This window comes from Rhinoderma darwinii, chromosome 1, assembly GCF_050947455.1.
Source record: "Rhinoderma darwinii isolate aRhiDar2 chromosome 1, aRhiDar2.hap1, whole genome shotgun sequence".
In the NCBI taxonomy this organism is placed as follows: Eukaryota; Metazoa; Chordata; class Amphibia; order Anura; family Rhinodermatidae; genus Rhinoderma; species Rhinoderma darwinii.
In genome coordinates this window covers 408,331,509-408,403,597 of record NC_134687.1, presented here as the reverse complement: position 1 = coordinate 408,403,597, position 72,089 = coordinate 408,331,509, and the positions used below count along the sequence as shown (strand labels likewise).

At 41.8% G+C, this 72,089-nt stretch overlaps 1 protein-coding gene across 1 annotated transcript; it reads left to right on the top strand.

Annotated features, from left to right (window-relative positions):
* The first annotated feature begins 57,502 nt into the window (after window positions 1-57,502).
* On the top strand, window positions 57,503-69,664 carry OXA1L (OXA1L mitochondrial inner membrane insertase). Its single transcript, XM_075852842.1, has 10 exons — window positions 57,503-57,631; window positions 60,544-60,660; window positions 61,946-62,177; window positions 62,261-62,404; window positions 62,641-62,726; window positions 67,550-67,714; window positions 67,784-67,888; window positions 68,005-68,167; window positions 68,739-68,819; window positions 69,261-69,664. Exons 1-10 carry the CDS (start codon window positions 57,539-57,541, stop codon window positions 69,365-69,367), a joined length of 1,293 nt encoding a protein of 430 aa, XP_075708957.1. The 5' UTR covers window positions 57,503-57,538; the 3' UTR covers window positions 69,368-69,664.
* The last annotated feature ends 2,425 nt before the right edge of the window (window positions 69,665-72,089 follow it).

Genomic DNA, 72,089 nt, shown 5'->3' with positions numbered 1-72,089 from the left:
TTGGAGTCACTTTTTGGGCGTTTTCACTGTCTTGGTCCCTCAGGGGCTTTGCAAATGCGACATGGCCTTCGCAGACCATTCCTGTTAAATTTGATCTCCAAAACCAAATGGCGCTCTTTCCCGTTTATGACCACACATGGGGTATTGTTTTACTTGGGAGAAATTACTTTACAAATGCTGTGGTGCTTTTTCTCCTTCAGTCCTTGTGGAAATTAGAAAAAATTAGCTTAACCTACATTTTCTTTGAAAAAATGTAGATTTTAATTTTCACGGCCTACTTCCAATAATTTCTGCAAAAAACCTGTGGGGTCGAAATGCTCACTATACCCCTAGATAATTTCCTCAAGGGGTGTAGTTTCCAAAATGGGGTCACTTGTGGGGAGTTTCCACAGTTTTGTCCCCTCAGGGGCTTTGCAAGTACGACATGGCCTCCGCAAACCATTCCTGCAAAATTTGAGCTCCAAAAGCCAAATGGCACTCTTTCCCTTCTAAGCCCTGCCGTGTGTCAGAACAGCAGTTTATGACCACATGTGGGGTATTTTCATTTTCACTGCCTACTTCCAATAATTTCTGCAATAAACCTGTGGGGTAAAAATGACCACTATACCCCTATATAATTTACTTGAGGGGTGTAGTTTTCCAAATGGGGTCATTCTTTGGGGATTTCCACTGTTTTGGCACCGCAAGAGCCCTTCAAACCTGACATGGTGCCTAAAATATATTCAAATAAAAAGGAGGCCCAAAATCCACTAGGTGCTCCTTTTGTTCTGAGGCCTGTGCTACAGTCCATAAGCGCACTAGGATCACATGTGGAATAGGTCTTAAAACTGCAGAACCTGGGCAAAAAATAATGAGTTGCGTTTCTCTGGGAAAACTTTCTGTGTTACAAAAAAAATGAATTAAATATGAATTTCTGCAAAAAAAACATTACATTTGTAAATTTCACCTCTAATTTGCATTAATTCCTGTGAAACATCTAAAGGGTTAAGAAACATTCTAAATGCTGTTTTGAATACTTTGAGGTGTGAACTTTTTAAAATTGGGTGACTTATTGGGGGTTTCTAATATATAAGGCCCTCAAAGCCACTTCACAACTGAACTGGTCCCTGTAAAAATAGCCTTTTGAAATTTTCTTGAAAATTTGAGAAATTGCTGCTAAAGTTCAAATCCTTGTAACGTCCTAGGAAAATAAAAGGATGTTCAAAAACCGATGCCACACAATTTTGTGTGGTATAACTGCCTGTCTTACAAGCAGATACATTTAAATTTCAAAAATGCTAATTTTTGAAATTTTTGCGCTAAATTTTGGTGTTTTCACAATTAAATACTGAATGTATCAAGCAAATTTTGCAAGTAACAAAGTCCAATGTGTCACGAGAAAACAATCTCAGAATCGCTTGGATAGGTAAAAGCATTCCGAAGTTATTACCACATAGTTACATAGTTACATAGTTACATAGTTAGTACGGCTGAAAAAAGATACATGTCCATCAAGTTCAACCAAGGGAAGGGAAAAGGGAAGGAAAAATTTCTACACATAGGAGCGAATATTTTTTTGTTCTAGGAAATTATCTAACCCTTTTTTAACGCCATCTACTGTCCCTGCTGTGACCAGCTCCTGCGGTAGGCTATTCCATAGATTCACAGTTCTCACTGTAAAGAAGCCTTGTCGCCTCTGCAGCTTGAACCTTTTTTTCTCCAGACGTGAAGTGAAACATGTCAGATTTGAAAAATGAGGCTCTGTCAGGAAGGTCAAAACTGGTCAAAGAGGGAAGGGGTTATAAATGCAAGATTTTATAGACATTATAAATTATCATGAAACAAGGAAGTTGACCCATGGTGGTATATCTCGTTTCATTTTATGTGTGTTTGTAATAAGGTCAGCACGATTTTGCTATAATCCTCTGTAAATTTATGCAGGTTTAGGAAAAAATTGGTGGTATATAGCCCTTCACAAAGCTAAAATAGGTATCAAGAAAACAAGCTCAAAGGTACGAACACACACAGCGTGTTCAGGACAGATAGTCAAGCTGCGCAGCGTATCTGCCCTGAACACCACAGGGGATGCCATCCGAAAAATCGCACCACATTGTGATGCGCTGTAAAGCAGCGCCAGGAAAAAAAACAAAAACGTTCATACTTACCCCCTCCCTCTTCTCTGCTCACAGTCCAGCCTCCTGGGATAACGTCACATGGGATGAAACATCATCCCAGGAGGCCTGACGGGAGAAGCAGGGAATTCTAGGTAAGGCCCTATGCACACGAACATATTTTTTTCCTCCCGTAAATACTGGCGTAAATACGGGTCCATTGTCACACGTATTCGACCCGTATTCCCACCAGTATTTACGGACCCGTGCCCGTAAATACGGGTCCGGTGTCACCAGTATTCCACCCGTATTTACAGACCCATTTTCTCTGCACTAATCGGCAGCCCCTTCTCTCTACCAGGATAGAGAGAAGGGGCAGCCCTTTCGGGCAGAGTTTCCGCAGCGTTTGAAAGTAAAAAATTGTTCATACGTACCCCGGCCGTTGTCTTGGTGACGTGCCCCTCTTTTGATATCCAGTCCGACCTCCCTGGATGAAGAGGCAGTCCATGTGACCGCTGCAGCCTGTGATTGGCCTGTGATTGGCTGCAGCGGTCACATGGGATGAAACGTCATCCTGGGAGGTCGGACTGGAGGAAGAAGAAGAGTTCTGGGTAAGTTATCTTTTAATACTATTAACTCAAGCGATAGTCACTGTCCCGGGTGCTGAAAGAGTTACTGCCGATCAGTTAACTCTTTCAGCACCCTGGACAGTGACTATCCCCTGACGGCGCCCCTGTAATTACGGGTGCACACACGTGGCCACCCGTAATTACGGGAGCCCCATAGACTTCTATGGGCCTGCCTGTGCCGTTATTACGGCCTGAAATAGGACATGTTCTATATTTTTCAACGGCACACGCATACGGGAAGCTACCCGTGGCCAATAGAAGTCTATGACGCCTTAGTATAAGTTTATTTATTTTTTTCTTACTTGCGATTTTTGCAGCGGAATCGCTGTGATTCCGCCGCAAATGTCGCAACACACACTACTTTGTTGCGGGTTTAAGCACCCCATTAATTTCAATGGGAAAATCCGCAACAGAAGAGCAGCAGCACCGCAGGTCAATTTATGTGCATTTTTTTCGGCTGCATTTTTCCGCAGTGTGGGGTCGGTAATACGCTGCGGATTTTGCGCAATGATTGCATTGCGGAAAATCCGCAGTGTTTATGCTGTGCGTGTTCGTACCCTAAGGCTGGATTAACCAACAGCGTTTTGCTGCCTTTTGCGTGGAATATTTTAAATGCGTTTTTTAGTGTAGCCAGATGTTACATTAAAGTCTACAGTAAAATATCAAATGCACTACATACAACTGCGTTATAGTTTGTGGTGTTTTTCAAACAATTGTATGGTCAGTGGTGTTTTTCCCATGGGCTTCTCTCTAGGACTTCAAAAACACCAATAAAAAGCATGTACAAAATTACACCAAATGAAAAAATGCCACCAAAAATGTCAGAAATGCTAGAAGCGTTTTTGGATGCAGTTAAGACTTCCAGAAAAATTCTGTGTGTGAAGGAGGCCTAAGGTCAGTATTTTGATTTAGCATTTGTAATTCATAGCTAGGAGTGAAACCTACAGAGAAAAGGTATAATGGAAAGATTACTGCCTCTTGCATGTTTTGGATCCACTCCTAGTTTTGGCTTACAATTATATATATATATATATATATATATATACAGTGAAGGAAATAAGTATTTGATCCCTTGCTGATTTTGTAAGCTTGCCCACTGTCAAAGACATGAACAGTCTAGAATTTTTAGGATAGGTTAATTTTACCAGTGAGAGATAGATTATATAAAATAAAAAAAAACAGAAAATCACATTGTCAAAATTATATATATTTATTTGCATTGTGCACAGAGAAATAAGTATTTGATCCCTTTGGCAAACAAGACTTAATACTTGGTGGCAAAACCCTTGTTGGCAAGCACAGCAGTCAGACATTTTTTGTAGTTGATGATGAGGTTTGCACACATGTTAGAAGGAATTTTGGCCCACTCCTCTTTGCAGATCATCTGTAAATCATTAAGATTTCGAGGCTGTCGCTTGGCAACTCGGATCTTCAGCTCCCTCCATAAGTTTTCGATGGGATTAAGGTCTGGAGACTGGCTAGGCCACTCCATGACCTTAATGTGCCTCTTTTTGAGCCACTCCTTTGTTGCCTTGGCTGTATGTTTCAGGTCATTGTCATGCTGGAAGACCCAGCCACGAGCCATTTTTAATGTCCTAGTGGAGGGAAGGAGGTTGTCACTTAGGATTTGACGGTACATGGCTCCATCCATTCTCCCATTGATGCGGTTAAGTAGTCCTGTGCCCTTAGCAGAGAAATAACTAATTTCCGTTAGGCAAAAAAGCCCTGTTTTCCAACTGCCATGAAAGATAATAAATAAATAAAGTAAATTCTTTAATGTGCTATATATAGCAATAGGACAGACCACATGAAAGTTAAAATTATCACTGCTTGATTGCCGGGTAAACGTATGCAAGACTGCTGTCCATGCACTAGTGTGATACACCTATGAACCAACGTGCCACGACCGCTGACTTAGCCGTCAGTGGTTATAGTGTGTGATTTAGTTTAGCCAGCAAGCAGGAATTAAAAATTGAAGAGCCCCCCCCCGACATTAGTTATTATTGTGTATTGCGCCCACCAACTACCCAGGATCCTTTTCATTTTTCTTAGCAGAGAAACACCCCTAAAACATAATGTTTCCACCTCCATGCTTGACAGTGGGGACGGTGTTCTTTGGGTCATAGGCAGCATTTCTCTTCCTCCAAACACGGCGAGTTGAGTTAATGCGAAAGAGCTCAATTTTAGTCTCATCTCACCACAGCACCTTCTCCCAATCACTCTCAGAATCATCCAGATGTTCATTTGCAAACTTCAGACGGGCCAGTACATGTGCCTTCTTGAGCAGGGGGACCTTGCGGGCACTGCAGGATTTTAATCCATTACGGCGTAATGTGTTACCAATGGTTTTCTTGGTGACTGTGGTCCCAGCTGCCTTGAGATCATTAACAAGTTCCCCCCGTGTAGTTTTCGGCTGAGCTCTCACCTTCCTGAGGATCAAGGATACCCCACGAGGTGAGATTTTGCATGGAGCCCCAGATCGATGTCGATTGACAGTCATTTTTGTATGTCTTCCATTTTCTTACTATTGCACCAACAGTTGTCTCCTTCTCACCCAGCGTCTTACTTATGGTTTTGTAGCCCATTCCAGCCTTGTGCAGGTCTATGATCTTGTCCCTGACATCCTTAGAAAGCTCTTTGGTCTTGCCCATGTTGTGGAGGTTAGAGTCAGACTGATTAATTGAGTCTGTGGACAGGAGTCTTTTATACAGGTGACCATGTAAGACAGCTGTCTTTAATGCAGGCACCAAGTTGATTTGGAGCGTGTAACTGGTCTGGAGGAGACTGAACTCTTAATGGTTGGTAGGGGATCAAATACTTATTTCTCTGTGCACAATGCAAATAAGTATATATAATTTTGACAATGTGATTTTCTTTTTTTTTTTTATATAATCTATCTCTCACTGGTAAAATTAACCGGTTAAGGACTAGGCTGTTTTACAGCTAAATGACCAGAGCAAATTTCACAATTTTGCTATGCGCTTCTTTAGATGACTATAACTCAGCAGGTGAATAAAGTTCATCTTTGAATTTTACACTCTTTTTAAAGGACAGATAGGGCTTTGTTTTAGTGGCATTTGTCAGTATATATCATTTTTATTTTTTTCTCTAAAGTGGGCAAAATTGGAAAAAAATGCAAGAATTTAGCAATTGCGCCAGTTTATGCTAGCATTTTTCACACACGGTATGGACCACGGACAAAATTAATCTCCTTTCACATTCTTCCACTTCTCCCGTGCATGGGGATACCAAATATGTGTGCCTTATTCACTGTGCGGGCATGTGCCAGGGCTTGGCATAAAAGGAGGCTTTTCGGCCTTTTCGGTCCAGGAATTCTGCATTTGATTTTATAGCCGCATACTGTTTTCTGGGGGGCGTAATGCTGCTGAAACATTAGAAACACCCCATAAATGACTTCATTCACACAAGTAGACCCAACAAGGTTTCCTTCAAGGGGTTTATCATATTTTTAGCAAGTCCAGTTTTCTTCTGAAAGTTTCTTGAATAAGATGGAACAAAAAAAAATCAGCTATTTTTTAGCAAATGCGTCAGTTTAGGCTAGTATTTTTCACACACGGTATAGACCACGGACAAAATTCATCTCCTTTCACATTCTTACACTTCTCCCGTGCATGGGGATACCAAATATGTGTGCCTTATTCACTGTGCGGGCATGTGCCAGGGCTTGGCATAAAAGGAGGCTTTTCGGTCCAGGAATTTAGCATTTGATTTTATAGCCGCATACTGTTTTCTGGGGGGCGTAATGCTGCTGAAACATTAGAATCACCCCATAAATGACTTCATCCACACAAGTAAACCCCACAAGGTTTCCTTCAAGGGGTTTATCATATTTTTAGACAGTCCGGTTTTCTTCTGAAAGTTTCTTGAATAAGATGGAACAAAATAAAATTACCTTTCTTTTTAACAAATGCGTCAGTTTATGCTAGCTTTTTCACACACAAAATGGACCACGGACAAAATTCATCGCATTTCACATTCTTCCACTTCTCCTGTGCATGGGGATACCAAATATGTGTGCTTCATTCACGGGCATGTGCCAGGGCTTGGCATAAAAGGAGGCTTTTTGGCCTTTTCGGTCCAGGAATTCTGCATTTGATTTTATAGCCGCATACTGTTTTCTGGGGGGCCTAATGCTGCTGAAAGATTAGAATCACCCCATAAATTACTTCATTCACGCAAGTAGACCCCACAAGGTTTTCTTCAAGGGGTTTATCATATTTTTAGACAGTCCAGTTTTCTTCTGAAAGTTTCTTGAATAAGATGGATCAAAATAAAATTAGCAATTTTTTAGCAAATGCGTCAGTTTATACCAGCATTTTTCACACACGGCATAGACCACGGCAAAAATTCATCTCCTTTCACATTCTGCCACTTCTCCCGTGCACGGGGATACCAAATATGTGTGTCTTATTTATCACATAGAGAAGTAGGAGGGCGGACGATAGAAGAAGCTTATTTCACAAATCGCTTTTTTTCAAAGCTGGTTTTACAAAACTCAACAGAGTTTCTATAACACTTCCAAAATATCTGCTCTTGAAGCAGAAATCCCAAAATATTCATCTAGGGGTATAATGGGAATTTATTTTTTGGGGTTTTCTAAAATAAGAAATTGCAGGTTTATGCAAATGGAGCTCTCCAGCAGATGAACTTTAGAGAATATGCAAACATGACATCCACCCCCCACCCACCTATTCCCTCCCTCACCCTTGGAGTAAAATCAGGGGAAAAATAAAAACGTAATGTAGGGCAAATATATTTTCAACGAATTAACTAAAATCTAATAATTCAGAACAGTGTGGTATTTTTTAAAACATGGCTCAATGCACAGGCCTGGTTGTGAGGGACATGAGGGACAGAAATATCGGGAATCTTTGCGGTGCCCGTCTTTTCTGCAGACGCGGCACTTTTTCTGAGGGTTGCTTCTGGTTGGTGTTGGGGGAATCCGACTGATGAAGTGTCTTTCAGTCAGTCGCGTGACATCCTCAGACTGGGGGCATTCTCGGGTGTCCTGAACATCAAAAATGAGGCCGTCAATAATTTCTTCCTGGAAATCCAGGTATGTGTCTCTGCCTCTGTTTTTTTTATACAGCACAAATGAATTGTGGATTGCCACCTGTAACAAATAAATGGCCACTTTTTTGTACCAGGTTTTAGTTTTGCGTTTTACTAAATAGGGCTGTAAAACCTGGTCGCTTAAATCCACCCCCCCCATGTACTTGTTATATTCGGACACGCTCACTGGTTTGTGCTTGTCCGATGTTGCCCCCCTTTCCCTCACTGCCACTGTTCCTGCGATATGAATCGTGCTTAGCACATACACATCTTTGCGATCCCTGAACTTGACCGCCAGCAATTCTTCAGATGCATAAGCACAGGAGTCCCCCTTTACCATGCGCTTCCCCACTAATTGCTGTGGAAAACCAATTCTGTTTTTGCGCATGGTACCACATGCCCCAGTCCTTGCAGCATGCAAATGCCTAAACAGGGGCACACTGGAATAAAAATTATCACAGTACAGGTGGTACCCCTTGTGAAGCAGAGGCTGCATTATCTCCCACACGATCTTACTGCTGGTGGAAAGATCAGGGGGGCATCCAGGAACATTTATTGAGCGGTCCCGCCCTTCATAAATTCTGAAGGCGGTGGTATATCCTGACCCGCTTTCACACAATTTGTAGAGCTTAACGCCATATCTTGCCCTTTTTGAAGGTAGATATTTTGGCGAAAGCTAAGTCTGCCATGAAAGTTGAGGAGGGATTCGTCCACACTTACATTCTGCTCAGGGGTGTAGAGTTGCAGAAATAAATTATTCAGGGAATTTATTAGCGGTCTTATTTTGAACAACCGATCCCGGTTTGCATCGGTACTTGGGGGGGCCTGTGCGTTGTCATTGAAGTGGAGGAACCTCATTATTGTCTCATAACGAGACCTGGGCATTACTGCAGAATATACTGGGGTGGCTTGGGCAGGTCTTGTTGACCAGTAAGACCTAATGGAGGGCTTTTTGACAATACCCATATTTAGGGTGAACCCCAAAATTTTTTTTAATTCCAGCAAATTGGTGGGCGTCCAATCTCTGGCATGGGTGGATGAAGGTTTCTGCCTTATATATTGAGTGGCATATAAATTTGTTTCGTGGACAATCTGATTTAGGATGTCGTCCGTTATAAATAAATGGAAGTAATCCATTTGGACAAAATTTGTATTGTCCACGGTTATGCCAGGAGTGGCAGTAAATCCGTGGATTCTAGGCCCAAAAGATGGGGCAGGTGCCCATACAAGAGCCTGGACTGAAGGGACCAGGCTGTCCCGTGCTACAGCGCTACTTGGCCCTGCGCTTTCAAGTTCTGCAGTTTCAACTGCATCAGGGACAACGTCCCCTGAAGATGAACCTGAAGTGACGCTGTCATCGTCACTACCTAAAACAGGTTCCATCTCGAACGCCATCTCTGATGCGGTCTCCGACTCAGACCACAGCATGGCGTATGCCTCCTCGGCGCTAAACAACTTCCTCGCCATAACGTAACTAACACTAACACTAACTAAACAAATTGTTTTTTGTTTTTTTTTTGTTTTTTATATAAAACACACAAACTAACTGCTATATATATCTACACTACCGCTAACAAAAAAATAAACCGCTATTGCTATATATATTATATATATGTGGATATATATATAATTATATACTCCCTACCTGCCTATTCTAATAGAATAAAAGATAGAAAGGTAGATATATAGAAAAAAAGATAGATGGATAGATAGATTGTATAGATAGATAGAAATCTATCTATACAGAGAATGTTTTAGAGTGTAACTGTATTTTTTGTGTAACTGTAACTGTAATCTTCTGGCAGCAATTCTCCCGAGTCTCTTCTTCTCCTCAAACTGAAACAATGTTTGAGGAGAAGAAAAGAGGCAGGAGATTTACTGCCAGAAAAGTCAAAATAAAACAAATGTGGTCGCTGTGATAGGTTTTCACAGCGACCACATGTTCAGGGACCATCAGATTGGTCCCTGATACTCTGCCCAGTGCCCAGAGCTGTTGGTAACAGCGTGGGCACAGGGCTGTGTGCACGCGATCGCGTGCACACTGTTTTCTATGCAGAAATGCATGTGATGGCTGTGATTGGTTGTCACAGCGATCACATGTTCAGGGGCCAAAAGATTGACCCCTGACATTCTGCCCAGTGCCCATGGCTGTTAGCAACAGCCAGGGCACAGAGCTGTGTGCACGCGATCGCGCGTGCACAGTCTCTGAAGTGCCGCCGTAAATAGTCTATACGGCGGACTTTAGAGACCCTGACCGCTGGCCGTATATTTACGGCCAGCGGTGGGGAACCTGTTAACCTAGCCTAAAAATTCTAGACTGTTCATGTCTTTGACAGTGGGCAAACTTACAAAATCAGCAAGGGATCAAATACTTATTTCCTTCGCTGTTTATATATAAATATAGCACAGTTTATAAATTATATATATATATATATATATATATATATATATACATATATATATATATATATATAGCACAGTTTTTTTCAATGAAGATAACATTAAATTAATCAGAAATACACTCTATACATTGTTAATGTGCTAAATGACTATTCTAGCTGCAAACGTCTGGTTTTTAATGCAATATCTACATAGGTGTATAGAGGCCCATTTCCAGCAACCATCACTCCAGTGTTCTAATGGTACATTGTGTTTGCTAACTGTGTTAGAAGGCTAATGGATGATTAGAAAACACTTGAAAACACTTGTGCAATTATGTTAGCACCACTGTAAACAGTTTTGCTGTTTAGAGGAGCTATAAAACTGACCTTCCTTTGAGCTAGTTGAGAATCTGGAGCATTACATTTGTGGGTTCGATTAAACTCTCAAAATGGCTAGAAAAAGAGAGCTTTCATGTGAGGCTATTCCATGCGAGAAATTGCCAAGAAACGGAAGATTTCCTACAACGGTGTGTACTACTCCCTTCAGAGGACAGCACAAACAGGCTCTAACCAGAGTAGAAAGAGAAGTGGGAGGCCCCGCTGCACAACTGAGCAACAAGACAAGTACATTAGAGTCTCTAGTTTGAGAAATAGACGCCTCACAGGTCCTCAACTGGCAGCTTCATTAAATAGTACCCGCAAAACGCCAGTGTCATCGTCTACAGTGAGGCGACTCCGGGATGCTGGCCTTCAGGGCAGAGTGGCAAAGAAAAAGCCATATCTGAGACTGGCTAATAAAAGGAAATGATTAATACGGGCAAAAGCACACAGACATTGGACAGAGGAAGATTGGAAAAAAGTGTTATGGACAGACTAATCGAAGTTTGAGGTGTTTGGATCACACAGAAGAACATTTGTGAGACGCAGAACAACTGAAAAGATGCTGGAAGAGTGCCTGACGCCATCTGTCAAGCATGGTGGAGGTAATGTGATGGTCTGGGGCTGCTTTGGTGCTGGTAAAGTGGGAGATTTGCACAAGGTATAAGGGATTTTGAATAAGGAAGGCTATCACTCCATTTTGCAACGCCATGCCATACCCTGTGGACAGCGCTTGATTGGAGCCAATTTCATCCTACAACAGGACAATGACCCAAAGCACACCTCCAAATTATGCAAGAACTATTTAGGGAAGAAGCAGGCAGCTGGTATTCTATCTGTAATGGAGTGGCCAGCGCAGTCACCAGATCTCAACCCCATAGAGCTGTTGTGGGAGCAGCTTGACCGTATGGTACACAAGAAGTGCCCATCAAGCCAATCCAACTTGTGGGAGGGCCTTCTGGAAGCATGGGGTGAAATTTCTCCCGATTACCTCAGCAAATTAATAGCTAGAATGCCAAAGGTCTGCAATGCTGTAATTGCTGCAAATGGAGCATTCTTTGACGAAAGCAAAGTTTGAAGGAGAAAATTATTATTTCAAATAAAAATAATTATTTCTAACCTTGTCAATGTCTTGACTATATTTTCTAGTCATTTTGCAACTCATTTGATAAATATAAGTGTGAGTTTTCACGGAAAACACAAAATTATCTGGGTGACCACAAACTTTTGAATGGTAGTGTATGTATATATATATATATATATATATATATATATATATACACACATACACACACATATATGAATATAAAACTTAATTTAACTAAATGTTACTTTTTTTTATTGGACCCCCTAGGGGACTTGAACCATGATCCTTAGATCGCTTATACAATATACTGCAATAGTAATGTATTGCAGTATATGGTGACCTTTCCTATAAAGCCCTGCCTCTGGTAGTAATCAATGATTCCGCTCGTTGAACTGAAGTGTCAGCTGTAACATATAGACGACGCGCAACTTATGGAGCAGACTCAGCTCGTAGGCCCGCTCCATACTTTTCCTCCTTGTCTCTGCCGCATATATACGGCACATTTCGGAAGGGGTTAAAGCAAAATGTTTTTATTTTACCTCTTTGCATTGCGGCCGTCATAACTTTTTTATTTTTTGTTCTACGTAGCTGTATGAGGCTTTGATTTTTGCAGAACGAGTTTAACTTTATGGAGGTCTTTTGGTTCATATACATTAGTATTTAGATTATATACATTTTTATTTTGGCAAAAATGCAAAAAAAATGCAGTTTCAGTGCAGTTTTTTTAATAGCATACACCGATCATCATAAATTATGCTATAAATTTGTTGTGGAGGTTACTATGGTCGTGACGATACCAAATATGTGTATATTATTTTATGCTTTGGTACTTATATTTAATAAAGTTTATGTATTGTAAAAAATTTGTATTTGTTTGTATTTTTTTTACAGATTTGAATGAATTTAACTTTTTTTTTTTTACATTCCTATATGGGGATTTTTAACTATAATGTACTGGCATATACACTACCGTTCAAAAGTTTGGGGTCACCCAGACAATTTTGTGTTTTCCATGAAAACTCACACTTATATTTATCAAATGAGTTGCAAAATGACTAGAAAATATAGTCAAGACATTGACAAGGTTAGAAATAATGATTTTTATTTGAAATAATAATTTTCTCCTTCAAACTTTGCTTTCGTCAAAGAATGCTCCATTTGCAGCAATTACAGCATTGCAGACCTTTGGCATTCTAGCTGTTAATTTGCTGAGGTAATCGGGAGAAATTTCACCCCATGCTTCCAGAAGGCCCTCCCACAAGTTGGATTGGCTTGATGGGCACTTCTTGCGTACCATACGGTAAAGCTGCTCCCACAACAGCTCTATGGGGTTGAGATCTGGTGACTGCGCTGGTCACTCCATTACAGATAGAATACCAGCTGCCTGCTTCTTCCCTAAATAGTTCTTGCATAATTTGGAGGTGTGCTTTGGGTCATTGTCCTGTTGTAGGATGAAATTGGCTCCAATCAAGCGCTGTCCACAGGGTATGGCATGGCATTGCAAAATGGAGTGATAGCCTTCCTTATTCAAAATCCCTTTTACCTTGTACAAATCTCCCACTTTACCAGCACCAAAGCAACCCCAGACCATCACATTACCTCCACCATGCTTGACAGATGGCGTCAGGCACTCTTCCAGCATCTTTTCAGTTGTTCTGCGTCTCACAAATGTTCTTCTTCTGTGTGATCCAAACACCTCAAACTTCGATTCGTCTGTCCATAACACTTTTTTTCCAATCTTCCTCTGTCCAATGTCTGTGTGCTTTTGCCCATATTAATCTTTTCCTTTTATTAGCCAGTCTCAGATATGGCTTTTTCTTTGCCACTCTTCCCTGAAGGCCAGCATCCCGGAGTCGCCTCTTCACTGTAGACGTTGACACTGGCGTTTTGCGGGTACTATTTAATGAAGCTGCCAGTTGAGGACCTGTGAGGCGTCTATTTCTCAAGCTAGAGACTCTAATGTACTTGCCTTGTTGCTCAGTTGTGCAGCAGGGCCTCCCACTTCTCTTTCTACTCTTGTTAGAGCCTGTTTGTGCTGTCCTCTGAAGGAAGTAGTACACACCGTTGTAGGAAATCTTCAGTTTCTTGGCAATTTCTCGCATGGAATAGCCTTCATTTCTAAGAACAAGAATAGACTGTCGAGTTTCACATGAAAGCTCTCTTTTTCTAGCCATTTTGAGAGTTTAATCGAACCCACAAATGTAATGCTCCAGATTCTCAACTAGCTCAAAGGAAGGTCAGTTTTATAACTCCTCTAAACTGCAAAACTGTTTACAGCGGTGCTAACATAATTGCACAAGGGTTTTCAAGTGTTTTCTAATCATCCATTAGCCTTCTAACACAGTTAGCAAACACAATGTACCATTAGAACACTGGAGTGATGGTTGCTGGAAATGGGCCTCTATACGCCTATGTAGATAGTGCATTAAAAACCAGACGTTTGCAGCTAGAATAGTCATTTAGCACATTAACAATGTATAGAGTGTATTTCTGATTAATTTAATGTTATCTTCATTGAAAAAATCTGTGCTTTTCTTTCAAAAATAAGGAAATTTCTAAGTGACCCTAAACTTTTGAACGGTAGTGTATCTATATGCCAGTAGATTAGCCTGTGTACTAATAGTATACATGCAGTTAATAGGCCAAACCCCCTTTGATCGCGATCGAGGCCCATATCTTTTTTTTTTGTTGAGTGCCTCGATCTCATCATTCAAGGGGTTAGTGGCAGAGACCAGAGATTACAGATTGATGTGCCTGTTCGATCAACAGGACGAGTATGCGGCAACGTCCTGACGCTCATGACATGCATACCAGTCCCATACCAGTCCTGCCTCAGCAACCAGTTAAAAGAAAGGAGCATATTAACCCCTTCCCTCTTTGGCCACTTTTGACCTTCCTGACAGAGCCTCATATTTCAAATCTGACATATTTCACTTTACGTGGTAATAAATCCGGAATGTTTTCACCTATCCAAGCGATTCTGAGATTGTTTTCTCGTGACATATTGGACTTTAAGTTACTGGCAAAATTTGCTCGATATATTCAGTATTTAATTGTGAAAAACACCAAAATTTTGCGAAAAATTGCAAAAATTAGCATTTTTCTCAATTTAAATGTATCTGCTTGTAAGACAGGCAGTTATAACACACAAGATTGTTCCTAATTAACATCTCCCATTTGTCTACTTTAGATTGGTATCGTTTTTTGAACATCCTTTTATTTTTCTAGGACGTTACAAGGCTTTGAACTTTAGCAGCAATTTTTCACATTTTCAAGAAAATTTCAAAAGGCTATTTTTACAGGGGCCAGTTCACTTGTGAAGTGGCTTTGAGGGCCTTATATATTAGAAACCCCCAAAAAGACACCCCATTTTAAAAACTTCACACCTCAAAGTATTCAAAACAGCATTTAGAAAATTTCTTAACCCTTTAGACATTTCACAGTATTTAAAGCAATGTAGAGGTGAAATTTACAAATTTCATATTTTTTTGCAGAAATAGACTTCTAATACAATTTTTTTTATAACTCAGAAGGTTTTACCAGAGAAACGCAACTCAATATTTATTGCCCAGGTTCTGCAGTTTTTGGAAATATCCCGCATGTGGCTGTAGCATGCTACTGGACTGAAGCACCGGCCCCAGAAGCAAAGGAGCACCTAGAGGATTTTGGGGCCTTATTTTTATTAGAATATATTTTAGGCACCATGTCAGGTTTGAAGGGCTCTTGCGGTGCCAAAACAGTGAAAATCCCCCAAAAGTGACCCATTTGGAAAACTACACACCTCAAGGAAATTATCTAGGGGTATAGTGAGCATTTTGACCCCACAGTTTTTTTGCAGACATTATTGGAAGTAGGCCCTGAAAATAAAAATCTACATTTTTTCAAAGAAAATGTAGGTTTAGCAAATTTTTTCTCATTTCCACAGGGACTGAAGGAGAAAAAGCACAGTAAAATTTGTAAAGCAATTTCTCCCGAGTAAAACAATACCCCACATGTGGTAATAACCGGCTGTTTGGACACACAGCAGGGCTTAGAAGGGAAAGAGCGCTATTTGGCTTTTGGAGATCACATTTAGCAGGAATGGTTTGCGGAGGCCAGGTCGCATTTGCAGAGCCCATGAGGGGACAAAACAATGAAAACGCCCAAAAAGTGACTCCATTTAGGAAACTACACCTCTTGAGGAATTCATCTATGGGTGTAGTAAGCATTTTGACCCCACAGATGTTTCATAGAATTTATTAGAATTGGGCAGTGAAAATAAAAACAATCCTGTTTCTTCAATAAGACGTAGCTTTAGCTTTTTTCATTTTCTCAACAAATAAAGGAAAAAAAGAACCCAACATTTGTAAAGCAATTTCTCCCGAGTACGGCAATACCCTATATGTGGTCATAAACGGCTGTTTGGGCACACGGCAGGGCTCAGAAGGGAAGGAGCGCCATTTGGAGTGCAGATGTTGCTGGATTGGTTTCTGGGCGCCTGTGGGCCCAAAACAGTGGAAAGCCCCCAGAAGTGACCCAATTTTCGAAACTACACCCCTCAATGCATTTACCTAGGGGTGTAGTAAGCATTTTAACCCTGCAGGTGTTTTGTAGAAATTAGTGTGCACTCGATGTTGCAGAGTGAAAATGGGATTTTTTTCCATAGATATGCCAATATGTGGTGCCCAGCTTGTGCCACCATAACAAGACCGGTCTCTAATTATTATGCAGTGTTTCCCGGTTTTAGAAACACCCTACATGGGGCACTAATCTTTTGCCTGGACATTCAACCAGGCTCAGGAGTGAAAGCGTACCATGTAAAATTGAGGCCTAATTTGGCCATTTACAAAGTATTGGTTCACAACTGCAGAGGCTCAGATGTGAAATAATAAAAAGAAACCCCTGAGAAGTGACCCCATTTGGAAACTACACCCCTCAAGGCATTTATAACTTCTTGCACAATAAAATTACTTTTGTAAAAAGAATGTATTTTTTCTGTCGCCAAGTTGTGAGAACCATAACTTTTTAATTTTTTTGTCGATGGAGCTGTATGAGGGCTTGTTTTTTGCGAGACAAGCTATCGTTTTTATAGGTACGATTTTTGGATACGTGCGAATTTTTGATCACTTTTTATTCCAATATTTGTAGGGCAAAGTGACCAAAAAACATAAACTCTGGTATAGTTTTTTACTTTGTTTTTTTACGCTGTTCACCGCGTGCAATAAATAATATAATATTTTGATACCTCAGGTCGCTACGGTCGCGGCGATATCAAATACGTATGATTTATTTATTTTTTTCAATAATAAAGGACTTGATAAGGGAAAAAGGGCGATTGTGTTTTATTTTATTACTTGAAACTTTTATTGTTTTCAAACTTTTTTTTTTCACTTTTTTTTTTTACACTTTTTTTAAAATCCCACTAGGGGACTTGAAGTTCCAACTGTCTGATGTTTTTTTTTCTAGTACATTGCACTACCTACGTAGTGCAATGTATTAGATCTGTCAGTTATTCACTGACAGCAAGCCGATATAGGCTTCGCCTCCCGGCGGGGCCTAATCGGCTTCCGTAATGGCAGAGCAGGAGGCCATTGTGTCTCCTGTTGCCATAGCAGCAGTCGCCAGTCCTGATTGCCTGTCAGGGCTAGCGATCTGCTAGTAACCGCTACGATGCAGCAATCGCTTTCGATTGCTGCATCGAAGTGGTTAATGGCAGGGATCGTAGCTAGCTCCGGTTCCTGCCATTACAGGTGGATGTCAGCTGTAACATACAGCTGACTTCCACCGCTGATGACGCCGGATCAGCTCCTGAGCCGGCGCCATCTTGCCGGCGGCTACCGAAGCCGATCAGGCTCCGCCGCCGGGCGGATCTTTTCCGAGCTAGGCAGACCGGGAGGCCAGTATTAGGCCTCCAGTGGGTGGCCATTGCAGCCACCGGAACCCCGGCAATTTCATTGCTGGGGTTCCGATGAGCTGCAAACAGCTTAAATGTAGCGATCACGTTTGAACGCTGCATTGAAGGGGTTAATGGCGGGGTTCTAAGCTAATTTCGGTCCCCGCCATTACAGCCGGATGTCAGCTGTAAGATACAGCTCAGATCCGGCGATGATGGCACCGGCTCAGCTTCTGAGCCGGTGCCAAACATTTGGCGTAAGTATACGACATTTTGCGGGAAGTCATAGCTTTCCATGTCGTATACTTACGACAAATGTCGGGAAGGGGTTAAGGAAGAAATTGCTAGGATAATTTCAACTTTATTAGGTATTTTCTATGTTTAGATTGTTTAACCCCTTAAAGGGGTTGTACGAGATACCATCATATTTTCAAAAAGTGTTTCATACATTTCCCCTTATACAGACAACCTAAATAAAGCAGTATTTAAAAAAAAAAAATCCACTTATCACATATCTTCTTTGAATTTAGCGCCATTTGTTTACATGCACTCCAGGTCCGCTTTGTTGATGTTTCCTTCTGATAATACTTTTTTTCCCTGCATGCATTGCAGGCTGTAATGAGCGTGGATGTACAGCCTACCAAGAGTTCATGTGAGCTGTCCTTGCTCGTCCCCACTGACATCCTTCCCTGTGTTTCCTTGCTGATATTCTGCAAGGATGGTAAGCAAATGTTATCCCCCTATTATGTTTACACACATTTTGCATTTCTTTTTTCTTTCCCTTTTCAAGTTTATAAACCTCTTCCTGTCTACACTAACCCTTTTCTATCTCCTGTCTCTCTCCACTAATGTCCCCTCCGCTATTCTAAAGCATGTACTCAGTGGCGTAACTACCGCGGTAGCAGCCGTAGTGGCCGCTACGGGGCACGCGGCTTGAGGGGGCCTGTGCCGCCAGCCGACACCCCCCCCATATGCCCAGTGGCGCCGCTAGCAGCTGTTATGGCTGCTGCAGCGGTAGCGCCGCAGAGCCTCCAACAAGTATGGGCCGGGGCGACACAGGCGCTAACACCGTAGGGGGCCCAGGTGCTAGCGACAGCCAAATACATGCATAGCGCTGAATGCCCGACCATTCAGCGCCTTACAATTATGCTGATTGGCTAGCGTTGCGATGACGTCATCGCACCGCTTCCGAGCTTGAAAGGCGCTGATTGATGGGGAAACTCATTCTGCCCCGCCAATCAGTGCCATTGAACGGCGCTCATTCAGCTCCAGCAGACCTGCCACAGCGTGGGAACGGGATCATGTGAGTATGTAAAGTTTTTAGATTTTTTTCTCAGAAAACTGTGAGTGGCATTATCTATAGTGGAGGCTCTATCTATAGGGGGGGTCATCTATATGTGGGCCACTATATACAGGGGGCATCTATATGTGGGGCACTAGCTACAGGGGTGGTCAGTATGTGGGGCACAATCTACAGGGGGGTCTATATGTGGAGATGTGGGCCACTATATACAGGGGGGGCTATATTTGGGCCACTATATACAGGAGTGGTCTATATGTGGGCCACTATATACAGGGGGTCTATATCTGGGGCACTAGCTACAGGGGTGGTCAGTATGTGGGGCACAATCTACAGGGGGGTCTATATGTGGAGATGTGGGCCACTATATACAGGGGGGTCTATATTTGGGCCACTATATACAGGGGTGGTCTATATGTGGGCCACTATCTATGGGGGGTCTATATGTGGGCCACAATCTACAGGGGGGTCTATATGTTGGGATGTGGGCCACTATCTACAGGGGGGTCTATATGTGGGGATGTGGGCCACTATATACAGGGAGGACTATATGTAGGCCACTATCTACAGGGGGGTCTATATGTGGGGCACTATATACAGGGGGAGCTATATGTGAGACACTATACCGGGGTGGGCTATATATAGAGCACTATCTATAGGGGTGCTAATTTTTAGGGCACTTTCTATAGGGGTGGGCTATATGTGGGACACTATATACAGGGGTGGGTTACCTGTGGGGCACTAGCTACAGGGTGGCTATATGTAGGGCACTGTCTACAGGGGGGTCTAAATGTGGCGATGTGGGCCACTATATACAGGGGGAGCTATATGTGAGACACTATACAGGGGTGGGCTATATATAGAGCACTATCTATAGGGGTGCTAATTTTTAGGGCACTTTCTATAGGGATGGGCTATATGTGGGACACTATATACAGGGGTGGGTTACCTGTGGGGCACTAGCAACAGGGTGGTTATATGTAGTGCACAGTCTACAGGGGTGGGCTATATGTGGGGATGTGGGCCACTATATACAGGGGGATCTATATGTGGGCCACTATCTACAGGGGGGTCTATATGTGGGACACTATATACAGGGGGAGCTATATGTGAGACCATATACAGAGGTGGGCTATACGTGGAGCACTAGCTATAAGGGAAGCCATATGTAGGGTAGTCCAGTGGCTCAGTGGTTACCACCATTGCCTTGCAGCTCTGGAGTCCATATGTGGGCACTATCTACAGAGGGCTGTATGTGGGACACAATCTACAGAGGCTCTATGGGAGTCACTATCTACAGGGGTTATGGGGGCGCTATCTAGAGGGGGCACGGTGTGTGTGTGTGTGTGTGTGTGTGTGTGTGTGTGTGTGTGTGTGTGTGTGTGTGTGTGTGTGTGTGACAGTGTATGGTACTATTATAATCAGGGACACAGTGTATGGCGCTTTATTATATTTAGAGGTGTTGAGAATTTTAACTTTGTTTATAGGTGAAGAAATGTTTTAAAAGTGAGACGTGAAGACATCTGAGTGGAAAACTGCAGAAATGGGTCCTGGCCGGTAGAAATCCATCATAGATGTCTGGACCGGAGGGAGAAGAAAAGAACTACAATCTGAGACGTCACCGGTGAGTCACTTAATGTAAATGTTTATTCTGCCTCTAATCAGCACCGTAGTCACTGTATGATCTGCAGCGAGATGATTATGATATGATATTTTTTGTGAAACAGCATCTCCCAGCATATCCTCACCATTGTTCGGGCCATGCTGGGAGCTGTAGTTTTACGCCGTACAAACCTATACGGCAGGGGTTGCACTAAATTGAGCTGAATTTGTTCTGGTGTTGTATATATGTATGAGCTTGGTTCTGATGCTGTATATACGTATGAGATTGGTTTTGGTGCTGTATATATGTAATGAGTTTGGTTCTGGGGATATATATATGTACTGAAGTTGATTCTGGTGCTGTATTTATGTACTGAGGTTGGTTCTGGTGCTGTATATATGTATGGGATTTGTTCTAGTGCTGTATATATGTATGGGCTTGGTTCTTGTGCTGTATATATGTATGGGCTTGGTTCTAGTGCTGTATTTATGTACTGTTCTTGGTTGTGGTGATGTATATATGTACTGAGCTTGGTTGTAGTACTGTATATATGTTATGATCTTGGTTGTGGTACTGTATATATGTCAGAGCTTGGTTCTGGATCTGTAATTATAAAGGATATATGTATAATAACAAAATTGCAGGGCAGATGGATATGTTCTCAATTCATTGTATATTTCATGGGAACCTGTCTGGTAGTTTTAACCCCTTGAACCACCACCATGCAGTAATGAATGACCTGTCAATATTTCCAAACATTCCCTTGTATGTTTTTTTCAGATGCAGCAAAATCCTTAAAATCCACTTTTAAAACGACGCACACTATATGCTAATTACTCATTAGAGGGTCATGGGGCGGTGCCGCTATCCTGAAGAGTCACGTAGTCCTGCCTCCAAACCCGCCTTTCAATGTTTGAGTGACATCTCCCTGGATGATACAAGTTTCTTGGATGCGCCATTGCCTTGTGGCACTATACACAAGGAAGGGGGCTGTGTGGCACTAAACACATGGGGGAACTGTATACCACTATTTACAAGGGGCTGAGTGTGGCGCAATCTACAGGGGTCTGTGTGTGGCACTATCTACTAAGGGGGGGGCTGTGCTGCTCTTTCTACTAAGGGGGGCTGTGTGGCACTATATGCAAGGGAGGGGGGCTGTGTGGCACTATATACAGTGGGAGCTGTATAGCGCTGCATACAGTGGGGGCTTTATGGCGATGAAACAAGGAGCGGAAACCTCCAGCTCACCAGTCCAACGCCCGACACTCCAGCTTCGCTCGGATCTACGTAACGGTTCACGGTGGATAGTAAATGGAAATGGAAGAAGTTGATCCAGCGCTGTCAGAGTGTTTAAAAAGGAACGTATTCCTAAATGTATTTGGTATCAAAAAAGATGTACAGGCAGACTTGGTGACAAGGCAGCAGTAAGTAGGTATTTATGAGCCTACGCGTTTCAAGCACTGCAAGTGCTCTTAGTTATGGCTATCATTCATTCAGTGAGATTCAAGTCCATGGGTTTATATGCTATGGCTTCATGGATGGAGCTAGAAGTTTTTTAATTAGGGCAGCCTCTGTGTTGCTTACAAATTAGTTTGTAAAATTAACCCTTTGATGTCTATAGGTTAAACAACTGTGTTTATCGTCTGAACACGCAGAAACCACTGCATACAGACGACACATCGGGAATTCACTAGATGGGTAAGTATATTTTTATTCCCTTATATAATTCTTTATAGAATGACTGCATTTCTTACCGTTTCCCTCTGTGGTGAACTACAATTTTGGGACCTTATGTGTCATTCATTAATCCGAAGTTTATTTTTAAGATTTGTGGTGGGAAGATCAGCTGACAACAGAAGGTCGCATCAAGAGCAGAGCTGCGGCAACCATCATAACATGTAAGTATATTCATACCCCTTTATTGGACTTGTGTGTCAGTAAATTATTGAAGTATAGTTAAATACCAGGCATGCGACATGTTTAGAAACAAGAAAAGAAAAGGACATTGGTAATTAGGATATAGAAACATAGAAAAAATTTTTAAAAGCATGAATAGATGTGATATAGAAATACTTGATTCTATATTATATTAAAAATAAAAAGAAATTCTGAAAAAGGAGTGGAATCATGTTAATACTACAGTTATATATAAATAAGTTTGTTGTATAACTATATTATGCATGCATATGTGTTAGGAGAAACTACTCCGATATAACTGCTTCAGTGAATATGCATATAGAAAATATGTTACTACACTGTACATGCAAATGTGTTGGGAGAAATTACTCCGGTATAACTAGTTCAATAAATATGCATATAGACAATAGATAAATAGCTATGAATTAGTAGTGTCACAGGATAACATAAAAAAACAAATGTGTATTAGTCACTCTGGTTTTACATTTTATGATATTATTGAATCAAAAAGAAAATGAATAATAATACGGGGATCCTTTTTATAAAGATTTAAAATTATCTAATTGTAATATGTTGTATTTGTAGGAAATTTATTATGTGGGAAGGAGATCTAATTGCTTGGGATAGTTTAGTATAAGAACATAAGTTCTTTCCTCAAGTTGAGACCCTGTTGGAACCTTGTTTTTCAGTTGTATATCCAGAATGCTTCTCTAGTTAGAAGCATTTGTTTGAGGTCTCCTCCTCTGGTGGAACTTTTAATTTTTTCGATAGCATAAGTTTTGAGGAAGGTTGTGTTTCTATCATGACATATAATAAAATGTCGCTCAACATTTGATATGTTGGCAATCGCCGGGTTTCTGATGTAGCTTAAGTGCTCGAGGATTCTGATTTTAAACTTTCTGATAGAGCAGCCTACATACTTTAAAGGGAACCTGTCACCAGCATTTTAGCTATAAAGCCAGCAATACCTGGTGAAAGTGGGTGAAAAATCATTGTCATCCAAGCTATAAATATGTTCTAAGTAAGCTCTGTAGCTTTAGTATTCAGTTTTTCAGTGGTCCCACGCCGTATGCAAATGAGCAGAAAAGAGTCAAATCTTCATCTGAAAAGAGTCAGGTTTTCATTCCTCCAGCGTCTCAGAGTGGACTCCACCTCCTTCTTTTTGATTGACAGCTCCTTAGCCAGTCAGGGCCGGACAGGTGGTGGCAGTGGGCGTGGTTAAGAAGCTGCATTCCAGAGGGAAAAATAATTACCATAAAAGGCGGGAAAAGTTTAAACGACTATATTTACTGAAAGAGGAGGACTTCAGGAAAGAAGAGAACAGGAACGAACTCTGGACAGCTGCGGCCATTGAGGGGTCCGGCGAGTTTAACAGGTAAGATGTTGATGACAGGATCCCTTTAAGTTGCAACTGGTGCACTCTATAATGTACACTACAAAGTCGCTATTGCAATTAATATACGATTTAATCGTAAAACTGTGTAGGCCGCAAGAATCCTCGAATTTTCTGACTGTTTTGGTTCAGACGATAAACACAGTTGTTTAACCTATAGACATCAAAGGGTTAATTTTACAAACTAATTTGTAAGCAACACAGAGGCTGCCCTAATTAAAAAAACTTCTAGCTCCACCCATGGAGCCATAGCATATAAACTCATGGACTTGAGTCTCACTGAATGAATGATAGCCATGACTAAGGGCACTTGCAGTGCTTGAAATTCGTAGGCTCATAAATACCTACTTACTGCTGCCTTGTCACCAAGTCTGACTGTACATCCAATTTTATACTTTTTTGATACCGAATAAATTTAGGAATACGTTCATTTTTAAACACTCTGACAGCGCTGGATCAACTTCTTCCATTTCACTTTGTGGCGATATCTACAGGGGGCTGTATGGCACTATCTACAAGGGGAAGGTGGGGGAAGGTGGGGGCGCTGTCTACAAATGGGGTGTGACACTGTCTATAGGCAGGGCTATATAGCACTGTCTACAGGGGGGCTGTATGGCACATTCTACAGGGGGCACTATTTATAAGGGGGGATGCTTGTGGCACCCGGGGGGGGGCCCGATCAAGAGTTTGCTATTGGGCCCAGTCTTTCTTAGTTACGCCCCTGCATGTACAGACCTGTGAAACTAAATGTCCGTTCTTTATCTCTGCCGTATTCAGCTTCCTTTGGGAGCTACAATAGCGCCAGGTACAGGTGGGGGGAAGGGGAGTGTGACATCTACGGAAGCGGAGGATGACATCTACGGAGGTGGTGGATGACATCTATGTAGGTGGGGGATGACATCTACGCAGGTGGGGGTGCCAAAACAATTCCTCCTCCTCACATGCACGTTGCGCTGTTAGGAGGAGTAATTTTTTTGGCACCCCAACACCTCCGTAGATGTCATCCCCCACCTCCATAGATGTCACACTCCCCCTCCCACCACCTGTACCTAGCGCTATTGTACGTAGCGCTATTGTACCTCACCGAAGGAGCGGAATCCCACTGTGGTCGTGAATTCCGCTGCTGGACGCTTCGCTTGATGTCTTTGTCCATATATAGACAGAAACATCAAGCGATCCGTTCTGGACCGGAATCACCGGCCACAGTGGTGCTATGTACATAAAGGCGGGGGGTGTTTGTGGGGGGTATCCACAAGTGGCTGTGTGTCACTTCCTATAAGGGGCTGTGTTTCACTACCTATAAGGGGCTGTGTGTCACTACCTAGAAGGGACTGTGTTTTACTACCTAGAAGGGGCTGTGTTTCACTACCTATAAGGGGCTGTGTGTCACTACCTAGAAGGGGCTGTGTGTCACTATCTATAAGGGGCTGTGTGTCACTTCCTATAAGGGGCTGTGTTTCACTACCTATAAGGGGCTGTGTGTCACTACCTAGAAGGGACTGTGTGTCACTACCTATTAGGGTGCTGTGTGTCACTACCTATCAGGGCGCAGTGTGTCACTACCTATCAGGGTGCTGTGTGTCGCTACCTATAAGGGGCTGTGTGTCACTACCTATCAGGGCGCAGTGTGTCACTATCTATAAAGGGCTGTATGTTACTACCTATCAGGGCGCAGTGTATCACTACCTATTAGGGTGCTGTGTGTCACTACCTATCAGGGTGCAGTGTGTCACTACCTATTAGGGTGCTGTGTGTCACTACCTATCAGGGGGCTGTGTATCGCTATTGTACGTAGCGCTATTGTACCTCACTGAAGGAGCGGAATCCCACTGTGGACAGAGACATCAAGCGATCCGTTCTGGACCGGAATCACCGGCCACAGGGGTGTTATGTACATAAAGGCGGGGGGTGTTTGTGGGGGGTATCTACAAGTGGCTGTGTGTCACTTCCTATAAGGGGCTGTGTGTCACTACCTAGAAGGGACTGTGTGTCACTATCTATAAGGGGCTGTGTTTCACTATCTATAATGGGCTGTGTGTCACTACCTATCAGGCCGCAGTGTGTCACTACCTATCAGGGGGCTGTGTGTCACTACCTAGCAAGGGCGCTGTGCGCCACTACCTATCAGGGCGCAGTGTGTCACTACCTATTAGGGTGCTGTGTGTCACTATCATAAGGGGCTGTGTGTTACTACCTATTAGGGGCTGTGTGTCACTACCTATCAGGACGCAGTGTGTCACTACCTATTAGGGTGCTGTGTGTCACTACCTATCAGGGGGCTGTGTGTCGCTATTGTACGTAGCGCTATTGTACCTCACCGAAGGGGGGTATCTACAAGTGGCTGTGTGTCACTACCTAGAAGGGACTGTGTTTTACTACCTAGAAGGGGCTGTGTGTCACTACCTAGAAGGGACTGTGTTTTACTACCTAGAAGGGGCTGTGTGTCACTATCTATAAGGGGCTGTGTTTCACTACCTATAAGGGGCTGTGTGTCACTATCTATAAGGGGCTGTGTTTCACTACCTATAAGGGGTTGTGTGTCAATATCTATAATGAGCTGTGTGTCACTACCTATCAGGGCGCAGTGTGTCACTACCTATCAGGGCGCAGTGTGTCAGTGTGTCACCTAGCAAGGGCGCTGTGTGTCACTACCTATCAGGGCGCAGTGTGCCACTATCTATAAGGGGCTGTATGTTACTACCTATAAGGGGCTGTATGTTACTACCTATAAGGGGCTGTGTGTCACTACCTATCAGGGCGCAGTGTGTCACTACCTATCAGGGTGCCATGCACAAAGCATTTATAAAAAAAAAATTTGATGCAAAAATGTTTTCAAATTGTTCTTTTTAGGTACTTATGCCTGCCCGCTTACCGTCGCTTTACAAATTTGATTTATAGTTTCCTTGGATGTGCATATCGAATTCCTATACCGTCATGTGTGGTCAATAAAATCAGGGAAAATTTTCCGGACCCTAATGGGACCCTAATGCTTTCGGTGGTATGAACAATACTCTACTGGAAATCTATCAACACATTTGAGTTTCTAGATTTAATAATAGAAAACCGTATTTTCAACCAAGTTTATATTTCACAAAAATACATTTTGTAAAAGGACAACGTTTATATTGATTGTAAAATATTAATAACATTTAATAAACACTTTTGATTCAAAAAGTTATTTCAAACTTTTATTAGAAACGTGTTCGATGTTTTCTGATCATCTCTTCTCTATTTGGTTTTGGAATTGGCGCAATGTTATGTGGTAATTCACTTCGACATGAGCTCCAATCGCTGACAATATCATCCAAAATTTCGGGAATGAAATTGATAGATGTTGGTTCATACAACGCTTTCAATACCCAAGCTTTTCTTCCTTTAGAATACTCAAAGCGGTGTCTATTTGTTCCTACGGGATCTCCTGAAACTGAGGACTTCTTTACCACCACCTGTACACGATCTACATTTCTGTTGTGATCAATAGCTGCAAGTTGACTTCTTGCAACCATAGCATCCATGAAATAATGAATTATTTTCGGACAATATTTCAGACACACGCTATGGTATATCTCCAATTCTCTGGTATAGCAAAAACAATTAATTTGTTTCAGATCCCGCAACAATGCTTTGTTCTCTACTATTTTCGTTATTGTTTCTGATGCAGAAGATTTATTTGTCAGCAATTTAGTATCTTGTAGTAAAGTTTCAGAGAGTGGAGGATGAAGACAAGCATTGTAGGAGTGATCAGTGGTCCATTTGTGTTCATTATGTATGTGATGAAGTAATGATTTCCATCGCATTACCAGATCATTTCCATCCTCGTCACACGATCGAGCTGACCACCATAAATGGTTCTTGATGACTTGAACCCAATGACACAGTATATTAGCATTCTTAGATTTTGAAGCTGTGAGAACTTTATTGCCAACTGACTTTGCAATATGCCATACAACAAATTGGTGATTTATTTCTGGATATTTTTGATGCAAAATTTTACGAATAGAAACATGACGATCAGTAGCGATAATCTTTATTTCAACTCCATTCTCCAAAAGAAATTGGATATTTTTTTCAAAGGCAATTTTTTCTAATGACACTGAAGTGTTTGGTGGAAAAACTTGCTCCACTGTAAGGGTATGTGCACACGCTAGCTGTCATTTACGTGTGAAAAGACAAACTGTTTTCAAGAGAAAACAGCTGCCTCGTTTCACACGTAAATGCTCCTCCTCGCATTATGCGAGGCGTCTGAGACGCTCGTAAATCTTGAGCTGTGCTTCATTGAGTTCAATGAAGAAGAGCTCAAATTACGTGGCAAAGAAGTGCCCTGCACTTCTTTGCCGAGGCAGTCCATTTACGCGTCGTCGTTTGACAGCTGTCAAACGACGACGCGTAAATTACAGGTTGTCTGCATAGTACGTCGGCAAACCCATTCAAATGAATGGGCAGATGTTTGCCGACGTATTGTAGCCCTATTTTCAGACGTAAAACGAGGCATAATACGCCTTGTTTACGCCTGAAAATAGGTCGTGCGAACCCAGCCTAAGAGAACAGATTTTCTTTGAAGGGATATCCATAACAGAATATATACAATATTTTGCTGAGAAATCGGGGGCTGTCACATTGTGCATCACCAGTAAGGATAGCAGGACATTCTTTTATTTTTGAAAGAACTGATGCTTGTTCTTTCTTCCACTGATAATCAATATCAGGGAAAAGGTAATCCCTTTGCTGTTGATAATACAACGACTTTCCAATAGATCTCATATTTAAAATCCTAAAAAAATGTTGCATTTTTAAGAAACTTGATCCACTCAAAAGTACAGCAGCGGAAATTAGGACATTGCCTATTGCTCTTTTAGCATGTCTGGGTTGACTTTCCCAAAGTTGTGTGGTATGTCCTTTCCTACATTTCACCTCAATAGAGATCAGACTTCCATTGAATTTTTTTTTTAAACTTACTAGAAGCGCATTACATTTCTTTTGGTTTTGACATGGTATCAATAGAAAACGTTTTCTTAAAGAGGCTCTGTCACCAGATTTTGCAGCCCCTATCTGCTATTGCAGCAGATAGGCGCTGCAATGTAGATTACAGTAACGTTTTTATTTTTAAAAAACGAGCATTTTTGGCCAAGTTATGACCATTTTCGTATTTATGCAAATGAGGCTTGCAAAAGTACAACTGGGCGTGTTGAAAAGTAAAAGTACAACTGGGCGTGTATTATGTGCGTACATCGGGGCGTGTTTACTACTTTTACTAGCTGGGCGTTGTGTATAGAAGTGTCATCCACTTCTCTTCACAACGCCCAGCTTCTGGCAGTGCAGCACTGTGACGTCACTCACAGGTCCTGCATCGTGTCGGCACCAGAGGCTACAGATGATTCTGCAGCAGCATCGGCGTTTGCAGGTAAGTCGATGTAGCTACTTACCTGCAAATGCTGATGCTGCTGCAGAATCAACTGTAGCCTCTGGTGCCGACACGATGCAGGACCTGTGAGTGACGTCACAGTGCTGCACTGCCAGAAGCTGGGCGTTGTGAAGAGAAGTGGATGACACTTCTATACACAACGCCCAGCTAGTAATAGTAGTAAACACGCCCCGATGTACGCACATAATACACGCCCAGTTGTACTTTTACTTTTCAACACGCCCAGTTGTACTTTTGCAAGCCTCATTTGCATAAATACGAAAATGGTCATAACTTGGCCAAAAAACGAACAGATAAATGTGCATAGGCACAGAGAAGTCCCAAATTTCCCAGCTGCTATCGAATTAATTAAAATATTACTTTTAATGTTTAGATTAGAAACAAATTGGAAACAAGTTGCAGTAAATAAAGTAAATAGTTGTACAATAATTGTTTGATTAAAATTTTTCTTCAGAGCTGGTTAGTCTAACGTTGGAGATCTGGAGTATAGTAGGATCTCAATGTGTCAGGCATGGACGGCAGCTGCAGACTGCTCGGGCAGCCTCTATTATGACACAGTGGTAGGATTAATTTGTTAGACCAGCAATGATTTTAAAAAAGAAGAAACGCTAGCCCCCCCGACATGTTTCACTGCTTCAGCAGCGTCCTCAGGGGATAATTTCAGGGCTGAAATTATCCCCTGAGGACGCTGCTGAAGCAGTGAAACATGTCGGGGGGGCTAGCGTTTCTTCTTTTTTAAAATCATTGCTGGTCTAACAAATTAATCCTACCACTGTGTCATAATAGAGGCTGCCCGAGCAGTCTGCAGCTGCCGTCCATGCCTGACACATTGAGATCCTACTATACTCCAGATCTCCAACGTTAGACTAACCAGCTCTGAAGAAAAATTTTAATCAAACAATTATTGTACAACTATTTACTTTATTTACTGCAACTTGTTTCCAATTTGTTTCTAATCTAAACATTAAAAGTTATATTTTAATTAATTCGATAGCAGCTGGGAAATTTGGGACTTCTCTGTGCCTATGCACATTTATCTGTTCGTTCATTAAAATTATCCCTGCCAGCTGCTAGGGTCTCTACCAATTTTTTCTAACTTGGCCAAAAATGCTCGTTTTTTAAAAATAAAAACGTTACTGTAATCTACATTGCAGCGCCTATCTGCTGCAATAGCAGATAGGGGCTGCAAAATCTGGTGACAGAGCCTCTTTAACACCTTCAGGACCCAGCCTGTTTTGGCCTTCAGGAACCAGACGATTTTTTCAAATCTGACATGTGTTACTTTATGTGGTAATAACTCCGGAATGCTTTTACCTATCCAAGCGATTCTGAGACTGTTTTCTCGTGACATGTTGTACTTTATGTTAGTGAAAAAATGTTGTCGATAATTTTGGTATTTATTTCTGAAAAACACCACAATTTAGAAAAAATTTGCAAAAATTAGCATTTTTCTAAATTTAAACTTATCTGCTTGTAAAACAGATAGTAATACCACACAAAATAGTTACTAGTTAACATTTCCCATATGTCTACTTTATGTTTGCATCGTTTTTTGAACGTCCTTTTACTTTTCTAGGACGTTACAAGGCTTAGAACTTTAGCAGCAATTTCTTATATTTTAAAGAAAATTTCAAAAGGCCATTTTTTCAGGGACCAGTTCAGTTCTGAGGTGCCTTTGAGGGCCTTATATATTATAAAATCCCCAGAAGTCACCCCATTTTGAAAACTGCACCCCTCAAGGTATTCGAATCCGCATTCACAAAGTGTTTGAACCCTTTAGGCGTTTCACAGGAATTAAAGCAAAGTAGAGGTGAAATTTACAAATTTTATTTTTTTTGCCGAAATTCATATCTAATACATTTTTTTTTGTAACACAGAAGGTTTTACCAGAGAAATGCAACTCAATATTTATTCCCCGGATTCTGCAGTTTTTAGAAATATCCCACATGTGGCCCTAGTGCGATAATGGACTAAAGCACCGGCCTCAGAAGCAAAGGAGCACCCAGTGGATTTTGGGCCTCCTTTTTTTTAGAATATATTTTAGGCACCTTGTCAGGTTTGAAGAGGTCATGTGGTGCCAAAACAGTGGAAACACCCCAAAAGTGACCCCATTTTGGAAACTACACCCCTCAAGGAATTTATCTAGGGGTACAGTTAGCATTTTGACCACACAGGTTTTTCGCTAAATTTATTAGAATTAGTCGGCAAATATGAAAATCTACTTTTTTTCTGAAAAAACATAGAAATTTTTAATATTTACAAGAAATAATAAAGAAAATCACCCTAACATTTGTAAAGCAGTGTCCCCCAAAAAGTGACCCCATTTTGGAAACTACACCTCTCAAGGAATTTATCTAGGGGTATAGTTAGCATTTTGACCACACAGGTGTTTTGCAGAATTTAGTGGAATTAGGCAGTTAAAATGAAAATCAACTTTTTTTCTGAAAAAGCATAGAAATTTTAAATTTTTACAAGGAATAATGAAAAAAAAGAATCACAACATTTCTAAAGCATTTTCTCCTGATTACGGCAATACCCCATATGTGGTAATAAACTGCTGATTGGACCCATGGCAGCGCTCAGAAGGGAAGTAGCGCCATTTGGATTTTGGAGCACGGATTCTGCTGGATTGTTTCTCGGTGCCATGCCGCCTTTGCAACGCCCTGGAGGGACCAAAACAGTGGAAACCCCCCAAGTTACCCTATTTTGGAGACACCCCTCAAGGAATTTTTCTAGTGGTATAGTGAGCATTTAGACTCCACGGGTCTTTTGCAGAATTTATTAGAATTAGGCGGAGAAAATTAATTTTGGGAGGATTCCTCCAGCTCACCTTATCGCATGTGTAGACTTGCGCGCGGGTCCTCGTGTTGGCACACGTATGGAACACAGGGAAAAACAAAGAGATGGATCCAGCGCTGTGTCCTTGAGGTTTGTTTAAAATCGGAAACTATTTCCAAGTTTTAATGAAAATTAATATAAAAACAGGTAGCATTACAGATAGATATTCTCAAGTAAGTAGTAGGATTTATGGCAGTGTGAGCGGTGCCTACGCGTTTCTGACGCATGCAGCGTCCTTAGCCATGACTAAGGACGCTGCATGCGTCAGAAACGCGTAGGCACCGCTCACACTGCCATAAATCCTACTACTTACTTGAGAATATCTATCTGTAATGCTACCTGTTTTTATATTAATTTTCATTAAAACTTGGAAATAGTTTCCGATTTTAAACAAACCTCAAGGACACAGCGCTGGATCCATCTCTTTGTTTTTCCCTGGGAGAAAATTAATATCACAATTTTTTTCCACTAAAATGTTTTGTAAAGCTATTTCTCCCGGGTACGGAAATACCCCACATGGGGTCATACATTTTTTTTCATTAGAAATGAATTAACCCTTTCAGGACTGATCCGTTTTTTGCTTTTTTATTTTCGTTTTTCACTCCCCGCCTTCCAAGAGCCATAACTTTTTGCTTTTTCCGTCAGTAGAGTGATGTGAGAGCTTATTTCTTGCGGGAGGAATTGTAGTTTTTATTGATACCATTTAAAGTACCATAAAAAGTACTGGGAAACTGAAAAAAAAATAGGAAAATATAGGAATATAGGAAAAAAATCTGATTCCATTTTTTGGGATCTTCGTTTTTACAGCTTTCGCCATGCAGTAAAAACAAAAACTACAGTGATTTTGGCGGTTTAAATTATTTAAGTTTTTTACGGTGTTCACCGTGCGAGTTATATAATGGTATATTGTAATAGTTCGGGCTTTTACGGACGTAGCGATAACAATTCTGTTTATTTTTTTACATTACTTTAGAAGAAAAATGGGAAAAGTTTTTTTTTTTAACTTTAAACTTTTTTCTTTCTCACTACTAATAACTTTAATTCTTCTACACAATTTATTAGTCCCCTTAGGGGACTTGTGCCAGTGATCATTGGATTGCGGGTACAATATGCTGCAATACTAATGTATTGCAGTATATTGTTATTTTTACAGACTCCTGTAACAGCGCGATCGCTGTACCTGTCCGTTAGTCCCGGGTGTCAGCTGTAATACACAGCCGACACCCGCAGCGTATGGAGCGGGCTCAGCACATGAGCCCACTCCATACATCAACCCCCAGCACCATGACGTGCTATTAAGTCATAGTGCGCAAAGGGGTTAATGCTCAGCGGATGGTGTGAATATTGCAATTTTCCACTGATATGCCATTTTAGTGCATAATATGTTGTGCCCAGTTTGTGCCACTGAAGACAAATACCTCATAAAACGTTAAGCGGGTTCTCCCGGGTATGGCGATGCCATATATGTGGGCACAAACTGCTGTTTGGGCACGCTGCAGGGCTCAGAAGGGAGGGACGCCATTTTGCTTTTGGAGCGCAGATTTTGCTTGGTAGTTTTTCTGTTTTGGGTTTCGCTGGTATTTCAGTTTATAATGTGGGGGGCATATGTAATCTGTGCGGAGAACATCAGGGCATAATAAGAGGGTATAATAATGCGGTAAATTAATAATAATTCATAGATGTGTGGCCGGTGTCGCACTGATAAATGGTGTCGGATCTTATCCACTTTTAGAAAACACTGCACATTTTGCATCGCCATATTCTGAGAGCCAGAACGTCTTTATTTTTTCACCACCGGAGCTGCGTGAGGGCTTATTTATTGCGGGACAATCTGTACTTTTCATTGGTACCATTTTGGGGTACATGCGATTTTTTTGATCACTTTTTATTACATTTTTTGCAAGCTGGGTGACCAAAAACAAGAAATTTTGACAATGTTTTTAGTTTATTTTTTGCGGCGTTCACCGTGCACTATAAATGACGATTTTACTTTATTCTGCGGGTCGATACGATTACGGCGATACCATATGTATATAGGTTTTTTTTATGTTTTGCAGCGTTTGCACAATAATATCACTTTTTTATCAAATAATTTATTTTCTGTGTCACTATATTCTGAGAGCCGTAACTTTTTTATTTTTCAGTCAAACAAGCTGTGTAAGGGCTTGTTTTTTGCGGGACGGTTTGTAGTTTTTATCGGTACTATTTTCGGGTACATGCGACTTTTTGATCACTTTTTATTCTCTATTTTGGGAGGGGTGGTGACCAAAAAAGAGCGATTCTGGTGTCGTTTTTTATTGATTTTCTTTGGGGTGTTCATCGGGCGGGAAAAATAACATTACAGTTTTATAGTTTGGGTCATTACGAACGCGGCGATACCAGATATGTGTACTTTTTTTAACGTGTTAATTTTTTTCCTAGAATGAAAGACTTATTATAGGAAAAAAATGCAGTGTTTGTTTATAGAATTTATAACTTTTATTTTTACACTTTTTTAAAACATTTTTATAACTTTTTTTTTACTTTTTTCACTTGTCCCACTAGGGGACATTTAGACTTGTAGCTTTGATCGCTGCTGGAATACATTACACTACCTACGTAGTGTAATGCATTCCAACTGTCATTGTGACGTGACAGTCACACTGACAGGAAGCCTCGGAGGACCGGCGGAGGCTGCTCCTCCGAGGCTTCCGTACATGGCTATCCGGAGGTCATTGTCTGACCTCCGATTGCCATGACAAGCATCGGTAGCCCCCACGATCACTTCGTGGGGGCTGCCGATGTGCTTCAAACCCCTTAAATGCGGCGACGGCAATCTGTCGCCGCATTTATGGGGTTAATTGCCAAAATCAGCGGCGATGGTCCGCTGACTGGCAAGGCTGGAGAGTCAGCTGTCGGGGACAGCTGACCTCCCGGTTCCCGGACACTGTCCGTTAGGACAGTGTGTGCCGGGAACTACTCCGCAGCTGTACGTCCTGATGCGGGAACTAACCCCTCTGTAGGACATACTATTGCGGAGCAGGGCGGGAAGAGGTTAAACATGATTAGAAAACAAGGTATTTTGGTTCCGAAAAAAACATCTCCTAAAGTTATATCCAAAGGCTCAAATGCATCTGCCACGTCTAACTCTTCATCGCTGTCCACCCAAAAACCATCACTAGTATCTTTATCGCTAGCAGACATTTCAAAAGTTGGGTCATTTTCCTCCACATAGTTTTAAGTATGTTGGATGACAGTTGCATCTCTGTCATCTGTATCAACAGTTTCAAAGGTATTCTCTCTAGAAACTTCATTTATTTTACATTTACGTTTTTGTTTCCTAAAGCCATTTCTATATTTGAATTACTCACTTTATCTTCTTTTTTTGTTATTTTTAACCCCTTCAGGACACAGCCTGTTTTGGCCTTGTGGACACAGATGATTTTTTCAAATCTGACATGTGTCATTTTATGTGGTAATAACTCCGGAATGCTTTTACCTATCCAAGCGATTCTGAAAATTGTTTTCTCGTGACATATTGTATTTTATGTTAGTGAAAAAATGTAGTCAATAAATTCAATATTTATTTGTGAAAAACGTCAAATTTTAGCAAAAATTTGCAAAAATTTGCATTTTTCTAAATTTAAATGTATTTGCTTGTAAAACAGATAGTAATACAACACAAAATAGTTACTAGTTAACATCCCCCATATGTCTACTTTATGTTGGCATCATTTTTTTTCACGTACTTTTATTTTTCTAGGATGTTACGAGGCTTAGAACTTTAGCAGCAATTTCTCATATTTTCAATAACATTTCAAAAGGCCATTTTTTCACGGACCAGTTCAGTTCTGAAGTGGCTTTGAGGGCCTTCTATATTAGAATATCCCCATAAATCACCCCATTTTGAAAACTGCACCCCTCAAGGTATTCAAAACCACATTCAGAAAGTATTTTAACCCTTTAGGCGTTTCACAGGAATTAAGGCAAAGTAGAGGTGAAATTTACAAATATCATTTTTTTTTCCGAAATTCATTTGTAATAAAAAAAAAATCTGTAACACAGAAGGTTTTACCAGAGAAACGCAACTCAATATTTATTGCCCAGATTCTGCAGATTTTAGAAATCTCCAACATGTGGCCCTAGTGTGATAATGGACTGAAACACAGGCCTCAGAAGCAAAGGAGCACCTAGAGGATTTTGGGGCCTCCTTTTTTTAGGAATATATTTTAGGCACCATGTCAGGTTTGAGGAGGTCTTGTGGTACCTAAACAGTCGAAACCCCCAAAAAGTGACCCCATTTTGGAAACTGCACCCCTCAAGGCATTTTTCTAGGGGTATAGTTAGCATTTTGACCCCACAGTTTTTTTGCAGAATTTAGTGGAATTAGTCTGTGAAGATGAAAATCACCTATTTTTCTGTGGAAACATAGAATTTTTTCATTTTTCCAAGGAATAAAGGAGAAAAAGCCGTCCAACATTTGTAAAGCAATTTCTCCCGATTACGGCAATACCCCATATGTGGTCGTAAACTGATGTTTGGACCCACAGCAGGGCTCAGGAGGCAAGGAGCGCCTTTTGGAGCGCAGATCTTGCTGGATTGGTTTTCAGTGCCATGTCGGGTTTGCAACGTCCCGGAGGGACCAAAACAGTGGAAACCCCCTAAAAGTGACCCTATTTTGGAATCTACACCCCTCAAGGAATTTTTCTAGGGGTATAGTGAGCATTTTGGCCCCTCAGGATCTTTTTTAGAGCTAAGGTGACCAAAAAACAGCGATTTTGGCGCTTCAAATTCTTTATTTATTACAGCGTTCACCGTGCGCAATAAATTACGGTTTAATTTATTCTGCCGGTCAGTACGATTACGGCAATACCATATGTGTATAGTTTTTTTTACGTTTTGCAGCGTTTGCACAATAAAATTACGTTTCTATAAAATAATTTATTTTCTGAGACACGCTATTCTGAGCCGTAACTTTTTTATTTTTTCTTCAAAAAAGCTATGGGAGGTCTTGTTATTTGCGGGACGGGTTGTAGTTTTTATTGGTACCATTTTGGGGTAAATGCGACTTTTTGATCACTTTTTATTCTATATCTTGGGAGGGGTGGTGACCAAAAAATAGCGATGCTGACAGTTTTCCGTTTATTTTGTTTGCAGCGTTCACCGTGCGGAAAAATGAACATTATAGTTTCATCGTTTGGGTCGTTACGAACACGGTGATACCAAATATGTGTACCTTTTTTTTAACCTTTTCATTTTTTCCCTATAATAAATGACTTATTATAGGAAAACAAAACCTTTTATTTTTACACTTTTATAAAACATTTTTATTAACTTTTTTAACTTTTTACACTTTATATTTTTGACCTGCAGCTCTGATCGCTGCTAGAATACATTACACTACCTAGGTAGTGTAATGTATTCCAACTGTAAGTGTGACGTCACAGTCACTCTGACAGTTGGTCTACGAGGATCAGCAGAGCCTGATCCTAATAGGCTGACATACATGGCAGACTTGGGGGCCGTTGTCTGGCCCCCGGGTGCCATCACAAGCATCAGAAGCCCCCACGATTGCATGGGGGCTGCTGATGCGCTACAAACCCGCTACATGCGGAGATCGCAATCGAGCCCCGCATGTAACGGGTTGCCGAAATCAGCGGCGATGAGCCGCTGATCGGCAACACTGGAGTGTCAGCTGTCAGGGACAGCTGATCTCCAAGTTCCCGATGCACACTGTCGCCGACAGTGTGCCATCGGGAACGACACAGTGACTTCCTGTCACTCTGACAGGAAGCCTATACGGACCAGCCGAAGGTTGGTCCTGATGGGCTTCCGTCCATGGCAGACCCGGAAGCCATTGTTTGGCTTCCGTTTGCCATAGTAACTATCGGCAAACCCCGCGATTTCGGACCGGGGTCTGCCGATATGTTAAAAACCCACAAAATTCGGCGATTGCACCTGATCGCCGAATTTAAGGGGTTAATTTGCCGAAACCAGTGGCAAAGGACCGCTGGCCGGCAAGAGGGGAGTGTCAGCTGTCGGCGACAGCTGACCTCCTGTTTCCCGGTGCACACTGTCGCCGACAGTGTGCACCGGGAAATACTCAGTAACTGTACGTCCTCGTGCGGGAAGTAACCTCCCGCGACGACGGACAGTTACGTCCTGGTGCGGGTAGGGGTTAAAGGAGTTGAGGTGCTTTTAAAAGACAGCTTTGGTTGAACAATCGTAATCGGTTGTAATGTTTCAATCGGATGTATAATATTTTCCTGACTTTCTAAAGTTTCTTGGCTAATTTCCAAATTATAGTCAACTGTCTCTGATGTTGTAAAACCTGTTGAAACATTATACGTGATTTGTTGCAATTCAAAGGACTTGTGAGGGGAAGTAACTAATAATTCTTGTGGATCTGGAATTGAAATGGTTTCATCACAATCCAGTTCTGGCAAAGGAGTAGATAATAGTGTACACTGTACTTTCTTGTGTTGATTTTTACATTTTGTTTGAGTAGAAACATTCTTCATAAACCGTGAAGAAATGGTTTGGGTAGCAAAAGAACGTTGTTGAATAGAGATATCTGTATTTAGAAATACAGGCGTTTCACTTCTCTGCACTGCTGGATGTACATTTTTTACCAGTTGAAAATAGTTTGGAATGTTCACTTGAATTTGAAGATTTTTTTTCCAGTCGAAGTTTCTGGGCTGCAAATGACAGTATGATGTGTTTTCTGTTTTTTCTTAAAAGACTGACTGCTGGTTTCTCAGGCGTGTTCTGATTGAGTTGTTGTCGTCTTGGAGCCTAGAACAGAGGTAATTGACTTTGAACATGCTAGAGACTTTGACATGTGTCATAGTAGATGGATTGGTATAACACACTGTGATACTTGTACTTGTAGAATTTGCCAAACAATTGGATAGATATACAGATGATCCTGTAGTCATTGTACCTGTAGGTATTATAGTCTTTGAAATAGAAATGGTTTCCATTGGCTGTGTATCAATCATGCTTGTCGATGCAAATAAAGTAGGAAGTTCATTTGGTAGAAGAATTCTACGACTTTCTTCATAACGATAAGAATCTGTAGAAAAATGTAATGAACACATCCGATAAGTGTTATTGACTTTTCCATTCCACACTTTTTGTACCACGTCCTCAATGTTTAGTCTATATTGGCCAGTTTGGAGTAGCCATTGTCTTATATGCTCCGGCTGCCAAGGGAAGGCATGCAGGGTGACAGACGGTTGCTTTTTTTCCCGCTTGAGGGGCATCCACGCACAATGCAAGACGGTATTCTATTGAAAATTAAAAATAATGTTGAACAATAGTATAGGAAAATACATGATAAAAGTTGACATTTGCAATATATGAGATGATTTTGCATGTGTACCAACTTTTGTGATATCCTGCGTAAAATTACGCTGCATATCCATCTTAGATACAACTGCTAATTTATTTTAAAAACGTTAAAAAAAAAATTATAAAAAATTTATCAATAGCCATGGACTTTATCAGGGCGACGTATGACTTGATTTGTCAGTAAAGTCCTGTCTAGTAAGATGACGCAATAGAAAATATGAATGCGGAAGCCTTTGGTTATCTTCGGAATAAGCATGGGGCTAAGGCCTTATTCACATGGCAGGAATAAACGGTCGTGTGCCGTGCATTATTGTTACGCCAGTGACATGGCCTCATTAAAATAAGATATCGCTGCAGAGTGTCTTCACATTACAGATTTTTGTAGGGGCCCTTTTACATATACATACAGTGACGTCATCTTTGAGTGTAATCAACTGCCAGAGCGTTGGCGACTCTGGATGTAGATTCCGTTCCTAGCGTGAGTTCCTAACTTTACTGTCAAACACCCCTGTATGGTTCCACACACAGTCCCCCTGCAATACGTCCCCCTTGTAGAGAGTGCAATGCAGCACCCTGTAGGTAGTCCCACATACCAACCTTATCTCAACACACAGTATCATACATGATAGGCTTTTTCTACATGGCGGAAGCAGACAGTATCACATCTGATAGGCTTATGTAACATACACCGCCGCGGACCGTGCTGGAACTAGGGAAGGTAAGTATATGGTTTTTTTATGTGTTTATTTTTTTTAAAAAATTTTACAGTTTTTTACATGTTGGGTTGATGGAATACTTGTGATTCGAGGACTACTTAGATGAGTGCTTGATTTTTTTTCTAAACAAAATGGTTAACAATGTTTGTGTCAGGGTTTTCTATTTCAATAGAAGATTTTTTCCACGTCCAATATTCAAACTTTGTTACTACCGCCCTAGTAATGGACATTGGCTGACAGAGAGGCTATTAATTAGCAGAGGCTAGCACTAAACACCATTATTACCCCAGTACCCATAGCCACGAGGGGTAGCGAGAAAAGTCGTGTGAGATCTAGTACCCGTCCATCTGCAGTGATGGTCGGGCAATGGGGCGGCAGCAAGCTTTTATTAATAGGCTGGGAAAGGCCAGAAACCGAGGCCCTTAAAAACTGGTAATGCTAGCCTGCTGCTGCTCTGTGGTGTCTGGCTGGTTTTGAAAAATGATGGGTAATTCACGTTGGTTTTTCCAATTATAATAAAAAAATATAAAAAAAAGGCAATGCCGTCACCACCATTTCTGATAACCTGCCAGATTTAACACACCAGCAGCAGTTTTTGGTCTTTCCAAGCCTAATAATAACAACCAGCGCTGCGGCCACCACAGTATTACCGATGGTCGGATACAGGATGTTACCCAGCTATGCTCTTCCCAGTACCCCTGGTGGCGGTGGGTACCAGGGTAATAATGCGTGTTAGTGTTCGTCCAGCCCTGTCTTATGCCTCATTCACACTTGCGTGTACGATTCACGAGCGTGAAAAACGCGTGTGAATCGGGTCCGTGTGTGTGCGTTATGCATCAGTGTGCTTTGCGAGTGGCATGCGTTATTCACACACTCGCAATGCCCATCTTTTTTTTCTCTTTATTTTCAACTGAATTGATGCGTAAATCACACACCAAACACGCATGTGTGGTGCGTGGTTTTCATGCACGCATTGACTTCAATGGGAGCGTAGGTGCATGATAACACACCAATAGAGGACATGCAGTATGAGAGTCCGCTGCGTGAAAAGTCATGCATGTGTGAACGGCCGCATTGAAATCAATGGGTCCGTGTGCTGTGCGTGGTTTCAACGCACAGCACACGGACGTGATTCACGCTCATGTGAATGGGGTCTTAGGAAGGGCTCAGAAGAGAAACAGCGCCATTTGGATTTTGAGTCCAGATTTTGCTGGATTGGTTTTCGGTGACATGTCGCGTTTGCAACGTCCTGGAGGGACCAAAACAGTGGAAACACCCAAAAAGTGACCCCATTTTGGAAACTAAACCCCTCAAGGAATTTTCCTAGGGGTATAGTTAGCATTTTGACCCCACAGGTTTTTTGCAGAATTTAGTAGAATTCGGCCGTGAATATGAAAATCGACTTTTTTTTCTGAGAAAACGTAGAAAGGTTTAATTTTTGCTAGGAATAAAGGAGAAAAAGAACCCCAAAATTTGTAAAGCAACTTCTCCCGATTACAGGAATACCTCATATGTGGTAATAAACTGCTGTTTGGACCCACGGCAGGGCTCAGAAGAGAAACAGCGCCATTTGGATTTTGGAGTTCAGATTTTGCTGGATTGGTTTTCGGTGACATGTCGCGTTTGCAACGTCCTGGAGGGACCAAAACAGTGGAAACACCCCAAAAGTGACCCCATTTTGGAAACTACACCCCTCAAGGAATTTTCCTAAGGGTATAGTTAGCATTTTGACCCCACAGGTTTTTTGCAGAATTTAGTGGAATTCGGCCGTGAATATGAAAATCGACTTTTTTTCTGAGAAAACGTAGAAATGTTAAATTTTTACTAGGAATAAAGGAGAAAAAGCAATTTCTCCCGATTACGGCAATACTCCATGTGTGGTATTAAATTGCTGTTTGGACCCACGACAGGGTTCAGAAGAGAAGTAGCGCTATTTGGAGCTCAGATTTGTCTGGAATGGTTTTCGGGAGCCATGTCGCGTTTGCAGAGCTACTGAGGTACAAGCACAGTGGAAACCCCCAGGAAGTTACCCCATTTTGTAAACTACACTCCTTAAAGGAAGGGTGTTGCGAAAAAAAATTTTTTACATCAATTTGCTTTTAGTGTTTTATTAAAAAAATAAATATTTATTTGTGTGTTTGTGTTTTACTTTTTTTTATTTTCTAACTTTTTCTTCTCTACGGGGGCTGCCATTTTTTTTTTCCATTTCTGTATGTGTCGATTAACGACACATACAGAGATGGAATACGGCACATACATCCCCACAAAGAATGCGAACGGGAGCCGTTCGCATTCACTATGGTGTACGCCGTCTGTGTGGGAACGGCGCATGCGCCGCTCCCACACAGTCCAAATAGAAGGTCTTCGGCCAAGCGACATCCGGCGCCATTTTCTTGTGGACCGGAAGCCGCGGCCGGACAGCAAAATTACTACTTCCGGTCGCGAGTTCCAGACATGTGTTCTGAAGCAAGCACTAGGAGCAGAGGGAGCAGACGGAGCGGACGGACCGGAGGGAGCGGCAGCGGCAGGAGCAGGTAAGTTATGTCTGTGTTTGTTCGTGTTTTACTGTGTGATTACCACTGTATGCAAGCCTACTACACTGTGTATTCGCTCAAAAAATGGCGACACAGTGTAGGAGGTTTGTACATTCAATCTCCTCCTTTCTCCTGGCACTAGCCAGGATAAAGGAGGGGGGATTGTTTGAGGACGCTAGAGCGAGTGTGTCTTCTCAAATTTTACAGCATAAAGCAATGTGGTTGCTTTACCACATGCCAATGCTGCAATTTTGGGAATTGCTCCCTCTAGTGACCAGCATAGGGAAATGTTATAAATTAGAATCTAATTTATAATATTTCCTGACTCGTGAAAAAATAAAAAAAATTAGAAAACTGTTTAATCATTTATATACTAACAGTTTAACTAAGAAAAAATAAAAAATTTCTAGCGACACATTCCCTTTAAGGAATTTATTTAGGGGTGTAGTGAGCATTTTGACTCGAAAGGTACTTCTTAGAAGTTATGAACACTGGGCCGTAAAAAATGCAGAATTTAATTTTCTCCAATAAAGCGTTGCTTTATCCTAAATTTTTTCTTTTATACAATGGTAATAAAAAAAAAAAAGCACCCCAAAATTTGTTGTGCAATTTCTCCAGATAAGGCCAATACCCCATATGTGGCCATTAACTGCTGCCTGGGCACACTGTAGGGCTCAGAAGGGAAGGCCTACCATTTTGTTTTTGGATCTTGTGCTGAATAATACTCCATATATGATTTTTACACAGTTCCAGTAGGTTTCTAGGGCCTACTTTTTACGTGGATGATTTTTAAGCATTTAAGCAACACCTTATGTTTGCAGAGGCTCCAAGTTCAAGAAATGCCTCATTTAATAAAATTGCACCCTTCATAGCAGAGTATTCATCTAGGGGGAAATTTGTATTTTTTTGGGGGGGGGGGGGGAGGCGGATGTGGTGTTATTGAGATATCAAATTAATTTGGAAAATAAATGCCCAGAGGGTATTTAAGAAATTAATGGAATGGATGTGATGTCATTGGAGTAGTAAAAATTAGATTTAACGAATATCAACAGAGGTGTGATAAAAACGGAAGCATTCTCCGATGCAGAGGCCTGGTTTAGAGGGACAGATCATACAGTAGTGAGTGGTGTCTTTCCTAATCCCTCTGCTTGAGCAAACTCGACACCTTTTCTGGGGTTTTTGGTTTTTTTTCTGTGGGGGGGAAGTACTCCCGGGAAATGCTGGCCATGTATTATTCTGGAGATCCCAGAAGTGCTGCTACCTTCACTGCTGCCCTCTGCTTCCTGGTCTCCAAAAATCATTTTTTTAATAATTTTTTTCTTGGCATCCCAGGAAAGTCTCCGTATTGTCTGCTGTTCTGTAGAAAACAAAGGCGTTATAGAGTGCCACTTGGGTGAGGTATACCGCCAATTTTTTATATCACACCTTAGATTTTCTTAGGGCACTGTAGGGCTGCAGTACCTGGTCCGAAAGATCCACCTCTCCCATGAATTGGTTATAGTCCTGGATGCACACAGGCTTGGTGGTCTGCTCTGTGGCTCCTCTGTCTGGAACTGGGGTGGATCGATCAGCATGCAGTGTAGTCAAAACAAAGGCATCACGCTTGTCTTTATATTTGACAAGCACCAAATGTTCGGAGCAAACAGTCATGCTTTCCCCACGGTGCAGTGTCTGCTCTATAAAGGACTTGGGGAGACCCTTTTGATTTTTGCCGAATTGTGCCACATGCTAGTGTGCCCCTGGCAGAAAGGCACTTCAGGAGGGGGACGCTGTTGTAAAAATTGTCCACATACAAGTGGTATCGTTGGTCTAGTATGGGGTGGAGCAAATCCCATACTATCCACCCACTTATTCCCAGGACAGGGGGACAGTTTGGTGGCTCGATCTTTGAGTCCTTCCCTTCATATACACGAAAGCGCAGTGTATACCCAGACACACTTTCGCAGACCTTATACAGCTTCACACCATACCTAGCCCTTTTATTGAGCAGGTACTGGCGGAAGTGTAATCTGCCTTTAAAGTGGACTAGGGATTCGTCCACTGCTAGGCATTTTTGGGGCGTATAGACCTGACTGAATTTTAAGTTGTAGTGGTCAACTACTGGCCTAACTTTATAGTCTATCATAATTGGGCTCGTTTGGGGGTGGGCACTCATCGTTATTGTTGTAGTGAATGAATTTTAATAAAATTTCAAAACAGGTCCTGGGCATGGTAAGAAAATAAAGAGGGGAATGATAAATGATGTGTCTGTTCCAATAGGAACATATCGTGGGTTTTTTGGTAATGCCCATACTCAATAGAAGTCCCCAGAACTTACGGATTTCAGTGTGGTTTGTGGGGGTCCATGTTTGGGGCCTGGCATAAAAACTATTTGGATTGCGGGAAATAAATTGCTCCGCATATATGTTCGTTTGTGCCACAATCAAATTTACAAGGTCATCAGTGGAGAACAGTTGGAAATAGTTCATTTCACTGAAGCCTGCGGTATCTACATTGATGCCTGGAGTCGCAGTGAATTCAGGCACCTGGGGCACAAAATTATCTGCGGGGATCCATGTGGAGTCAGCTGTACTGGGCTGCGATTGTGCACTACTGACGCCTACCCTTGGACGCCTACGTGGCGGTTCATCAGTAGATGAGTCACTAGATGAAGAGGACACTAAAAATGTAACCTTATCCCCACTACCAGAATCAGAGTCCTCAAAGAGCATGGCACATGCCTCTTTGGCAGTTTACAGACGCTTAGTCATTTTTTTTTCTTCTGTAAACTTAGCAACAAGTGTCACTGGCGTTGAAAGTAACGGAAAACTTTTTTTGTGGTTTTTTTTTTAGGTTTTTTTCTTGTTTTTTTATTTTTTATTTTATAGAATAACTAATTCCCTAAAACCAAGGTATTTTTTTTAATCTATCTACAAAAACTCCCGGGTAACAGGTGTCAAACACAGGTGGATGGAGTTTGGTATGTCCCAATTAGGCGCAGAATACAGGACGGTAGCGATGAGACAATTAAGGGGTGAATTTATTTTACACCTCACTTTTCACACACGTCACTGGGCAGTGATTTGCAGGTATCACAGGTTAATTACAGGTGGGCAGTGATTTGCATGGATCACAGGTGATACTGGTGGCAGAGTGCTGATGAGGCTGATTGGTGCCAATCAGGCACAGGAGGGTGGCGAGTCAATGACGGGATTAATTTTTTTATTTTAAACGCTGGGCAGTAACAGACGTCTTGGTGCACAGGAGCCTGAATGCGGCACAGGGGGGCTGGATGCGGCACACAAGGCTACCAGTCTTATTATAGGGCACCAAGGGTACTGTGGTACAGATGGCTGGTGATGGACACCTATATAGGGCACAGGACACCTATATAGGTCACAGGACAGCTGTATAGGGCAAGGACACCTGTATAGAGCACAGGACACCTGTATAGAGCACAGGACAGGTATAGGGCACAGTAGATTGGCTGCTGGGTGATCCAGGGGTTAATTTATATGGTTAATTATTAATTTATACCCTATCTAGCAATAGCTCCTTCTCTGATCGCTTCCCTGATAGAAGTGAAGCGGTCAGAGACGGAGACTACACTAAACTCCCCTCTCCAACTGTCATAATAAACTGTGATTGGTCCATCAGCACTGATGGACCAGTCACAGCGATCACCGGCCGGGGACAGCTGTGGTTGGTCCTCGGCCGGCTTCCTCTGTTACTAGGCTATCTTGGACAGCCGTATTTCCAGAAATGTAATGCTGTCAAAGTCAAACTAAGCTGTGATTGGTCCATCAGCACTGATGTACCAATCACAGCGATCGCTGGCCGAGGACAGCTGTGATTGTTCATCGGCCAGCATCCAGAGTTGCTAGGCTGTCTCTGACGGCCGTCTTTTTTAAACTTCCGCCGCACCAGGATGTGCGGCCGAAGTTTGAATAGTTCAAAACGTCACTCTAAGCTGTGATTGGTCCATCTGCACTGATGGACCAATCACAGCCATCGCCGGCCGAGGACAGCTGTGATTGGTCCTCGGCCGGCATCCTCAGCTGCTAGGCTGTCTCGGACAGCCGTCTGTTTTAAACTGCCGCCGCACATCCCGGTGCGGCGACAGTTTAAACCGTTCACGTAACTGTACGTGGAAATGCGGGAACAGACTGCATCCCATCACGTACAGTTACGTGAAATTTCGGGAAGGGGTTAAGGACACAGCCAATTTTGGCCTTGAGGACAGAATAAATTTTTCCCTCTTTGCATCCCGGTGCTCATAACTTTTTTATTTTTTGTTCGAAGTAGCTGTATGAGACTTTGTTTTTTGCGGAACGAGTTGTAATTTATGTTGTTTACTTTATATAAATTTTTAATTTGGCAAAAATTCTGAAAAAAAGCAGTTCTGCTGCAGTTCTCATTTTTTTCTTTTATACCATACATTGATCATAAATAATGTTATACATTTGTTGTACAAGTAGTTACGGTCATGGCGATACCAAATATGTGTATATTATTTCATGTTTTGGGAATTTAATATTGTAAAGTTTATTAATTCTTTTAATTTCTGTGTATCTTTTTACTGATTTTTTTCTATTTAACATTAATTTTAATTAATTTCATTTATTTTATCCCATAGGGGGATTTTTAATTTAGATTTTTCAACTTTAATGTACTGGCATATATCTATATACTGATTGTACACAGGCAGTTGTTAGGACATACCTCAGTATGCCCTAACAACAGGAAATATGGTCAGACAGCCCTGGGGTCCTTCAATGGACCCTGGGCTGTCTGGCCATACCAGGTATGGGCCTCGAGCGCATCACAGGGATTTCCTGTGACGCGATCAAAGGGGGATCCCCCTTCTCATTTTCACTTTGAATGCCGTGATTAGTTTGATTGCGGCATTCAAGGAGTTAACTCCGGAGAGAAGATGTTTTTCTTCTCTCCACCGTTCGGCCTTATTCACATGAGCGTTGAATACGTCCATGTGACAGCCGTCTAAACAACGGCCGTCACGCGGACCTATGTAATTCAATGGGGCTGTTCACACGGCTGTTTCAACGGAGCATGTGAAGGGTCCGCGGAAAAATAGGACATGCCCTATTTTTTGCGTCTAACGCATCCCTCCATAGACGCTAGTCTATGGAGGATGCGTGATAACACGTCTCGCAGGGTACAGCACGGATGCACCTCGGACGTGAAAAACTGAAGTTTGTCACGTCCAAGGTTTGCAACGCTCGTGTGAATGTATCCTTGGAATGAGGCTGCGGCTGTGTATTAAAGCCGTTGCCTTGATCCTGATCGTGCGGACACACTGAGTGTCACACAGTACAAGAATGCTCGTCCTAATGCTGCAAGCACCTGCCGCTAAGAACAAGTAATTTTGTCCTGTGTTGGCAAGCAGTTAAATTGATGACGTGCCAGTTTTTCCGGAATTTTCTGCTCTGGTTGCAGTAGCCCTAACTCTTCCCTCATCCACTATAAAGTGTGAACATTAATTTCCCCCAAAAAACAGGATAAAATCAAGTAAACAAGTAGATTAACAGATAAGTATATTGAAGATTCTTCGAGAATTACTAAAGAATAACCTTCATTTGCCATATAAACCGTTTAATGCCTATTAATTGCATGCGGCATTCTAGGACAATAGAACAAACAAACTGAACCTGGAATTTTTGTTGGGACTTGGAAATAAATAATTTATAATAATGTCAAGAACAACCTTACTTTACAAGTTCAAGTTAATCTATGTGAACGGTTATTCAGTTGTTTGCATGGTGGTTTACTGCCCAGGTCACAGATCTCATGTTTAAAAAAGGTAAGAAGTTGTTGTTTTTATATCATATTGTCAGGTATATATATTTTATTATATATTATAAAATAAAGGAAAACATCACTGCTAAACTCTGAAAGTGTAATATAAAAAAAAACATCAGAAATCTGTGCTTGCTGTTTCTTAACAGGCCACTGGGGGGAGTAGTAGTACCAGTAAAAGAACACTTCTTTAGTTTGAGATGCTGCTAACAGTACATATACAGTATAAGGCCAAATTCAGACGACCGTTAAAATGGACACATGTATTTCAACGGACTGTGTGAAGGGTCCGTGGAGAAATAGGACATGTCCTATTTTCTTCAGTTTTTCACGGATCCCTTGATAAACTTAAGTCTATGGGGATCTGTGAAAATGGGACCTGCACGGGCGCAACTCGGACGTGAAAAACTAACGTTTTTCACGTCTGAGTTTGCACTCATTCATGTGAATCTGGCGTTACAGTGCAGCAATTCTGAACAGTACAATAAATAGATTAAGAAAAAAAAAGGCTCCCACAGAAAAACTAATTAATACACAAAAATATCTTTATTACCACATCAATAGACAGCAAAAAGAATTATCTACATACACCTATCAGCCATACTAACTGGTGAAGTGAATAGCATTGATTATCTGGATACATTGGCGACTGTCAAGGGGTGGGATATATTAGGCAGCAACTGAACAACAGCCAGTTCTTGAAGTTATTGTGATGGTAGCAGAAAAATGGGCAAGAGTAAGGCCGGGATCCCACGTAGCGTAAACGCTGCAGAATTTCTTAGTTACAAGGTTCGGATAGCACTAGGTAATGGCATGGGTGCATTAGTAGGGGCCCAACCCGATCCAATAGAGAAAAAGTACTATGCACACCAATATGGAGTTATTTATCCAAACAAATAATTTATTTATAGCCAGTGACAGTGCGACGTTTCGGTCAATACCATGACCTTCCTCAGGCCCTTTCGTCAATGCTTTATCCTGCGTGGATGGCGCTGTAAGCTTGGTGGGTAACCACTATAGTGAGGCGCTTACTACAGTGGTTACCCGCCAAGCTTACAGCGCCATCCACGCAGGATAAAGCATTGACGAAAGGGCCTGAGGAAGGTCATGGTATTGACCGAAACGTCGCACTGTCACTGGCTATAAATAAATTATTTGTTTGGATAAATAACTCCATATTGGTGTGCATAGTACTTTTTCTCCGCTGCAGAATTTCTGTAACGCAATTCTGTGTGGAAATTCCACAGCATTTACAGTAGCAGAAAAAATGGATGAGATTTAGAAAATCTTATGCCCACTCTGCGGAAAAAAGACCCAGCAAAAACATTAATAAATTGACCTGCGGTGCGGAATTTAAATCCGCAGCATGTCAATTTATGCTGCGTTTTCGTTGCTGGTTTTCCCCATTGAATTCAAAGGGGATGCAAAACCCGCAACAAAATAGCCAAGTGTTGAGACTTTTGCGGCGGAATCGCAGCCTCAAATAATTTATACTTACCCTGAACTCCCTGCTTCTTCCTCCAGTCCGGCCTCCTTGGATGACGTTTCCTCCCATTTGACCGCTGCAGCCAATCGCATATGTTTGAAGAAGAAAAATACGAGGCTGATGTCAAGAGAAAACAGCCACTGAATTCAGGCGTTTTTTAAGCCGATTTTCAAAGTGTTTTTGAAGCGTATTTTGCAGAGTATTCTCGAAGTTTTTTTTATAGTGTCAATGGAAAATCATATTGCAAAACGCTTCATGAAGTGACACGTCACTTCTTTTTTTACAGGGCGATTTTTTTAATTCAGCGGTGTAAAAATATGCCTATACAGTGTATTTCCCATTACAATTAATGGGAAACTGTTTGCAGGTGTATTTAGGCCTAGACCACACGTGGCGTAAATACTGCGGATTTTACACAATGTAAAATCCGCAGCATAATACAGTAGCAGAGGAGCGATGAGATTTTGAAGAAATCCACACGCTACGTAGGTGATATGAGGAGATTCCGCACACAAATTGCCCTGCCATGCCCCGCCGGTATTTTATTGCGGTTTTGCCCCATTGAATTCAATGGGGATCTAGAACCCGCAACAGTCAAGTGTTGCGATTTTGCGGCGGAATCACAGAGATAACGCCGCAAAAATCTTAACTTAGCAAAAACAAAACACCTTAAACTTACCTCTGACATACTGCAAGCTGGCCGCCTGGGATGAGGTTTTATCCCATGTCACCACTGCAGCCAATCACAGGCTGTAGCGGCGGTCACATGGGATGAAACGTCATCCCAGGAGGCCGGCCTGGGAGGCTAATGCTGCAGCAGAGATTCTGGGCGAAAAACTGCACCACAATTTGGTGCGGATTTTCGCCCAGAATTCCCTGTGACCACCGGGGCTGATACGCTATGTACCTTTACGCAGCATATCCGCCCCGTGTGAACTTACCTGTAAAGTGTATTTTGGATAATATTAGCGTTTTACGCTCTGAAAAATACACCTGATAATAAGCCGTGTGAACATACCCTAAGGATCTGAGCGACTAGGACAAAGGAAACGTGATGGCTAGACGACTGGGTCAGAGCATCTCCAACACAGCAGGTCATTTGTGGTGTTTCAGGTGTCCAGTGGTTAGTACTTAACAAAAATGACCCAAAGAAGGACAACTGGTGAACCGGCGACAGGGTCATAGGTGCCTAAGACTCATTGATGCGCATGGAGAGTGAAAGCTAGCCTGTCTGATCCAATTTCATAGAAACTGTAGCACAAGATGCTGAAAAAAGAAATGCTGGCTATTATAGAAAGGTGTCAGAACACACAGTGGTTTGCAGCTTGCTTCGTATGGGGCTGCGTAGCCACGTAGTACACAATATTGTGCAGGAAGTTTTAACTCCTTCCCGCATTTGGGCATTACTGTACGTCCTTTTTAGCAGGGCCTTACCGCAAAAGGGCATAAAGTAACATCCTGAGGATGATGCGGGCACAAAAGCTGTGCCTGCGCCATCCTCAGCGGGTGCCGAATGTAATATACAGCCGACATCCCACTGCAACTGCGGCGATCATAGTTAACTCAGATCGCTGCAGTTTAACCCCTTAACCCCTTTAGGACGCATCCTGTTTTGGCCTTGTGGACACAGATGATTTTTTAAAATCTGACGTGTCACTTTATGTGGTAATAACTCTGGAATGCTTTTACCTATCCAAGCGATTCTGAGATTGTTTTCTCGTGACACATTGTATTTTATGTTAGTGAAAAAATTTGGTCGATAAATTCAATATTTATTTGTGAAAAACTTCACATTTTAGCAAAAATTTGCATTTTTCTAAATTTAAATGTATTTGCTTGTAAAACAGATAGTAATACCACACAAAATAGTTACTAGTTAACATCCCCCATATGTCTACTTTATGTTTGCATCATTTTTTTTCACGTACTTTTATTTTTCTAGGACATTACGAGGCTTAGAACTTTAGCAGCAATTTCTCATATTTTCAATAAAATTTCAATAGCCCATTTTTTCAGGGACCAGTTCAGTTCTGAAGTGGCTTTGAGGGCCTTATATATTAGAAAGTCCCCATAAATCACCCCATTTTGAAAACTGCACCCCTCAAGGTATTCAAAACCACATTCAGAAAGTATTTTAACCCTTTAGGCGTTTCACAGGAATTAAGGCAAAGTAGAGGTGAAATTTACAAATTTCATTTTTTTTGCCGAAATTAATTTGTAATAAAAAAAAAATCCGTAACACAGAAGGTTTTACCAGAGAAACGCAACTCAATATTTATTGCCCAGATTCTGCAGTTTTTAGAAATATCCCACATGTGGCTCTAGTGTCCTAATGGACTGAAACACTGGCCTCAGAAGCAACGGAGCACCTAGTGGATTTTGGGGCCTCCTTTTTTTAGGAATATATTTTAGGCAACATGTAAGGTTTGAGGAGGTCTTGTGGTACCTAAACAGTCAAAACCCCCAAAAAGTGAGCCCATTTTGGAAACTACACCCCTCAAGGCATTTTTCTAGGGGTATAGTTAGCATTTTGACTCCACAGTTTTTTTGCAGAATTTAGTGGAAGATGTGAAGATGAAAATCACCTATTTTTCTGTGGAAACATAGAATTTTTTCATTTTTACAAGGAATAAAGGAGAAAAAGCCGCCCAACATTTGTAAAGCAATTTCACCCCGATTACGGCAATACCCCATATGTGGTCGTAAACTGATGTTTGGACCCACAGCAGGGCTCAGGAGGGAAGGAGCGCCTTTTGGATTTTGGAGCGCATTTTGCTGGATTGGTTTTCAGTGCCATGTCGGGTTTGCAACGCCCCGGAGGGACCAAAACAGTGGAAACCCCCCAAAAGTGACCCTATTTTGGAATCTACACCCCTCAAGGAATTTTTCTAGGGGTATAGTGAGCATTTTGGCCCCTCAGGATCTTTTTTAGAGCTAAGGTGACCAAAAAACAGCGATTTTGGCGCTTTAAATTCTTTATTTATTACAGCGTTCACCGTGCGCAATAAATTACGGTTTAATTTATTCTGCCGGTCGGTACGATTACGCCGATACCATATGTGTATAGGTTTTTTTTACGTTTTGCAGCGTTTGCACAATAAAATGCCGTTTCTATAAAATAATTTATTTTCTGGGACACGCTATTCTGAGCCGTAACTTTTTTATTTTTTCGTCAAAAAAGCTGTGGGAGGTCTTGTTTTTTGCGGGACGGGTTGTAGTTTTTATTGGTACTATTTTGGGGTAAATGCGACTTTTTGATCACTTTTTATTCTATATCTTGGGAGGGGTGGTGACCAAGAAATAGCGATGCTGACATGGTTTTCCGTTTATTTTGTTTGCGGCGTTCACCGTGCGGAAAAATTAACATTAGTTTCATAGTTTGGGTCGTTATGAACACGGTGATACCAAATATGTGTACTTTTTTTTTAACGTTTTCATTTTTTCCCTATAATAAATGACTTATTATAGGAGAACAAAAACTTATTTTTACACTTTTATAAAACATTTTTATTAACTTTTTTTTACTTTTTACACTTTATTTTTTTTGTTTATTAATTTTTCTTTTACTTTTTACACTTTATTTTTTTGACCTGCAGCTCTGATCACTGCTAGAATACATTACACAGTCACTCTGACAGTTGGTCTACGAGGATCAGCAGAGGCTGATCCTCATAGGCTGACATACATGGCAGACTTGGGGGCCGTTGTCTGGCCCCCGGGTGCCATCACAAGCATCAGAAGCCCCCACGATTGCATGGGGGCTGCTGATGCGCTACAAACCCGCTACATGCGGAGATCGCAATCGAGCCCCGCATGTAACGGGTTAATTGCCTAAATCAGCGGCGATGAGCCGCTGATCGGCAACACTGGAGTGTCAGCTGTCGGGGACAGCTGATCTCCAAGTTCCCGATGCACACTGTCGCCGACAGTGTGCCATCGGGAACGACACAGTGACTTCCTGTCACTCTGACAGGAAGCCTATCAGCACCAGCCGAAGGTTCATCCTGATGGGCTTCCGTCCATGGCAGACCCGGAAGCCATTGTTTGGCTTCCGTTTGCCATAGTAACTATCGGCAAACCCCGCTATTTCGGACCGGGGTCTACCGATATGTTAGAAACCCCCAAAATTCGGCGATTGCACCCGATCGCCGAATTTAAGGGGTTAATTCGCCGAAACCAGCGGCAAAGGACCGCTGGTCGGCAAGAGTGGAGTGTCAGCTGTCGGCGACAGCTGACCTCCCGATTCCCGGTGCACACTGTCGCCGACAGTGTGCACCGGGAAATACTCAGTAACTGTACGTCCTCGTGCGGGAAGTAACCTCCCGCGATGACGGACAGTTACGTCCTGGTGCGGATAGGGGTTAAATGCCGCTGTCAATAACATTTAAGTGATTGACACATGGGAGGAGAGTCCCTCTGTACCCCATCGGCAGAAACTAATAGACTGACTGTCAGTGGTAAAATGACAGTAAGGCTGGGTTCACACACCCTATTTACGGACGTAATTCGGGCGTTTTAACCTAGAATTACGTCTGAAAATACGGCTCCAATGCACCGGCAAACATCTGCCCATTCATTTGAATGGGCTTTACGATGTTCTGTGCCGACGGTAATTTTTTTTACGCGCCGCTGTCAAAAGACGGCACGTAAAAAAGACGCCCGCATCAAAGAAGTGCCTGTCACTTCTTGGGACGTAATTGGAGTCGTTTTCCATTGACTCCGTAGAAAAACAGCTCCAATTACGTCCGTAATGGACCCTGCGAAAAACGCCTGCACATGCCATTACGTCTGAATTTCCGGAGCTGTTTTCTCCTGAAAACAGCTCCGTAATTTCAGGCGTATCGGACGTGTACGTGTGAACATACCCTAACAATACACTGCACTACATAAGTAGTGTAGTATTGTACTGGGGATCAGAAGATCAGATCACACTTAGGGTCATGTGCACACACACTAATTACGTCCGTAATTGACGGACGTATTTCGGCCGCAAGTAGTGGACCGAACACAGTGCAGGGAGCCGGGCTCCTAGCATCATACTTATGTACGATGCTAGGAGTCCCTGCCTCGCTGCAGGACAACTGTCCCGTACTGAAAACATGATTACACTACGGGACAGTTGTCCTGCAGCGAGGCAGGGACTCCTAGCATCGTACATAAGTATGATGCTAGGAGCCCGGCTCCCTGCACTGTGTTCGGTCCGGTACTTGCGGCCGAAATACGTCCGTCAATTACGGACGTAATTAGTGTGTGTGCACATACCCTTAAAGTTCCCTAGTAAGTGTAAAAAAAAAAGTAAAAAAATATGTTTTCGAAAAATAAATAAAACTTTTATGCAATAACAAAAATAATCGCCCAGTTTTCCTGATCAAGTCCTTTATAATTAGAAAATGTAAAAATAAAAAAAACAATACATAATAGGTATCGCTGCGTTTTTACCGGCCTGAACTATAAAAATATCATGTTATTTATCCCGCACAGTGAACACTGTAAAAAAATAAAATAAAAAACAATGGCAGAATTTCCTTTTTTAGTCATCTTGTTTAAAAAATAATGGAATAAAAAGTCACAAGTACCCCAAAATGGTACCAATACAACTTACAGTTTGTCACGCAAAAAACAAGCCCTCACTTCGCTCAGTTATATACATGTTGTTTATACTGTACAGGGAATGCCGTAAAAAATCTATAAAAAACAGTGTCAGAATTTCTGTTTTTTGATCTGCTCACGTCCCCAAAAATTTAATAAAAACTGATCAAAAAAATTGCATGTACCCCAAAATGATACTAATAAAAACGACAACTTGTCCCACGAAAAAATAAAAAGTTATGACTCTTGGAACGCAATAATGCAAAGCGACGGCCCAGACTAATTTATATGTGCAGCAGTTCTTCACCTAAAACCCCACGTCATCATTTGCAGCCCCCATTGGTAGACCCTGTAAATGCAGCGAAAACTATGACATTTTGGGGTCTTGTGCTGCATATGGGGCTAGTGAAGAAGTCAAAGATTAGACAATGCTGGAGTGCGGATATTTTGCACAATGCCATGGACACCCTTTATGAGTGCCACTCCTGCCCCCAAAAATCCGGCCTGTGCATAAAGGATTGGTTCAAAGCGTACGTCACTATCCATGGATCATTTATAATTGAATTAATTGTATTATTTATATACCCCATTATTATAAACTGATATACTCCACTAAGATTACGTATGCCCCCACATTATAAACTAAAACACCAGTAAAACCCCAAACAGAACAACTACCAAGCTACATCTGCTCTCCAAAGCCAAATGGCGCTCCTTCCCTTCTGGGCCTGGCAGTGTGCCCAAACACCAGTTTATGACCGCATATGGGGTATTACTGTACTCTGGAGAACCCGATTAACAATTTATGGGATGTGTGTCTCCAGTGGCACATGCTGGGCACAACATATTGAGCACTGAAATAGCGTATATGTGGAAAAATGGCAATTTTCAATCTGCAACATCCATCGTGTACTAATTTCTGCAAAACGTGTGGGGTCAAAATGCTCACTACACTTCTAGATGAATTCCTTAAAGGAGTTTAGTTTCCCAAATGGGGTCACTTCTCCGGGGTTTTCACTGTACTGGTACCTCAGCGCAATGCAACATGGCGTCAAAAAATAATTTTGTAAAATCTTAACTCCAAAAACTAAATTGCGCTCTTTCCCTTTAGAGCCTTGTCGTGTGTCCAAACAGCAGTTTACAACCACATATAGGGTAAAAAATTATTTTACTTTTTGAGATACAGCTTCTAGAAACTGTATCTTGCACTCAACCCCGAATCCGTCAGGTCAGCGTGACTGACGGCTTCGGTGAGAGCGGGTCCTGATTCACCTGATATTACATCCCGCAGTGCAGAGCATGGATGCACCTAGGACATGAAAAATTAGTTTTTCACGTCCGAGGTGCATCTGTGCTCTACGCTGCGGGATGCAATATTATACGGAAAACAGCCCCTGATTTTCAGCCGTTTTTCATGCATCAAGCCTTTTTTACGGTCGTTTTTGGAGCTGTCTTTCTATCGAGACAATGAAAAACGGCTCAAGTGACATGCACTTCTTTTTTATGGGGCGTTTTTTTACGAGCCGTTTTTACAAACGACACATAAAAAAACGCCCCGTGGGAACGAAACACTATTTTTCCCATTAAAATCAATGGCCGTGTGAACATACCCTAGATTCACACGTGCGTTGTGCATCTCGGACGGGAAAATTGCCGTTTTTCATGTCCGAGGTGCATCCGTGCTGTGGGACGCGATATCACAAATCTCTCATAGACTAGAGTCTATGGAGGGATGCGTGAAAAGATAGGACATGTCCTGTTTCCTCACGGACCCTTCACACTGTCTGTCGAAACAACGGACGTGTGAACGGCCACATTGAATTATGTAGGTCCGTGTGACGTCCGTTGTTTCAACGGCCGTGTTCGTGTGCGCTACATAGTTGCAGTTCAGTTTATATGTAACTACTTCAGCTTCGTGTAATCACATTCATTGTAGCTCCAACTATAGAAGGTTTACATGTCACCCATCTCACCCCCCACTACACCCGCTGCCCTCCCTATTTCCTATTACATCTGTCAGGAAGCCCGTCCGGCCTATTCCTCTCTGCGCCTGCGCGTCACCTTCTTGTCCTCGGTCGCAAGTCAATGACGTCACGAGTAACATGGCGGCCTTCAGTATGGAAGCAGCATGCCGGGCTGTGTTGGGTCGAAGGTTACAAAGTGTCTGGAGGTTTACAGAAGTTGCCGAGCGACAGGTCAGGGTAGTTTTATTTGATTCCCTATTATGGTGAAAATGCCAGTTCGGACCCGCTACGGGGTGTTTACTAGTCTGGGGTAGAATATTCCTGGAGGTCATGGTATTCTGAGCTCCCCTCGTGATATGTATGTTTCAGGTTATAGTAGATCGTTCTTAATATCCTGCGGACAATGGATCCTGTCACTGTACGTTCTCTGAGCTGAAGTTGTAAAATGACATTCGTATTTAAAAGACCTGTCATCAGCTATTTGTAAATCATGGCATCTATTACATTCACTTGTAGTTCTTCTACCCACTGACCAGCACCCCAAACTTCCAACTATGAGTTAGTGCGCTATATGGTAAACTGATTGGGTGAGGAGGATCATGTGACCAGTCCAGAGCGCCTTTCTTGTAATGACAAAAGAGCAAATATCATAGTCCGTCTTCCCTCTGATCAGTGTAATAGTGCGCACAATCACTGAGGGCAGTGGTGTCAAACCTGGTGCAAAACTACAACTCCCAAGCATTCCCTAGTTGCTGCTTGCTTTTAAGGCATGCTGGGAGTTGTAGTTTTGCAACATCTGGAGAGCCACAGGTTTGACACGTGTGACTTCTGGGGACAAGTTCTTTTTAAAGGGATTGTCTAAGAAATGAAATAGGCTTTTGGATATGTTATAAAAAGAAACAAGATTCAACCGTTAAATCTCCTGCTGCTCCAGCGCTGATGATTGACAGCTTTCTCACTATGCACAACTAAAGAAGAAAGCTGATATAACAGAAATCACCAAGCACATGTATAAATAGATTGTCAATAGTAAAGAAAGTCACAGTTCTAAGCGTAATGGGGTGTAAAAGCACTTCATGGATATCACAAAAGATCAGTGCAAAAAAACTATTGCACTGAACTTGTTTCTGTGCTACTGAAGCTCCGACAAATAGTCAACACAATCATTCCCAAAAATGGCTTAATGGTCTGGGACACGTAAGAGACTGGTTGCAAGCAGGGGATGTGATAAAATGAGTAGCGCCGGTGCTCCCTGCCGGTATCTACTGCTGTCCAGCAGTGATGGCACTACGACTGCCTGTACGTGACCACTACTGCCAATCGTTGTCTTCACCGGTCAGTTGGCCAACATGCTACTTTTCCAGCTGAAGACAGTGATTGGCTGCAGTGGAAACGTACGGGTAGTCGTAACATCGTCACTGCTGGACAGCGGCGGAGGATTTACCAGGTGAGTAATACTTATTTTGTTGTTTTATCACATCCCATTTTAAAGGGGTATTCCTAGAATCGAAAATTATTATCTATCCACTGCCTGACTCCAGTGAGTAGGACATTGAATGGAGTGGCGGTCTGGCATGCGCGCTGCAGCTCTACTCAAAGTCTATGGAATTTACAGAAACAGCCGAGTACATCGCTCAACTCATTCCGTCAGTCCCATTGACATTAAATAGAGAACATTCTAGACCACCGGTCCATTTAAGCTCCTCCTTACTGTGGGGTGGGTGCAGTAAGAAGGATCTGGGGGTTCGGGACCCCCAATTTCTAGTTGTTGATCTTGGACAACCCTTTAACTGTCCTGTCCATATGTATTTATTATAAAATACGCATTGATATGTAATTAATTACGTGTTGGTTTTTTTTCTTCATTATTGGAGTACTAATAAGATGAGTTAAACTTTATTTGGAGGGGGTTCCCTGTATTCTTGTAGGTTATGTATAACGGTTGACATATAGGTATGGGACTGATGGTAACCACAAAGCACTAGGGCAGGCAGGGTTAAGCAACCTTAGGCACTCCAGCTGTTTTGAAACTACAACTCCTAGCATGCCCTTACAGCCTGTGGCTGGAATTAATCCTTTGGCTGTCAGGGCATTCTGGGAGTGGTAGTTTCTCAACAGCTGGAGTGCCTAAGGTTGCTGACCCTTTACTAGGGGCTGTGGGCGATGTTCCCCTTCACTCAGACCATAGTGTCCTGTTTACAACAGATAGCGGAGTATTTCCAATTGCACACTATTGGGGTGTATTCACACATGCTGGTTTTGTCACATCTTTTTTTTGTGGGGATTTTCTTAAAAATTTTAGCGGGAGAAATGCGATAAAACTGGCATGTGTGAATGAAGTCTAAAGAGGTTTTGTACTCCACTCCCATGTATATTACAAGGTGTCAATACATGAAATGCTCACAATTTGTAATCTACATTTAAAAAAAAAAAATGTTGCCACCGAGATGATTCAGAATAAATGGGAAAGACGGGGAGCTTGTGCTTCAGGTTTCTCCAAGCGCATGGGTGCAATTACGAGTCTGTTTCAATGGAAGCAGGTTCATCCCCCGGCTAGGACAAGACTACTGCGGCAGTACAAGCTTCCCGGTACCCCATTCACCCTGTAACCACCCTCATTCTAACTGAATATGTGGTCATATAAAATGTATATTTATGTGCTTACATATTGTGACACAAAGTAGTCCTAGTGAATTGGTTACTAAACATTAAATTCACATTTAAAATGTTAAAATAGTTTTGGCTTGGAAAAAAATGCACATAGAGCAATTGCCAAATGCACTATTATCAAAATCCTTCCCTTGAAATCAGTGCTAAACACCTGGAAAGGGAACCCCTCGGCGTGTAAGAATGTGTTATGGAACTGCTATTTTTGCATTTTCTTCTGTATTGAGGAGCAGCCTGTAGTGTCACATGTGCGGCTTTTACCCAGTACTTTGTGTTCACGCTACACGCATTTTAGTCTTTAATACGTCCTAGGGATTCAGTGCAAATGTGTGGTGGTTGATGAGCATCACACGTTACATGGGATATGCGCATATTACTTCACATGTAAACGCTGATTATTATAGCTGCTCTTATGTTTATGCAAATAGATTAATGGTGAATGAAACTGTATTTGATGATGGATTGTGTTTTCTCAGTATCACAGATGCCCAACTTCAGCTCACCTGCACAGAGTACGGGCCACCGGGACCCGTCAACTAGTAGTCTTCACAAATGTCCGCCACCAAAGCACCGGGACCACAGCCGCCAGTCAGGTGAATATTTAGAATCCCAGTGACCGATCCTAAGTGGACTATGGACTCCATATAACGAATATAACCCACAAATAGTTTGAGGGAAATGAATGGATTGTTACCATCTTAAGCATTTATGACATCCACAGGAAATTCTTAATAGGCGCTGATCCCCTCCTCTCACTGTATGGCTGTAGATGACTTTTATTCATGTTATCCCCCCCTCATCCCTTTTTTTTTTTTTTATTATACAAGAAAAGGATTGAGATAATGAGCAGTTGCTCATTATATCACCCCTCTGCGTCAAAATATGTCGTATGACTCCACAAACCTTACATTTACCAGCGTCTGGATGTTGGCATCAGGTAAGTCGCACCACACACACAAACAGCAAAAAAGTTTTATACAATTGACACTGTCCTTATCCTGTCTGGTAAACTAGGTGTAGTGTAAAATCCGCTGAGCGCTTCACTAGTGATACCCACTACACGATAGTGATTATAAGAGAAGAATGTCCAATACGTTTCTAACTGATGGAACATTTCAGACATTTATTCAGAACGGGGGTCCCCCGACCCTGTCCTGGCTGGTCAGGCAGTTGCTGGCCACCACATCCAGGTGAAGAACAAACAATGAGATGGCCAGCATTAAGGAAACAGCTGAGTTCGATATGTTCCCGTAATTCCCATTCACATCTATGAGAGTTACGAAAACAGTATAGCACAGAAAGCTCGGCTGTTTCCGTTATCCCTGCCTGGATGAGGCAGGCAGCAGCCATCTCACCAGACGGGAAGGGGTCAGGGGACCCCTAGAATTGGGACTTGCATCTATCAGACATTTATGGCATATCCTGTGGATATGCCCTAAATGTCTGAGATTGGAATACAGCTTTAAAACCAGATTTTCGGTGTGTTCATTTCTGCTGTTTGTTTTTTTTTTTTTAAAAGATGTTTTCATGTAGACATAAAGTACTGAGTGGCATTGTGACGATGTGCTGGGTGTATATACTTTCAAAAAAATATATGGGTATGGGGTTCAGTATGCATTTGTACATATCGAAAGAGTGGAAATTGTCGTGGTTACCAGAAGCGCTAAATACCTAGAAACACCTGGCAGCAAAAGGGTTAACTAATATTCAGAAAATATTTAAGAAATTGAACGTGCTTCGTATAAATAAAGCCTCTCTATAAATGTGCAGATTTTTGGAAAAAAGCAGTTTGATGTTTTGTTTTGTGTTTTTCTAGAGGAAATGTTAACGTTTCCCATGTCCTAGTTATGTCACATAATGTCATGTGTTTCCTTTTAGATCCCAGTTGTCCTCGAGGCACAGTTACCACCATCCCCTCCCCCCCTAGACGCTGTCCTACCACCACCAGTCTCTGAATTGGCACCCACCGTGGCAGAGACGTTTGGTCAGGTGGAGCAAAATTTGAGTGATTTGGGCCTTGGAGGTTACAGTCCTGTTGGATTGATTCAGAACTTCCTGGAAATGTTACATGTGGATATCGGTCTTCCTTGGTGGGGGGCAATAGTGACAGGTAATTGTTTGCTTTGCATCCATCGAATGTCTGATCACTGCATTGTATCCTTGTACTCACTGTCATACTGTGTTTTCTTACAGGCACCGTTCTTGCACGTATTCTGGTTTTTCCTCTAATCGTCAAAGGACAGAGGGAAGCGGCTAAACTGAATAACCACATGCCACAGATCACCACAATGTCAAGTCGAATGAATGAAGCCAAGCGATCAGGCAACCGGTTTGAATGTAAGAGCAAAAGGGGGAGAAATGACAAACTAGGGCACGGAAAAGGGGAGGACTTGCCTAGAGCAACCAGTCAGATTCCAACTTGTTTTACGGAGGTCACCATATTGGTTTCTATGGGCATCTCTTCCCCTTTGACCTTATGACCTCTACGTTGTATGAAGGACTTGAATTTATAAATCCTAAATTATTAGCTTTGTATCTTATGTGGATTTTGTTTCTTTGTCTCCGCTCCTCAGTCTCCAAAGCATACTCTGATCTCACACTGTATCAGAAGAAACATGATGTTAATCCTCTCCGTGGATTTTTGGTGCCTCTAGTACAGGTACGTTGTGTTGCTTAACCCTTTAATAACTGCCCACTGTCTTTTGACGGCGGGTGGTGCAGTTTCCAGACCTACAGCAATGTCTTTTGGCTAATGAACTAGGGTTAATGAGCTCTTGTTTGTAGAGAAGCCTCTTGAGTATAGCCTAGATCAGAGGAGCCTTCGATCCTGGCGATTTAACCCTTGATCGCCACTGTTCATGATCAAAGGGGACTCCCACCTTCGATCATGTCACCGGGTTTCCTGGTGACTTGATGGGAGACTGGGGGAGCCCTCTGCTGCCAGCCCCAGGGACCTACGTAGGACCTCAGAGTTGTCTGTTCAGTAAGCCTGCTGTTAGGGCATGCTAATACTGCATGCGTGAACAGTGGTAGAAAAAAACGAATGGATTTACTGGATGTAAACTGATAGAAACGTATAGCATTGCATTTGCATACGTCGTCCATTGAGATGAATGCTAAAAAAAATAGGTTACGTCGCGTATGAGGTTTTCTAAAGTACAGAAAAGCGTAACAGACTACGCTTTTCAGTACTTTCAAAAAACAGTATCCCAACGTAAACCATGACACACATAGACCAAACGGATGCTATTTTGGTCTACGTTTGACCCATTATAACCTATGAATACGCCAAGCTATAAGTTTCAATACTTTTTTAGTGTTCAAAAACGTATATTCCCGGTGGAAAGCACAAATGCGATGTGAATGGCATTCACATCGCGTTTGTGCTATCCGCCGAGCGTATACGTTTTTTTTCTATAAAAGCCTGGAGCATTGAAAGCGTATTCAAATGTGTAACATTTTCTGTTTACATCTGTGTTTTTTTTTTTATAGCGCGTGTACTTATACGTCGGTATACGCTTCTGTCCATTTTTGACCCATTGACGCCGAGCTATAAGTTTTCAATAGTTTTTTTTTAGTGTTTAAAAATGTATACTCTCAGTGGGTTTAAAGGGGTGTTGTGGTTTTAGGTTAAACCCTTAGTGACCAAGCTATTTTATTTGTTTTTCTATAGTCGCATTTAACCCCTTAATGACCAGCCTATTTTAGACCTTAATGACCAAGCCATTTTTTACATTTTTCCATCGTCTCATTCCAAGAGCTATATTATTTTTGCGTCGACATACCTGTATAAGGTCTTGTTTTTTGCGGGACAAGTTGTATTTTTTAATAGCAGCATTTTGGGGGACATAGAATTCATTGATTAACTTTTATTAACTTTAATTTGGGGGAAAATAGAAAAAAACCTGAAATTTCGCCACTCTTTTTCGCGTCTTAAATCTACAAAGTTTACCGTGTGGTATAAATAACACAATAACTTTATTCAGCGGGTTGTTACGATTGCAACGATACCAAATTTGTATAGTTTTTGTATGTTTTACTACTTTTACACAGTAAAAACGCTTTTTTTTCAAAATTATTTGTTTTTGTGTCTCCATTTTTGAAGAGCCGTAACGTTTTTATTTTTTCGCCGATGCAGTTGTATGAGGGCTTTTTTTTTGCGGGAAGACTTGTAGTTTTTATTGGTACCATTTTGGAGTAGATGCGACTTTTTGATCACTTTTTATCACATTTTTTTTAAAGGGACTTTAATATGCGATTCTGCGATCGCATTTATAATACACTGCAATACTTTTGTATTGCAGTGTATTACTGCCTGTCTATTTAACACGGACAGGCATCTGCTAGGTCATGCCAGAGGCATGATCTAGCAGGCATTCATGACAGGCAGACCTGGGGGCCTTTATTAGGCCCCCGGCTGCCATTAGAGACACAGACACTCGGCGATCGTATCGCCGGGTGTCGGTGGGGGAGAGAGGGAGCTCCCTCCCTCTCTCCAAAACCACTCAGATGCGGTGCTCGCTATTGAGCACCGCATCGGAGGGGTTAAACGGGTGAGATCGATACTAATATCGATCTCACCCGGCAGAGCAGGGACGCTCCTAGCCCTCAGCTGCCTCTGGCAGCCGAGAGCAGGGAGATCTGACAGCTCCCTGCTCTGTAAACTTATTCCGATGCCGCGACGTAAAAAGTCTATGGCATCGGAATAAGGCCTGTTAGTGACCGACGTAGAAACACGATGGGCCGGTCACTTACGGGTTAAAGAGATATAACTTTTTTTATTTTTCCGTCGACATAGCTGTATGAGGACTTGTTTTTTGCAGGATTAGTTGTACTTTTTAATAGCACAATTTTAGGGTACATATAATTTTTTTATTAACTTTTTTTGGAGGGATTATAAAAAAAAAAAACTTAAATTCCACCATTGTTCTATGCGTTTTTAAATTGACGCCGTTCACTGTGCGGCATAAATAACATGTTACCTTTATTCTATGGCTCGGTACGATTACGACGATACCACATGTGTAGAGGTTTTTTATGTTTTACGACTTTTGCACAATAAAAACCCTTTTGAACTAAAATTATTTGTTTTTACATCGGCTCTTTCCAAGAGCCGTAACTTTTTTTATTTTTCTGTCAAGACGTAGTTTTGATTGGTACTGTTTTGGGGTGCATGGGACTTATTGATTCATATTTATTATGACTTTTTTTGGGGGGCAATGGAAAAAAAATTCAATTTTTTGCGGTGTTCACCTTGCGGTTTAAATGACATATTAACTTTATTAATTGAGTCTTTACGGTCGCGGCGATACCATATATGTGTACTTTTATTATTTTTTTTTTTACACTTTTACTAAATAAAACCACTTTTTATGGAAAAAAAAATGGTTTTATTTTTTTTTTTACTGTAATTTTTACTATTAATCTTTATTTCACATTTATTACTTATTTCATTAGTCCCACTAGGGGACTTTACTGTGCGATGTTCCGATCGCTGCTATAATGCTTTGGTATACTTCGTATACCAGAGCATTATTGCCTGTCAGTGTAAATCTGACAGGCAATGGACATAACAGGCATATGTCCAGGGCAGACTTGGGGGCTTTTATCAGGCCCCTGGCTGCCATGACACCCCATCGGAGACCCGCGACTGCATTTGCGGGTGACCGATGGAGGTCCCTCCCTCTGTAAACAAGTTAAATGCCGCGGTTGCTATTGACGGTGGCATTTAACAGGTTAAACGGCCGCGATTTGAAGTAAACTTCGATTGCGGGTGTTGGAGCAGGAGCCCGGCTGTCATCAGACAGCAGAGCCCCGGCTCCAGCCTGCACGGGAGACCCGTGCAGGACTTAGACTAGGCGAACGTGAAAAGGCGGCGGCCTAGCCTAAGGCCCCTTAGTGACCGACGTGAAAAGGCGTATTGGTGGTCACGAAGGGGTTAATAAAGCTTAATAACAATATAAATAATAAGCTCTACAACTTTCTAATATATTTTGTATCTCAATTCCTTTGCGTTTTTCAGAGATGACTTTGCTGTGAGTGAGAACATTCTTGTTACATCCAGAGGCAGTAAACCTATACAGAGCTAGTTCTCCTATTAGCAAACCAGTGGATACATTTGTATCCAGTCTAGACCATGCTCTGAGCTATACACCTCAGCAGCAAGTCCACATATCTCGCTGATGACTTGTTACAATGTATCAGTCGAGTCCAGACTGTCTCCCATGAAGTCGCAGAGCATTGCCTAGATTGCACACAATGGTATCCACTTCTCAGCTGATGGCCAGCAGGATTAGGTATGTAACAGTTTGCTGCCTCTGAATGTAAATAAGGGAGTTCTCATTCACTGACCGCAAACTAATATCTTTAAAATGATGAGAAATTAAAACGCCAAGTATAATAGAACGTTGTAGAACATTCACTTATACAGCTCTCAAGCTTTAATTATATGAAACTGGAAAACCCTATTTAACATGTTGTAAATCTCCAAACAATCCTTCCCTGTTGTAAGAGAGAAGGTGAAACGCAATTTGCCGGGGGTTTTGGGAAGACAAATGTCTCACCAGCACTTTGTTTCATGAGAGATCTGGCTATGTAAGGAATTGGTCGGCAATCCATTACAGATGTAGCCCTTGCCTTCATTTGAGGGCTACACCTTACATTGTGTCACAGCTTTATACTCTCCATAAAATGCTGCAGCCACATTTCCCCTAATAAACCGCACAGCCACGTGCTCGCCAGAAGCCGCTCAGCCACGAGTCCCTCAGAATCGGCTGTGTCTGGAGAATTAAACTTACTGGTTTTAACTGTGGAATTCTCTTTATTAAGACAAAGTGAAGTTTTTCTATAAGAAATGTCCACCTGCTGTGTTCTCTATTTTATGGTAAAATGCTAGAAGCGAGAGAAGATTTACAAGTTGAAATTCAGTACATCATTAAAGTGGGACTCCTGGACTTCTGGCAGTCACTGGAGTGCCGCTGCTCCTTTATGCCAGGATCACACACGCAGTTTTGATGCAGTTTTTGCCTCTGTTTTTTGATCCAGAGCCAGAAGTTGATCCAAAAGGAAGACTGGATATAAAGAAAAGACATCTTTCTTTTTAGTTCAATTCTGGGTTTTGCTCAAAATGAAGCCAAAAACGGCATCAAAACTGTGTGTGTGATCCTGGCCTGTGTACTTGTCACTGTCGCACGTACGGACGAGCCGCTATGCCTGTGTAAACAGTGACGCAGCCATTCTGATTGCCTATGGTCTGAACCGCCACCAATTGATGGCCTATCCAGTGGATAGATCAGTGTTTTACACATGGAAATCGCCTTTAACCTTAAGAGTGCCAGCAAGAACCCTTTATTTTCCAAATTATTAAGAGGGCTACCAATGCCAGACCATTCTTGTATCAAAGACCAGTTGTAGTTCTACATAACTTGTGTACATATATTTTCTGTTCCTTGTCATGAGTTGATCTTTCTTTTTTCCTTCTAGGCACCAGTGTTTATCTCCTTTTTTGTGGCCCTGAGACAGATGTCCTATCTTCCTGTTCCAAGCTTACAAACTGGTGGTCTCTGGTGGTTTGCTGACCTTACTGTAGCTGACCCATATTATATCCTGCCGCTAATAGTCACTTCCAGCATGTGGGCTGTTCTAGAGGTAAAGATTTTATTATTATTATTTATTATTATTTATTATTCTGGTCTAAATTTAGTTCTTTATTTCTAGCTCGGAGCAGAGTCGGGAGTAAATAACCCTAACCTCAAAATCATGAAGACCGTTTTTCGGGTTATGCCACTTATAATTTTGCCTCTTACCATCAACTTCCCCACTGTAAGTTCTGTTACTATGGCCGTGGACTAACATTGACTTACTGTCTATATCTGCTGTTAATAATGGGATGATCAAGTTATGTTTCAGTAGGACACGTTTCTGCTTTTATCCCCTAGGCTGTTTTCACATATTGGGTCACTTCAAACTTTTTCTCTATAGCCCAAGTGGCTTTCTTAAGAATTCCAGCTGTGCGAAAGAAGCTGAATATACCAGAACAGATCAAGCACGATCCATCAGTCCTCCCCAACCAGGACGGCTTTATAAATAGCCTAAAAAAAGGTATGTGTATTTCATACTCCAGATTTGTGTGCTCTTGGTTTATTGTACTGGTTATGGCTATTAAAATTGTAATGTGGGGGCATTGAAATACTGCAGTTTTGCAAATCTCCCCTTTTTCCCCTCAAATAGAAATTCAAAACTTTGGCAATCATCCTGCTTAAAACTATTCTGCCATTTTGTGTATACGGCTCCTATACAGTCTCCTTGCTAACCTACGAGCAGATGTGAAGGAGTAACACACGGTTAGTTTGTAGTCTGTAACCATGGAGACACATGGGTCGGCATAGTAGCTGTATACACGGAATGGAAGAATATTTTTAATCAAGATTTACATAGTGTGTCCTGTCTTTCTGAAAATCGAAAATATGTTAAGACTTGCGTTACTATTTGATGTCTAGATCTCGGGCACACACAAATATACATTAATTTCGTGTGGCACCCATTAACCCATCAGTATGTTTTTGGAGCGTGAGAGGAAACTGAGGAAACCCAACGGGACAACATATGAACTTCAGTATCTTCTCATGATGTTCTACTATAATCTTTGATTAAAGTAATGGGTGTCCTACAGGTTGGAAGAATGCCCAGCTGGCTCAGCAACTGGACGATCGAGAACACAGAATAAAAAATCATCTGGACATTGCAGCGAAAGGTTAGTCTAGTGTGAATACTGCTGTAATGTTGTGTGGCCTCTTTATATACACGTGGTTTATTAGTGATCACTATGAGCCACCGGTAATGTATGGCTGAATAGAATTTAACAACTTTAGTGAAAAAAATGGTGTCTCTCATGTTTAACCCATTCAGTGCCAGGTATTGGTGTTGTATATGCACCTCTGGGAGCTGGACCTGTGCTGTTCAGCACCGTCTCTGTACCCATTGAAAGTCTACATAGATAAATGTATGAATGCTGATGTATAGGTCCTTAGTTGTGTCTTCACCACATCCAAGACTTGTGTGTATCCCCTCCACAACTACTGGAAACATAGGAGAATGTAGTGCAGCCCTAAGTGGATCTGTTAGATCATCGTGAAGGGGTATCAAGACGTTTTGGGGAAGATTGTCTCCTCAGCTGTATGTTTACCTTCTATAGGACCACTGCGGCAGACCTTCGCTCAAAATCCTTTGCAGCAACGGGAGAAAACACCTGTAACCCCACGACAACCCAAAACTAAACCTTGGCAAGACACAATGGGGTAAACAACAAACTATTACCCAGTAATGAACTGATCAATTTCTGCCAGGGTAATTTGGCATGGAATAAACTTTCCCAGGATTGTGGACTCTGAGATAAAAAATGAACCAACTAGATTCCTGGATAAATAAAGGGTGGGTCCTGTGTGATATTGTGTTTATTTAAGAGTAACATTGTATCATGCGATGTTTGGATGCTAAATACAACTAAAGTAGTGATATATTCGACAAAATCAGACGATGAAATCCGCACATATAGCCGTTTTTTTAAATAAAATGGACAGTTCTATGAAATTATTGTAACTTATTTGTGCGTTTTTATTTTGTATCGTGATTAGCACAACAAGCTATACTGTCTGCGCCTAGTCCGTCAGTTCAGTTTAACTGAAGGCTCGGCTAAAAGCTGGTCCTGCGCGTCTGACACCCAGGATCCAGCTAATAACCATCACATCTGAGTTCATAACTTAGATGTGATCGATATTAGCTGGATCCTGTATGTCCGAGACACGCATTACCCGATCTTAGCCGAGCTGTCGGCTCAGCTGAACTGACTGACTCGGCTTAGACAGAACGATACAGCTTCTATGTATACAGGATACATGGAAGCTGTGTCATAAAAAGTACTTAATAAAACTTTCCCATGTGTATGGTGTTCCATGTGTCAGTCTCACCTGTTGTTCTTTTTCCTTCTATTTCTATATATCAGACTGGGACGGTTGCTTAGCCGCAGTATGAGTCAGACTCTGACACGATTTCTCTACTTCAGTCTATGGAGATCTATGTGTCACCCATCACAGGCTTCAGCAGTTACCACACCAGTTTTGCACAGGGGAGACAGAACCTTCTATCTCGCTGATACTTAGACCGGTTCCTGTCACACAGTATAATGTATAAGAATATAGTGCAGCCTCCCTGTCTGTATACTTATGGTTTCTCCGCTTATTTAGGAGAATATAGAGAGAATGATAATCAGTGTCCCCCAGCATGCAGAAATGGTATGGTCTTTAGCTGGTCATGTGATGCTGTACTGAAGCATCATGGTATTGATAGCAAAGCAGAGTTGAAAAGAAAGCTAAGACTCAAGATGGAGGCTTTTTTAAAGCAGACAAGGCAGCAGTTCAATAAGTAAGTACAGGATACAAAAAAGAAGTGTAGAGTGAGGTATACAGTCAGGTGGGGACTGCAGACTGGGAAGTTGTGCTACCAATGGAGGTTTTCTTTAAAAGTTGTTTAAAAACCTTGATTTATTAGAAATAAAAAGGCCGGCTTCACACACAGCATTTAGCAACAAGTTTTTGTGGTGTTTCTGGGTCAAATGCAGCACCAAATGTTTGGGAGTCTATAGCAAAATATAAAAATGTCTACACAAACTGTGTTTTGGTTTATGGGATATCTGGTGTCCGTGGTGTTTTTAGCAAAACGAAGCATGAAGTTATGGGAAGGCATTTTTCTTCAATATAACATTTGCCACAAAAGCCCTGTATATAGAAGGTGTAAGGAATCCTCTAGTCTTCTGTAAATAAAGCTTAGATGAGTTTCCCCAGATTAATATGAAAAAAAGCCTTGACTTCAAATCGTAAAACAATTACCTTAGTAAAATTCTACTCTCCCCCCCCATCACGGTGTTTGGGAGACCAACACTTGTTTTAAATGTGGTGCAATGACGTAACCTTTTTACAACGTAGAAGGCCATTTAATAAAAATTTAAGTTTAATTGTATAACGAAAAGTTCTGCAACATATCAGCTTGGAGTCCAGGAAGGCGAAGAAACCAGTCAAGACAAGTTTTTGGCCTCTGAAACTAGAATCTTCCTATGGTGAGAAGGATACAGCCTTCACATAATTCTCCGTTTTCATTATTCTGGAACGCTTGACTATAGACATTAGACGGTAGATGGATCGAAATCTTACCTGTCTGACTCGGATGCTGCTTACCTCCCCAGCCACTGAACTACCATGCACTTTCTGCTGGCTGGAACATGCATGATAATGGTAGAGTCAGGGTGATCGCTGTGGTCTAATATCTAAGGCCAGCTTTAGAAGATTAACTTGTGTGACCGACCACACGTGCAATGTTTGACTTGCTGCACTCGCAGTAGATGGTTTGTTTAGCCGCAGCACATTACAAGTTAATGTATTTTGCTCTATGGCTCGATCTATACGTTTTAACGTTGGTGTTTCGTTAATTTGGTATAATTGTCATTTCGAGGAACACAAATCTACCTCGGGCATTACAGGCCCTATTCTTCATAGGCTTTAAGGTCTGTACTTTGTACTCTGAGTTCACATTAGCAGGGCACACCTACAGTTTATGCCCCCAAGCACAGGGCGAGGTTGTAGAGACTATAAGAAATGTGATGAACATAAGACGCAATCAAAGAAGGTGGTCTGTTTACGGCTGGAATCACACGTGCAGTTTTTGATGCAGTTTTTTGAGCCAAAGCCAAGTGTGGATCCAGCAGGAAGGAAGCATATAAGTCTTTCCTTTATACATGCCTTTCCTTTTGAATCCACTTCTGGCTCTGGCCCCAAAAAAATGCACCCCAAGCTGCATGTGTGATTCCACCTCAAAAAGGGTCACCTGGACTTCTGCAAATTACGTTTGTATATAGTATAGTTTTCAGCTTTATAATATACTTTGTGCATCAGTTCCTCACTAATTTCAAGATCTCTGTGTGTGGTCAGTGAATGGAGCATGCAGAGGCTGTCCTTCTGTAAAGACTAATGGT

Bases quoted from the DNA above. Each gene is read 5' to 3' on its own strand.
- OXA1L (XM_075852842.1), top strand. From the start codon at position 57,539: ATGGCGGCCTTCAGTATGGAAGCAGCATGCCGGGCTGTGTTGGGTCGA. The intron at 62,178-62,260 runs GTAATTGTTTGC...GTTTTCTTACAG, and splicing joins GTGGGGGGCAATAGTGACAG to GCACCGTTCTTGCACGTATT. The intron at 67,715-67,783 runs GTAAAGATTTTA...CTTTATTTCTAG, and splicing joins GCATGTGGGCTGTTCTAGAG to CTCGGAGCAGAGTCGGGAGT.